At 35.0% G+C, this 61,721-nt stretch overlaps 7 protein-coding genes and 1 long non-coding RNA gene across 16 annotated transcripts in view; 4 read left to right on the forward strand and 4 right to left on the reverse strand.

Moving 5' to 3' along the window:
• Nucleotides 1-5,445, forward strand: part of LOC130745817 (DEAD-box ATP-dependent RNA helicase 15) — a 5,934-nt gene extending 489 nt beyond the window's left edge. The window contains exons 3-12 of the mRNA XM_057598205.1: nt 991-1,091; nt 1,682-1,854; nt 1,940-2,171; nt 2,310-2,428; nt 2,727-2,783; nt 2,879-3,063; nt 4,418-4,562; nt 4,711-4,794; nt 4,919-4,982; nt 5,181-5,445. Coding sequence (XP_057454188.1) covers nt 991-1,091; nt 1,682-1,854; nt 1,940-2,171; nt 2,310-2,428; nt 2,727-2,783; nt 2,879-3,063; nt 4,418-4,562; nt 4,711-4,794; nt 4,919-4,982; nt 5,181-5,191 — 1,171 coding nt within the window. The 3' untranslated portion in view covers nt 5,192-5,445. The remainder of the gene's footprint in view (nt 1-990; nt 1,092-1,681; nt 1,855-1,939; nt 2,172-2,309; nt 2,429-2,726; nt 2,784-2,878; nt 3,064-4,417; nt 4,563-4,710; nt 4,795-4,918; nt 4,983-5,180) is intronic.
• Nucleotides 5,446-10,036: 4,591 nt separating this feature from the next.
• LOC130745818 (O-fucosyltransferase 13) lies at nt 10,037-13,512 on the reverse strand. 2 transcript variants are annotated; one of them, XM_057598206.1, is made up of 6 exons: nt 13,223-13,512; nt 12,958-13,037; nt 12,250-12,320; nt 12,055-12,143; nt 11,653-11,874; nt 10,037-11,047 (listed from the first exon to the last, which is right to left on the reverse strand). In XM_057598206.1, the coding sequence occupies exons 1-6, from the start codon at nt 13,348-13,350 to the stop codon at nt 10,315-10,317; spliced, it is 1,323 nt and encodes a 440-aa protein (XP_057454189.1). In that variant the 5' UTR covers nt 13,351-13,512; the 3' UTR covers nt 10,037-10,314. The 2 variants fall into 2 exon arrangements, with proteins under 2 accessions (XP_057454189.1, XP_057454190.1); XM_057598207.1 differs by having other exon boundaries at nt 12,250-12,359; nt 13,223-13,282.
• A 1,398-nt stretch (nt 13,513-14,910) lies between these two features.
• LOC130745819 (uncharacterized protein At2g34160-like) lies at nt 14,911-17,375 on the reverse strand. The gene is made up of 5 exons (XM_057598208.1): nt 17,157-17,375; nt 17,015-17,063; nt 15,503-15,565; nt 15,330-15,394; nt 14,911-15,202 (listed from the first exon to the last, which is right to left on the reverse strand). Exons 1-5 carry the CDS (start codon nt 17,271-17,273, stop codon nt 15,089-15,091), a joined length of 408 nt encoding a protein of 135 aa, XP_057454191.1. The 5' UTR covers nt 17,274-17,375; the 3' UTR covers nt 14,911-15,088.
• Nucleotides 17,376-18,843: 1,468 nt separating this feature from the next.
• LOC130745821 (uncharacterized) lies at nt 18,844-22,247 on the forward strand. 8 transcript variants are annotated; one of them, XR_009021901.1, is made up of 8 exons: nt 18,844-19,151; nt 19,739-20,142; nt 20,446-20,507; nt 20,629-20,679; nt 20,852-20,957; nt 21,049-21,135; nt 21,270-21,364; nt 21,474-22,242. It is a non-coding gene; the product is annotated as an uncharacterized LOC130745821 (long non-coding RNA). The 8 variants fall into 8 exon arrangements; XR_009021897.1 differs by having other exon boundaries at nt 20,629-20,957; nt 21,474-22,243; XR_009021898.1 differs by having other exon boundaries at nt 20,450-20,507; nt 20,629-20,957; nt 21,474-22,243.
• Nucleotides 22,248-27,088: 4,841 nt separating this feature from the next.
• LOC130745822 (glyoxylase I 4) lies at nt 27,089-28,610 on the forward strand. Its single transcript, XM_057598210.1, has 3 exons — nt 27,089-27,362; nt 27,509-27,614; nt 28,176-28,610. Exons 1-3 carry the CDS (start codon nt 27,208-27,210, stop codon nt 28,431-28,433), a joined length of 519 nt encoding a protein of 172 aa, XP_057454193.1. The 5' UTR covers nt 27,089-27,207; the 3' UTR covers nt 28,434-28,610.
• A 10,781-nt stretch (nt 28,611-39,391) lies between these two features.
• On the forward strand, nt 39,392-42,777 carry LOC130745823 (peptide deformylase 1A, chloroplastic). Its single transcript, XM_057598211.1, has 4 exons — nt 39,392-39,918; nt 40,669-40,758; nt 40,863-40,930; nt 42,145-42,777. Exons 1-4 carry the CDS (start codon nt 39,532-39,534, stop codon nt 42,383-42,385), a joined length of 786 nt encoding a protein of 261 aa, XP_057454194.1. The 5' UTR covers nt 39,392-39,531; the 3' UTR covers nt 42,386-42,777.
• A 3,501-nt stretch (nt 42,778-46,278) lies between these two features.
• Nucleotides 46,279-46,976, reverse strand: LOC130745824 (MAPK kinase substrate protein At1g80180). The gene has a single exon (XM_057598212.1). It carries the CDS (start codon nt 46,873-46,875, stop codon nt 46,546-46,548), a length of 330 nt encoding a protein of 109 aa, XP_057454195.1. The 5' UTR covers nt 46,876-46,976; the 3' UTR covers nt 46,279-46,545.
• A 5,793-nt stretch (nt 46,977-52,769) lies between these two features.
• Nucleotides 52,770-54,291, reverse strand: LOC130742597 (protein UNUSUAL FLORAL ORGANS-like). The gene has a single exon (XM_057594693.1). The coding sequence runs from the start codon at nt 53,992-53,994 to the stop codon at nt 52,879-52,881; it is 1,116 nt and encodes a 371-aa protein (XP_057450676.1). The 5' UTR covers nt 53,995-54,291; the 3' UTR covers nt 52,770-52,878.
• Nucleotides 54,292-61,721: the final 7,430 nt, after the last annotated feature.

Consider the following 61,721-nt stretch of genomic DNA (forward strand, 5'->3'; position numbering starts at 1 on the left):
AGTTGCATGCTTGAAAGTGATTTATGTCCAATTTGGTTATTTATTAGAGAAAAATGATTTTTTAGTGCAAAAACGTATTGGATTTAATCAGTGTTACTTTCTTGGTGAGCATATTGAGTCTATGAATTACCGGTTGTGCTATTGAGTTGTTGATTGAACCAGTTCAATTGGTATAACACGGAAAACTGTAGTGAAAATATTGTTCTGTATTTGATTAAAACAAGTTTATACATATAAAATATGCCTTTAGATTTTAAAGGGCAAGTCTGGAGCAATGAATTATGCCCATTGCTTGTTTCATATACACACAGGCTTGATTCTCAGTTGCCAGACTAAAATTACAATGGCTATCAAAATGTTTATATTAAAAATCTAGTGGTAGCACAGTGGCTATCACCTATTGAATGGCCCAAGTGTGTGCTGAGTTCGATTCCTTTTGCTTGTGCATGCACATCTAGTAATTAATTTTTTTACCACATTCTCACACCTCATGTGCATGTAGAACTGGGCTGAGTGAACCTGAGTGGTCCATTCCCTGACCCAACTGGTCTAGTTCTTATAACACTGGATTTAACTGTTTCTTTATTTCATTTTATTAGGATTTGTCTAGACTACAAGTCACTGTGCATGTTATTAATAAATATGATTTGAGCACATGCCAGGGGCATATATTGCCAATTTAGAATATAGCTAAAAAAATCATAATATGATAATGGTATAAAAACTCTTATTTTTAACAATTATAATTTGTGAATTATTAGATGAAGCCATAGGATTGCAATGTTTAATTTAAAATAGTTGTTTTATTTCTTCATTAGTCTTAACTCGTAAGGTTTTCTTGATATGCTATATGTATATTAATTTTTGGCTATAAAACATACAACACAATCTCTTGGAAATGAATTAATAATTTTGATGTCAAGTTTTTAAGCAATGTTTTGAATTGTTAAACCCAAAACCCTAAATAGTATTTTTACTTTTGTGGTGCAGGGGTTATGTTGGTATACATAGTTCGGGATTTCGCGACTTCCTGTTGAAACCAGAGCTTCTTCGAGCTATTGTAGATTCTGGATTTGAGCATCCTTCAGAAGGCAAGTTTCAGAATATCCTGTCATTATGTAACTTGGCATTGGCAGAGCATCATGTTTTGGCATTGATTTTTTTTCTCGTATACTATATCTGCCTGCTTATATGTGATCAGTCCTGATATTCTGTTGCCAATGCTATCAGTCCTGATATCTTGTACTTTCTGTTTGTATTTTCAATTCATTGTACTATATGTTTTGAATTCATTTGAGCAATTGTTCAATGGATTCTTGGTGCTTTCTCCCTCTCTCTCTCTCTCTCACACACACACACACACAAAAGGGGTGAGTGGCTTGTTGATTGTTGTATGATTGAGTCTTATTATCACATTTGATCCACTAAAGAATTGATTAAGTGAAGATAAATTTTACCAATGAACATGTGTTCTCTTGCTCTTTTATCTCCTTCCTTGCCTTTATTATGATTCTCTTCTAATCTTTATTTTATTTTTCTGCATTGACCAGGTAATCACTACTAGCATATTATGAATACGTCACGAAAATTGGTTGGTAAACCTTTACATTAAAAGGATCTGGCAGATCATATATACTTACTGAGGATTCGTCCACTACAATTTTGTTTGCTTCTTCATCAGTGCAACATGAATGCATCCCTCAAGCAATTTTAGGAATGGATGTTATCTGCCAAGCAAAATCTGGGATGGGAAAGACTGCTGTGTTTGTTCTGTCATCACTTCAGCAAATTGATCCTGTTCCTGGTCAAGTTGCGGCCCTTGTTCTTTGCCACACGAGGGAACTAGCTTATCAGGTATGTCTACAATAATTTAAATGCAATATATCTGAACTGTTTTGCTAGAGTGATTTGTCTGATAAAAGTTTCCTAATTTGTACAGATTTGCCATGAATTTGAGAGGTTCAGCACATATCTTCCTGATATAAAAGTTGCTGTTTTCTATGGAGGTGTCAATATCAAGGTTCACAAAGAATTGCTCAAGAATGAATGTCCCCATATTGTTGTTGGAACACCTGGGAGGATTCTTGCTCTGACTAGAGACAAGGACCTTGGTTTGAAGAATGTGAGGCATTTTATACTTGATGAGTGCGACAAGATGCTTGAATCACTTGGTCTCTTTCTTCCTCCTACTCGTTGTAGTTATTTTTTTTTGTGTGTGTGTCTTGTTTTGAACTTGCGAATTGCGATATATTTGATATTTTTTTCTGCTCTCCTTATTTATCACCACATCTGCTATTTTGCTTTTGCAGATATGAGAAGAGATGTGCAAGAGATTTTCAAATTGACTCCCCATGATAAACAAGTGATGATGTTTTCAGCTACACTCAGCAAAGAGATACGACCTGTTTGCAAGAAGTTTATGCAAGATGTAATATTTTATTTATGTGGTGATTTTTTGACGGCATATGGTGGATGGATTTCATTGTTTCTCGTACTGCTCATATTGTTATTATTGTTGCATCACTTTGTTTCCCCTTTTTGTTAAATGCAAACAAAAGTATTACTTTTTTAAGCACTTTTGCTCGTTTTTTGTGCTTATATTTGTGAAACGTTTTGAATTTTTGGTATTTTCTATAGAAGTTATTACAAATATTATCTTGAAAATTATATTTGTTTCTTCAACGATATTATCTTCATCATTTTATTGAAGATCTTTTTTCTTTCAGCCCATGGAAATATATGTTGATGATGAGGCCAAGTTGACCCTCCATGGTCTTGTTCAGGTGTGTTTTGTTGACTTCGTTTTTCCTTCTCTAATTGATAATTTTTTTTTAATCTGTATATTAACTAATTTCTACTCATTTGCCCCCTTTTTCAGCACTATATCAAATTGCAAGATTCAGAGAAGAATCGTAAGTTGAATGATCTTCTTGATGCTCTTGACTTCAACCAAGTTGTTATTTTTGTCAAGAGTGTAAGCAGAGCAGCAGAATTGAACAAGTTGCTTGTGGAGTGTAATTTCCCGTCAATCTGCATACATTCTGGAATGTCACAGGAAGAAAGGTACAAGCTCTTCTGCTAACTATCACTTTCAGGCTTTAAGAATTTTGTGCAGACATTTTGTCTTGTTCTTATTTTATATTTTGTATCTTTCTTTGCTGGATATTACTCTGGTTAAAGGCAGGGGGTTGCTTATCATTTATTTTTAACATGAGTAACATGATGTTACAGCCAAAATCTTCACTATTCTTGGATCCTTTGATGTGAGTCTTTTGGGTACTTTTGATAGCTTGATCTAAGTATAAGGTTGCATACTTGTGATGGGTGAGATGAACTTGCAGCATCAATTGAAGGGAGGGGAAGGAATTAGGAAAAAGATGACTGAAGATTTCAATTATGACTTCATGTTCTTTGGTTTTTAAATCTCTTGTGATATTTTACCAGCAAAGATCTGTCAAAATGTGCCTGTCCTTTGCTGAGTGAAATATTGGTCTAGGATCACAAAGTTCCTAAACAGAGTGAGATGGGCCAATTTCGTATTACTTTCTGGCTGTAATCAGGCCAGAAAAGGGCTGAACTTGCATTTAATTTGGATCATTGTATTCATATATAGCTGCATGGCTTTTTCCTGCAGGGATATAAACTTAATCTAGTAATTGCAACCTTGTAATCATAGTTATCAATAGCGGCGCGATGTCGCGTCGCAGCCCTTCCCCGCGACTCTGAATCACTCTGAATCAATCGCGTCATAGAACGCTGTCGCGCTGCGAATCGCGGCAAATTGCGGTGCTCCAGGTTGAAGATGGGTCGGATCCAAGGAAAATCCCCAAATTGCCCTTAAATTTTAAATTTAGGTTAAAATTTGAGGGTACTTTTGGGATTTCACTCTTTGTAAGTGAAACGGCGCGTTTCACTCGTCTTCTTCAACGCGTTTCTTCTCTTCACGCGTTTCCTCTGCAATCTCCAGTGCGACTTCCTTCAGCTCAGCCACCTTCGACCAGAAGTCCAGAACCCATGGCCACAACGCAATCTGACAAGCACCGTCCAGGCTCCGGCGACCACCACCCCTGTTTCCCTTGGGCTTCTGTTCTGTTCTGAGTTGCTCTGTTTTTTATCTTCTTTTCCTTTCTTTTCCTTTTTATTTATTATTCTGTTCTCAAAACATACTTCTCCAGTTCTTCTCCTCCAGTAGTCCTCTCTTCTCTATCATTTCATCATGTTATGAATTTGAAGTTATATTTATCACTTCTTAGTAATTATATGTATATATTAATTATATAATATTATATGTGAAAAATCAAAATAGCGGTCATCCCGCTATCCCACTTTTGGGGTTGGCCGCTACGCGTCGCGATCCGGGATTGACTACTATGCTTGTAATATCATATCATAATAAAATTGATTTTGCCCGTTTCAGGTTGAAACGATACAAAGGTTTCAAAGAGGGGAAGCAAAGGATTCTTGTGGCAACAGATTTAGTAGGAAGGGGGATTGATATAGAACGTGTTAATATAGTCATAAACTATGACATGCCTGATTCTGCTGATACTTATCTACACAGGGTAATTGCTTGATCCATATCATAAGATTTATTAATATTTTTTATTTCAAAAAGTAGTTTCTGGCATGCTGTTTTGGTATGCTCGAATGCTTGTAAATCACCTCTGCCCCTCATATCTTTAAATGCTTTATTGACATGTGAATTGGTAGGTTGGAAGAGCTGGCAGATTTGGGACCAAGGGGCTTGCAATTACTTTTGTGTCTTCTTCCGGTGATTCTGAAGTTCTTAATCAGGTGAGGCCCAGTTTCATGGATGTTTAGGAAGAGCTTTTCTTTTGTTATGTCAGTTGAGAAAATGGAGGAATACAATGTCCTTTTCTGCATACGATGCATTCCTTAAAATGAAGTCTTATTTCAGGTGCAATCTCGGTTTGAGGTTGATATAAAGGAGCTTCCTGAACAAATTGACACTGCCACATATAGTAAGAACTTTCTCCGTGCCTACTTGTTTATGATTCATTCCATTTCATTCTGCTTTATTTTGGTATGCCTCATTCAGTTTGATTCCACTTTCCACTCATTCAGTTTGATTCCACTTTCCATTAGATGTTAAAACTTAGTCAAACGACCTCCGAGGTTTTTCCAGGTCATAAATGTAACATCTTTGTCATGTTCTGCAGTGCCAAACTGATGAAATTTGGAGAAAACTAGGAGGCAGAATGCGAATGGAAGGATCTATTTGCGACTGGAGATGGATCAGTTAACATGTCATCAATTTGAGTGTTGACATAGAATGTTTTAATACAAGATAGGCCAATTTGAATTACAAGCATGGTAGGCCAATTTGAATGACTTTTTGTAGACTAAGAGATGTATCAGTTGTTCTATACCTTTTATATTCCTGCATCTGCTTTTTGTTTAGAAATGCAAAATTGAGTCTGCGTAGCTTATGAATGTATTTTATTCTAATTTACATTGTTTCAAAATTTGAGTTCATTGTCTTAACCCTCGTAAAAAAATCAATACATTGTTGAAGGTCTAGTATGTTTTGATAAATGATTTTGTAAAATCCCGCAATATAATGCATGACTGTTCAAAGGAAGTTATAGGATTGTTAATTCGGACCAAAATGTGGCAAAATAAAATTTAAGTGCATAAATTAATATATTTTTTTCACAGCTTTATGTTTTTGCACCTGATTTAATGGAGGACATATCAATTCTTATGGGTGACTCAATTTTGATTGTGTAGTTACTTTATTAACTAATTCATTGTTACTTTTTTATTTTCAAAAGCCTTTTTCTTAAAACTTGATTTTTGATAAAAATTTGCCACATTCATATAGTTTTTTTTAATACTATATTCCCAACTTTCATTTCCTATATGTAAAGAAAAAAGTTTTGTTATCCATTTATGTTCAAGAATAGAGAATAGTGAAATTATGTGGAATGAGTCTCAAATAAATATTTAAAGAGTAATAGTAATGTTTTAAAAATGGGATCATTGATTTACGGTTTAATGGTTCAACCAATAGTTTATTGGGAGGGATAGCACCATATTTTCTAACGGGTGGAGACATCCAAATTATTGACAAAAAGTTTATCACCATATAAATGCTTAGACATTAAGTCAAATCAAATTTTAAGTTGACATAAAATCACTATATTGTAACTAATGAATGAAAGAAAAAGAATAAAAGAGAAAAAATAAAAACTCATATGTCTTTCTTTTAACTTAACATTATGCTTTTATTTTAACAATTAAATTTTAAAAGAAATCTTTTATTTTTGGCTTAAATATGTTGGAGGCCCCTATAAAATAGGGGTCCTTTGGTTTAAGCCCCTACAAAATTTTTTCTTGGGAATAAGCCCCTAATGAGAAAATAATATATAGTGATAAGCCCCTGCCGTCAACTTCCGTTAAAAAATATATGAGTCAACAAACGGAGCTGACGTGGACCTTTGCCACCTCATCAAGTGGGCCCACAAGCTGTTGACGTGGAAATGAGAAGAGAAATATGAAAATGTCAAATGTGGGATTTGAACCCAAGACCTAGAGCATAATGGGCAACATCCTTCCCACTAGGCTACAAGCTGCATCTTTAATACAAGTGCAAAATTTGATATATATCTCATTTAAACTTACAATTTTTTTTAAAAACACCATAATCAGGATTCGAACACCATACATGGAGGATCATACTCAATGTCCTTACAATTGAGCCACTAGCTCATTTTGTTATTCATGCGCACAACAATATATATATATATATATATATATATATATATATATATTATGTAAAAAAAAGAACAAGAATTCAACCCCACTTAAATCATAAAAAACTATTATTTTGTTCTTTCAGTATATATACTCATTAGTACTTAAAAGAAGTCAATATATGAACTCTAATAAATTTGTAAGATTTAACTTTTTTACGTTTTAAAGTTTTGTAAATATGTTTTTCTATTTACATTTAATATTTTATTTTGTTTCAAATTGATACATTATATTTTTTTGAACTCCAATTGATACATTATATAAGAGCGTATAAGAGCCTAAAAATGTAATTTTTAGAACTACCACATCAAATTTATTTAGCATTATCAGTTTGTTTTTAAATATATATTTAGTTTTGCGCTAAAAATACATGCATAAATTAGGCATTGACTTAGTGGTTAGAGCCTCCTCCATGAACCTCTATGTTTTGGGTTCAAATCATGCTTAGGACATTTTTAAATTTTTGGTTGAAATATTAGCAGCTTCAGTTTAAATAAGATATATATTAAATTTTGCACTTATACTAAAGATGCAGCTTGTAGCCTAGTGGGAAGGATGTTGCCCATTATGCTCTAGGTCTTGGGTTCAAATCCCACATTTGGCATTTTCATATTTCTCTTCTCATTTCCACGTCAGCAGCTTGTGGGCCCACTTGATGAGGTGGCAAAGGTCCACGTCAGCTCCGTTTGCTGACTCATATATTTTTTAACGGAAGTTGACGACAGGGGCTTATCACTATATATTATTTTCTCATTAGGGGCTTATTCCCAAGAAAAAATTTTGTAGGGGCTTAAACCAAAGGACCCCTATTTTATAGGGGCTCCCAACATATTTAAGCCTTTATTTTTTGAATTATGCATGATTTAGACCAATTCAACACTTGGGCTCACATGTTCGACCGGTTATTGGCCAGTTTTCATAGGTTCCGAAATTGACGTTTTTTCCTTCAAATGGACCGGTTACTCAACCGTTCAACGTTCAGACGAGTCGGTCTGGTTCGCTCGTCTGATCTGGTTTTCAAAACTTTGAGTAACAGAAAAAACATGTTTCACAAATATGCAGACACCCTCGGCTTTTGTACCCTAGTAGTATAGTTTTTTTTGGAAATTACAGCTTTGGAGTATTTATTTATTTATTTACTAATCTAGTATAAATCGCCCCTGTCAGTGGCTATTCTATTTATTTTTTTAAAGAATCGCCAATAGCACTGGCGTTTTCATTTTTTTTTTTCGTTTTTTATATAAATCGCCAACCATCTTGGCGTTTTTTTTTTTCTGACAATCGCCAACATAGTTGGCGTTTATTACCTTTTAATTTTTTTTAAATCGCCCACACGTTTTTTTAATATTTTTTTAAATTACTAATTAAAATGGTATTTAATCAATTGATGCTCACACACAATTTTATGTTATTACTCACTTTTGCAGCACTTTGATAATAAATTATTTGGTCTACCGGCAAGTTCTCGTGCTAAGCTGAGGATTTGGCATGCAATTGGGACCTGAGTAAGATGACCAATACTCTTCATCCCCAACTAAACTATGTAATGCATATGTTTATCTTTAAATATCGGTTCAAATATTTATGATTAAAGTGCTGCAAAAGTGAGTAATGACACAAAATTGTGTGTGAATATCAATTGATTAAATACCATTTTAATTACTAATTTAAAAAAATTAAAAAAACGTGTGGGTGATTTAAAAAAAACAAAAAGGTAAAAAAGCCAACATAATTGGTGATTGTCAGAAAAAACAAAAATAAAAAATAAGAAAACGCCAACATGGTTGGCGATTTATATAAAAAATGAAAAAAAAAATGAAAACGTCAATGCTATTGGCGATTCTTTAAAAAAATTAAAAAAATAAATAAAATCGCCACTAACCCACTGTTAGTGGCGATTTATACTAGATTGGTAAATAAAAGAAAAAATACCCCAAAGCTGTAATTTTCAAAAAAAACTATACTACTAAGGTACAAAAGCCGACACCCTCTGCACCCTGCCCCCAGCCCCCCACCTCCTTGAAGGTATGAAAAACGGTAGAAAGGGGGGGTTTGAATAACGTTTTCAGTACAAAACTTCCACCTTAAAGATTTTGACAAATCTTTCGAGAACTTAAGTGCTAAAGATAAGAGATAGAGAAGCACACAAGGATTTTATCCTGGTTCACTTGATAAATCACTCAAGCTACTCCAGTCCACCCGTTAAGGTGATTTCTTCCTTCTTAGAATGAAGGCAATCCACTAATCAGGTAAGAGTTACAACTGCACTTGAAACCTACAAGTGACTAACAATTACACTGACTTAGCTCACACTAAGATTCACTCTCTTAGTCTTCTCTAGGATCCGATCAACCTTGATCTCCTAAAGGAACTAAACAAACTGTTTATCAAAGAAATGTTTACAAGAGATTTGCTTCTAAAAAGCTAATAGTAAACTCAATGAATTTCAGATGAAAGAAAGCTTAGAATATTTTGAATATGTCTTGCGCGTATGTGTTGCTTCTTTTCTTCGCCGCTTCTTTCAATTTTCAGCCTCTATATATACTCCAAGGATTAGGGTTGAGCGTTGCATGGGAAATGCTACCGTTGGAGGGCAGTTCTGGAAAATCCAGCTTCTGCTGTGGCTGAGAACGTTAGGTAGGTCGTCAGGAAGGTACACTTGCTTTTGTACTTGGATAGCGACTTGACCTTTTAACCTAGGAGACTTCTGATCAGAGGAATGCTTCGTATTGGAACTTGTGAAGCCGGTTGATCAGAGTCAGAGGGAAAGCACAGATCCTCTGACCATTGTATCTTCTGATTCTGAACTCAGAGGGAAGAACATGGCCTTCAGAGTTTCTTGCTTCTGGACTTCAGAGTTTCCACTAATCAGCTTCTGGATCTTCAGAGTCTTCTACACCATCAGAACATCTGAACCTTCAGTGTTTCTTGGTTATCAGAACTTCTGGATCTTCAGAGCTTCTAGCGACTGAGTCCACATCAGAGTTTGTATAGCTTCAGAACTTCTGAAGCTTTTCCACTGTTCATACTGAACATGGTGAATGCGAAAGCGTTGCTTGGGTTACTCTTTATACACAGTGCTTCTGATTTGTGTGAGATTGAGTTGAGGTCAGAGCCTGTAAATAGCACACTCAGAAAAACACGTTAGAGTACCACAATTGTTCATATCAAAAGGTTAACTTGTAATCATCAAAACATAGAGTTGTACTACTCGATCAAAACTTGATCTTACACTCCTAACTGCTTCACTCGAACAAAGTATAAAAAACTAAGTAAATTCTTTTATGTCGGTCAAAACTTGGTTAATAACAAGGGGTATTTCTATTTGTAAGACCATTCTTGTCCATACACTAAATGTATGCCAACATTCATTAGATATAGGATCAAATAAACAAACCGTTACATCAATACAAAAGAATAAACAAGCTGACAGTAGCTAAGGAAAGCCTTCTAGATAAGTGATACACTAGCACTTTACATGCCATAAAAATTAAATCAATAAGAAGCAGTAAAAAGTGGTGAATCTTAGATTCAAAATCACAACTTGAATTCGCAAAAACACTCGGGCAGAGCAGAGCCTCTTCCCATGACAAACTCATCTCTGTGAACCTTCCATAGGGCTTGCATCAATTCCTTCCCCCTGAGACCCCGTGAAGTTAATTCTGCAAAGCCTTTTCTACTCAAAAACATAGTTTTGTACAACCCTTTGAAAGCTCTCATTGCTGCAACCATCTTGTCCATGTTTCCAAAATATGTAGCTATGTAGGAATCACTATTAATAGATATATAATAATCCAAAGCAGCTTTTGTATTGCCATGCATGCTAGTGAAGTCTTCCCCACTGAGAAGACTAGACTTGGTATATATTTTCGTGTAAGTATCTGTTAACCCTTCAATTTCCATCAAACCATCTCCAGCAGCCAAGTATATATTTGTGGTTGGTGAGATGGAAAGAGCTTGAAGTATTAAAGCTGTCTCATTAGGTGTAAGGGGACATTTCCCCCGCTGTCTCCATATGCGGGCTAAGTCACCAGTCCATGGTTTTCTGTCCACTTGTGCTGCTTCTATGGCTTTGATGGAAGCAGGCGAAAGGCCTGGGTATTGGCACTGGCTGTATGCAACCATGTCAGGCTCAAAACGAAGATGAAGCGACAAAAAGGGTTTAGGTATTGCATCTAGAAGCTTAGAGGCTTTCATTTCCAACACTCTGGTGAGACGTAATGCCTTGTAACAAGCTTGACAGAGAGAAGCTTTTGCATACAAAGGGTATCTGCAAAGGTAGGAGAAATAAATTCAATTACAATTCTTAATGAAGGAGGGAGGATGGAAGAAGGGGGAATTCTTCACAACTGTTTATTCTTTCTGGATGTTGAATAACATTCATTTTGTTATTTAATTTAAGTGATTTGGCTTCATGAGGACAGAAGTTGCTTGCACAGTCATTTGTTGTATGAGACATCAAATGTTACAACTGAATTATTCTTGAAAGTATTAAACAGGAAACATCATATATGAGCAGCAGAGGAAACTTTTTGGACAAGCTCATAGCAATAATAGATACTACATATTATGGTTGACGAAATGATAATGGATGATGACAAAGGCTGTCAGAAATAAGCGCGCAATGAAATGTTGAGAATATAGCCATCATATGTGCACTGGCAAATTAAAGTGACATTCTCCAATCAAAATACAGGAAAGAGAAAAAAAAAAGGAAAGTATGGAAGCAAAAGCTCATTCAGCAAGAAATTATTGAACCAACAATATCCAAAGTGTTTATGTTTTAAGAGCAATTAAATTCTGGTCTTAGAACTAAAAATGAGAGAGTTATGAGTTATCACAAAGTAGTAGACAGAAGTGAGATGCTTAGCATACCTGTCCCTTCTTTGGGACATTGCTGGTGTGATGGAAATGTATTTGTGTTTCAACAGAGATGGAAGAACGCTTTCTACATAATCAAATTGACCTTTCCGTTTGCTACAGTCCACTTGAACGGGTTCTTTTGATGCAATCTCAGGGGGCAACTCTTTTATGACTTTGACAAAGCCATTCATCTGCTGAATGAAGTAGTCTACATCATATACATCCGCAAAACCACTGAAATAGCCAATATTCAAAAGTTTTTTCAGCAAGATTAAGATAAACAGAACCATGAAAGTTAGAATAGCATGCATTAGATGACAGGACAACCCAATTTACTAACCAATCTATAATTATAATTTCCAGTCTGAAAATGCAAATTAAAAACAATGCAATAGAAATGGAAAGATGAATTACCTTGTTTCATTCCAATATGAAGCTACTTCAAACTTCGGCAGGACAAGAGTTGCATTTAACAGACGAGCAATGCCCACACCATCACAAAACTGCAGTCATTGTAGATTTCATCTCAATAAAAAGGAAGAAGAAAGATCACTAAACATGTTCTAAGGACCTGGAGTTGAAATTCAAGAGTTTTCTTCAAGCACTCACATCTCTTCGCATCTGGTTGAGTCCCCCGTAGCAATCCACTCTGATATATCCATTGGTCTCTAATGGAAGAGCTGCACCATTTCAAGAATAAAAACAAGGAAAGCAGTTGTCTGCAATGAAAGCCAGTTAAGGTAGATTCAGAAAATAAAAAGCCAATGAGCAACCCTCACCCTAGGCCTCAACCAACTTGATCCTATCCATTGCAAATTTTATTAGCAAAATTTTGAATTCACGAGTTGCATTTCCAAGTTCAATTATCAATGAAACACCAAACCTTTGCCTAACGTTCCAATTACTTCCATTTCAAGTATTTTCTAAAAGTTAAACTACTATCAACAAATTGTCTAAGTTAAACTACTATTTCAAGTATTTTCCAAAAGTTAAACTACTATCAACAAATTGTCCCCGAGGGTTAGCTCAAGTGGTAAGTGACTAAGAGTTAGGGACATAAGGGTTGGGTTGGGGGGAATGATAGATGAAGGGTACATGGTTCGAACCCTGAGGAGGGACTAATTTACTGACATTACTAACAACTAACATTTGCCTATAAAAAAAACTATCAACAAATTGAAGTTATGCTCCCTATGAGACTCCTATGCTATTTTATGAATCCAAAAATAGCAAATTACATTCAAAATGACAAAATTTAACCTTCAAAGCTGAAATTTAGTGGAAATAAGTATCATTGGATTAAGCAACAAAAAATACCTGTTTGAGGCCCTTGTAGCCACCAATTGCAAGGTCTCCATTCCATGAGTCTCCGAACACTCCATATATCCACCTCTCCTCTGCACACCAACAATTCATAGATCACAAGATCAGAAACCAGAAAAAACAAAAAAAAAACAAAAAAACAGAATGTTACTGCCCAAGATGCTAAGTTCTATATTGAAAATGCCCATTTGCCAAGTTCAAAACTTTATGGCAGAGAAAACCCAAAAGAGAAGGGAGGAAAGTGAAATTGTGAACTTACAGTGAGGGTTCCCGAGAAATCTGATTCAGGGAGAAAGGGGAAGGAGGCGATAGAAATGCGAGAAGGAAGAGGAGAGAGAGCGAGACGACGAGAATGCTGAAAAAGGGTTTCACAGAGAAAACGACCATTTGATTTCACAGATTCGTTGTTGAAGATGATCTCTCTCTCTCTCTGTGATTGCGATGAAGATGGAACCAGTGCAAATTTGCTAGGTGTATTCAATGTTTTGGTTCTGCAATTGTTTTTTTTTTTTTTTTTTGAAAGGATTCTGCAATTAATTATTCATTCCTATTTTTGCTTTTCAAATGAGATGCAACTCTTTTCCAGCTAGAAAATATTTGTTTATTTTTTTGGTGAATTGTCCTAGATTTGAAGGAAAAAATCTACACCAACAAAATTACACAAAAATAACAATTGAATGAAAAAATAATTGTTTAAAAACTTTTTCAGTTTTAACTATTACTAAGAAATAAATTATTTCATCTTCTTAAAGGCGAATAACAAAACCAACACCTTCTCTGGTGCATTATGTTATATGATCTCCTCGTCGTCTTCCTTCCCCTCCTCTTTGTCTCTGACCTTCTCTACCACCACAATCATCATGACAATCCTCATTCCCTCCCTGTTAGCTTCACCGTGTTAATGAGATTTAAACATAACATCTTACCTAACATTGAGTTTATGAATCACATCTCTCATAAAGTTTTTACATCATTCATTCTTAACCAATGTGAGACGATAAACTCCCACTTGATTTCTCAACCGTCTCTATTAGAAATCATAACACTCAATGATCTTTGTATTTTAGATTTTTATGAATTTTCAATATTTTTAATATATGTGAATCAACCAGGTTAACTGACCAACCTAAAATGGGTTAAGACGGTGGGTGGGCTATTCTTTGGCTCACTACAAAAATATACAGGCCGGAGCAATTTACTTTTTTGCAAATCTAAAGTGAGTTAAATCCCCATGGGCAAATGATTTATTTTATGACCATTTCAGGCAAGGAGTTCCTTTGCATTTTAGTTCAGTAATAATTTTGTAGTTTCAGGAAAGAAAAAAAGAGAGTTAAACTTCGGACCATTCTTGTTGCGTAGCATTGAATATTAATTTTACAAGAAATATGTAGATTTTGTACTTTTGTTGATGCCTTTTTTTATAATCCAATGATTGTTATCCTTCCTAAAGGATGAAAATTCATAAATATATGAGATATTTGTACTGGCTGCTCCCACCCTCAGATGGTAATGGTTGGCTCTGTGAAAATCCTAGGCACCTGTGGTATTGGTTGACACCCGAGCTACACATACACCCAGCAAGATATAGAAATAGAAAGAGATGAATGGAAGATATGATAGTCATAGGAAAAAAGAGCAAGATAAAAAATGAGTGAGAATATAATGGAAGAGAAAGTAAAATGTGAATGAATAGAGTCCCTTTCTCTTTTCGAAAAAAAAAAGTCCCTTTCTCATTTATTCTTATAGGTAAGATTCATATTGTGCTAATGAAAAGGAAATTTCACAGAACCGAACACTTACAATTAAGTTACTTACCTGGCAACCCTATCCAATTAGCAATGTTAGTAATCAGCAATTGTAAAACCATGGATATCTGTAATGAAATGTGAAAACTGAAAATGCATCTTCTCTTTAGTATAACGATGAAGAGAACCCAACAACAGTGAAGACACAAAAAGCCTCTATTTATAAGTTGAAGAAATGAAGCAAATAAGTAGTTCAACATCGAGTCTCAGTCTATAATGAATTCTATGCTTGTCTGCTAACTACAGATAACACACGCGCAACCGCAAAGTCGTTAAAGAGTACATATTTTCATCCGATCCATGTGTGATACTCATGAACTTCAAGCAGTGTCCTCTTCAACATCTCCATTTTCACCATCTTCAGCAGCAGCTGTAGCCGCAGCAGCAGCCATCAACTCATCAAAGTTTGCGGTCTTCCCAAGCAATATTTCAATCTAAAACACAATTCATCATGTGTAGAACTTAAAAAGAAAGTCATAAAGCAGAATCCATAGTCATAGATTGGAAGGATTCAGACAAAACATATTCTAGAGTCAGCAAGGATTGTGTTTCCACTCTTACCTTGGCCTTTTGGACAGGTCTAATTCTAGAATCATCCTTTATCTCAACAGTTGAAGTTGTGATTTCTGTATAAAGATTCCAGGAATCAAATTATTTGTATAATCATTTGAGTACCAGAAAGAGAGAGGAGAAAGGGAAACATTTTCCAACAAAAAGAGGACATAGTATCTCACTCTTTTCAACAGCAAGCCCATTGTTTTTCAGAATTTCAGCAACAGTAACCACAGTGGCAATAGCTGTGACAACAAAATAACACAAGAAATCAGAAATAGGAAAAATATAACCAAGGAAAAGATAGTAGTACTAGAAAGGGGCACAATATACAAATCATGAAGTAAAAAAATAGTTTTAAGTTTTCATGAGAGAAAAGTAAAAAAAGATAGAACCCTTAGTCTTGAGTGTTCCTCATTTTAGTTTAAAATACACACACACACACACACACGCTCTTAAATCCTAGTCCTAGATTAAGACTATAAATAGGAGTTTAAAACAGAAGGGCACTTTCGGAGCAGAACTTCAATGTAGTCAAGTCAGTAGACAGAGACATGTATCTCTTAAGTAAAGTGTTTCCAGGATACGTGGGGTTCAACAAATAGCCAACACAATTCATCCTAACTCTAAAAGCAGATTTTCCAAGTATATGTTGTGGCTGACTGGTTGCTAGCTCAAAGATGTTATGCGGCAGCAAATTTATGCAACCTTCAGGTTTGAAACAGGCATGGAGGACACATCTACATCCGGCATTATAAGCACAAACTTTGAAACTGAGCATAAAAGGTTATAGGGCTACAGCATACTTAAAAGTTAAAACAACCCTTCTTTGCTCCAAACCCAATATTTGGGGTTTGTATATTCCAAGTTAAAGAAGAAAGAAATAGGTAATGCTTCAGACAAATTGACAATGTCAAGACTCAAGGCTCACAACCAACTCTCATTCTTTGCATTTTCTCTTGTCTAATTACAGTCTCATTTCCAATACAAACATAAAAATAGCATACAGCCAAGTCAACAAGTTACTTTAAAGTCTCCTTCACAAGTCTGTCATGAAATGTTCTGAGTCTCCTCATTTTAGTTTTGAATGTCATTCTACTATCTCAAGGGATAAATATAAACAGAAGGGCCCTTTGGAACTGCTTTTTCAAACAAAAAAAAGCCGTTTTTTTCAATGCATAAGCTATGTAACTCATCCTCAAATCTCAACTTCTCTTTACATATGATGCCATTAGCAGTTTAGCACTAGCAGAGTAAAACTCCTTGAGAATGACATCAGATCCTAACACTAGCAGGCTTAGACAACAAGAGTATTCCTATTCTCACTCTGCCCAATTAGAGAAAGACAGAGTGCATGTTCCTCAAAATCACGTTAACACAGAAGCAACACTATGAAGCTTCTCCGCAAACGTGCTTTGGAGTGTATGTGCCAAACACACATCCAAATATAATGAAAGTCACAGACGCGACGCAACGCAACTAAAGAAACAAACCTAGAGGCTAAAACAGCACTTTAACCACATGTTCAACCTAAGAATGCCTATACAATTACATGCTCCGAAATGTAACATTTACACTTGTTACAAGCCTAATCTGACACAGTCATAGTGATATCATGTATTAAAAGTGTTCAAATCAAACCCATTAACAGGAAGATTTCACATTAAAAAACGGACAAAAATAAGATTGAATACCCATTCCAAGTGCTGAGAGCTCAACATCATTGTGCTGTTGCATGTACCTCTGCAAATGCAAACAGTGATCAAATTAAACATGACACTGACGAGAAGAAAATTGAAATTGAAAATCGAGATGAAAATCATGTATGAAAATTACCTTGGCGAGATTGACGTAGAAGAAGAGGGGCTTCTTGGTGTTGGAAACCTGAATGCGATTCTTCTTGTAAGAATCGGAGATGTCGATGTTGTTCACTGCCTCCGTGATTGCTTCCATCGCTGTGTGTGCGAACAAACCCTAATGGATGAATGAAGAGTGTTTCCCAAAATCCAATTCTTTGCGGGAAATAAACGAAGGGAATTAGGGCTTATTTATACTGGTCCTTAATTAGTACAGTACTATTTTAAAAATAAAATAAAAAAACTAAGGTCTAAGGGCATAGTATTATTTGCTTCACCAAAAAACAAAGTTAAGTGCATTTAAGGGTAAATTTAATATTTGTCTAAAAAGGGTGAATTAAATATCTCAATTTTTTATTATTACAAATTTAAATTACTTAATCGCTTTCTTCCTTTTACTTTTTTTTACTCAAAATATAAGTAGATTAAATCAATTAAAATAAATTAAATTATTTCAAACTTTATTTCAGGCAAAATTTATCAATACACTACACCAATAAAACAAATCTTATTTATCCTCACTTAAAATTAAAAGTTAAAACAGTGAGTTGTTGGTTTTTTTGAGTTTTTATTTTTTTGAGTGATTTATTAGTGTGGAAATTTTCATCCAACCAATAAGTTATTGGTTGGGACCAACACAAAACCGAAACTCTAAGCTCACATACTTCAAAATGCTTCTAATTTTATTAATGTTTTTTTAGGGGTTATTAATGTTTATTAAATTGAAGGAAAGTCGAAATGCCTACAATAGAAAGATAGTTACAACGATTAAAAATGATTGTTTAAATCTCTCAGTTGAAAGTTCAATTCTTAAATATTGTACACTCAAAAGGACATTTGGCTTCAATCATACATTCATACCCGAGTTGAAATTTCAATAAAAAGTATATCATAAAAAAATTATTGATAAAATAACCAAAAATGCAGTTAAGGTTTTTTTTATTGTCTCCTTTTTCTTTTGAAAATCGAAGGGGCTAAAAGCCCAAAACTATTATTACATGAAAGGAAGGGATAGGGATACAATCATAAATTCTCATGCATATGGAAAGATCCATTCCGTTCTTGGGAAATGAGTCAACAACCGAATTGGACTCTTTATAAATATGGTCCAAGTGCACCTGTATTGAATGCAACTTTTTTTTCTTCATTGAAAAAATACCTGAATGCAACTTTAATCTTGCAAAAAAAAATTCTCCTTAAGACTAGTATTTGGAATTTAGATTTTTTAAATTAAAAATTTATAGTATTGGTTCATCATGACCCAAGTCCAAACATGGCCGAATTGAGTCAGTTATCACCCACTTTCGTGTATAATTAATCTGTTATTATATCACATAGATTATAACCTGGTCAATTCACCTGTTGAACTGATTGAGTTGAGCTAAATTTTTGTAACATAAGAAACATAAAGAATAAACAAGGAAAATAATGAAAAGTGGTGGTCTTTTATCTTGGTCTGCGCATTAAGTAAAGCTAACAGAGATAACCATGGATGGTGAGTATTCGTGATTGTCTACTCTACTTGCACTTCATGATCCATCCATACTAATACGAGATTATATAATTAGTTTTAAATGTTAGGTATGATTGTGATTGACATTATTGTTTTTGTTATGTATAGCAACAGATACTTAAAAGTGTGGGTAAAGACATTAATTACTGACCGACGAATAAATGATTTTGTCACTATATGTTTTAGGAAAAACAAACTATGAACTGATAAGAGTTAAGACTTAGGTAAGTAAAAACAAAAAATGGAAAACACTTATCGCGCTTATCTTCATTCCCTCTTCGCGCTTCAGTTTTCGCCAAAACCCTCCCTCTTTGTTTTTCGCACTGTCTTCCATTGTGCCGTCCTCCATCGCAAAGCTGCAGAGGTTCTGCTTCCTAGAGGTCTCGACGCAAGCGTTTCTCGTGCACTTTCACTTGGAGTCTGCAATTCAATCACCTCGTGCCCTTTCTTCTCGATGCATAGGTTTATGTTCATTTCTTGTTCTTGTTCTCAAATCCTTTCACCTATTTCTATTCACTTCTTTTACTTGCTTATAGTTTTTTTTATTCAAAACCCCAAATTGGTGATGCTAGTTATTTCTTAATTTACCTCATTGACGTAGGGTTTAAAAATTGATTTATGTTGACTTGGATTAATCTTATGGGTGTATTTGGGTAGTATCTATGTATGTCTAATACTATTAATTTGATCAATCAAAGACTTGGGAAACCATTGGGTTGAACCTGCAGTTTTCGAACTGTTGTTTCCTTCCTGTTCGGAGTGAAAATGATGTAATTTGTAAAAGTTGTACTCATATGAAATGAAGCTTTGAATTTCAGCGAAATTTTGCCTTTGGTATCATGTCATTTAGGATTTTGTAGCTCAAGTTTTGATAACTTTAGTGAGCAAAGGTCTTTATGTAAAAGGGTTCAGCTACTCCTTAATTGAATGGACATCAAATCCCCTAGTTTGTTTGGATTCAATTTGAATTGGCTGAAGGTTTTTGGACCCAATTTCTGTTAATGCATCAACCATGTGGGTAAATTGTTGCTGTCTTTTGAATTGGACAGGTTCTGTGCTTGGCATAGATAAGAAAGGAGTGGAGACAGAGCATTCTGATACAATAAGGGGACGTTGACATTTCAGTGGAGTGATTCCCCAAGGCCTCATTGTTGCTGTTTGCTTCTGCAACAACTTGTTTTCTTTGTTGTTTGGTGCCTCGCTGGCTCTTAGGATATTTAGATTAGGAGCTGTTTGTTTAGCTTATTAACTGTCTCATTTTCTGTTTATCTGCTGTACCATGGGTTGGAATACCCCTTGTATTCCTATTTATTCAATTCATTGGCATGTCAAAAAAAAAATTGTAAATGATGCTGCAACTGTTTGGTAATGATCATGGCATATTGGTTAGGAAAAGAATCATGGCATTCCTTCCTGCACAAATGGACCTTTTACTGGGATGGTCCTCAATGAGGTATGACGTACTAGCTATTTGTTTTATGTCTATGTTCCTTGGTAACTTTAGAACTGATAAATAAAACCCATGTTAAAACTTGAGATTCATCCTTCACATCAATGAAGTAGCTTCATCCTTCACATCAATGAGCCAAATTGCAGAACTTCCAAGTATGACTATAAAATGATGGTGTTATTTGCTAATTTCTGTATGATACAAAATGGGGTTTTTTTATTATTAAAGAAATAAATCATGTATGTGCTTCGTGCTTTATAATTTTATATATGGCATAAATTTGATAAGTGTAGTTTTTGGTGCTAGACAGGGTAATCAGTTGAACACTCATTCTCTAATTGAAAGTTTATCAACTCACAAGTCACAAGGTGTTAAGTCTATCTGGGACATTTACACTAGATTCTTTGAGATTAATGTTATGTTTCCTCAATCGTTTCTTTAGTACCACTGCTATTTATTTGTGTATTGAGGAAGAAATTTTTGTTGCAGGCTCCCGTGTATTTTGTTTAGGAAGGAATATATCTTTAACAAGGGCCTCAGGTATGAACATGAAAGCACAATTATTAGCTACTTTCATTTTTGGCAGAAGACTGGGTAAAGTCTATCTGGGGCATTTACACTAGATTCGTTGAGATTAATGTTATGTTTCCTCAATCGTTTCTTTAATACCACTGCTATTTATTTGTGTATTGAGGAAGAAATTTTGCTGTAGGCTCCCGTGTATTTTGTTTAGGAAGGAATATATCTTTTACAAGGGCCCCAGGTATGAACATGGAAGCACAATTATTAGCTACTTTCATTTTTTGGCAGAAGACTTGGTAAGTTCTCCTTTTGTTTCCTCCGTACCAAACATGTTATAAGTATTTTTAATTGTGGGATCTTACGAACTATTTCTTGTTCATTGTATAGACTAGCATTAGTGCAAAGGCTCAAAGGAAGGCTGCCAGGGAGATTAGAATTTCCTGAGCTCAATGACCGGTATTCTGTGTATGCAAGGTGAGGGAGTACTTACTGCTGAAGACAGTAAGCGTATCAAACAGATTTACTCTGATGTTGCCTGTCCTTTTGTCTTTATTAGGACCATTTTCTTAATCTTGCATGTAATCCAATATCTTATGCTAATAATGTAGCTAAGATACAAGCTGGAGCTGCTGGAATCTTTGTTTCAAATCACAGAGCTTGCCAACTTGACTATGTCCTTGCAACTATTGTGGCTTTGGATGAGGTACTGCATTTTGTTTTCATGTGATTGTGGATTTATTTGTCTCTCTTTTAATTTTTGACTTCATGTGATTAATTTTTGCACTAATACAGAATACTTGTTTTAATTACAGTTGCTTCTGAAGGAGGCATTTACTTCTCTCATGTAGCTGGTGAGCACATAAATCACTTCTCTTCTTTGATGTTTAGAATTGACAATATAGTTCAATGTTTAGTTAAGGTTTTTCTGAATTTCATATTTGTTTAATTGCTTCTTAAGTTAGATTGGACCCTACTTTCTCATGATTTAACAAGTGTATTAGTAAGAGATTATTTTGTAACTTTTTGTCAGCATTTTTGTTGATATACATGCTTAGATTATTCTTTGATTCATGGCTTAAGGGAAGCATTTTAATCCTATTCTATATCATTTTTGTGATTATGGATGTATAATGTTTAGGATGATGATTCCAAGTTAGCGTTCTAGGTTTAATGGCTTCATCTTGAACTTATAAAGTAGTCACTGACGGCTGTGCCTGCCATATCATTTTCTTACATTCTCCAATATTGCAGTGGTTTGAACCGCCGCTAAATACTACTTTTTTTTTAGTGATTTTTTACCTATACCGACGGAAGAGAATTCGTAGGTAAATCTTAAAGTGTTATTCTTACGGACGTATGTCCGTCACTGTACACTATACCGACAGATAGAAAACCGTGGGTATAGCGAATTAAAAACCACGAAAATTTTGTCCGTCGGTATAAGTTTTTCGGGCTATACCTACGGTTTTTTATCCTTTACCAACGGTAAGCTGCCGTCACTATATGTCAAGTTTTTTGTAGTAGGTAATAAGCATATGATTGTCGTTATTATTTATTCATATATACACCCTCCGGTCACATATATAAGCAAAAAAGACATTTTAGGTTCATTTATTTAATGAATGTATCTAACCATTAATAATGACTAAATACATTCATTAAATGAATGAACCTAAAAAGTATTTTTTGCTTATATATGTGACCGGAGGGTGTATATAATTTTTGAAACTTTTGTTTTGTTCCAATTGTACACTGTGAAGGCAATCAAATATAAAGTTAATTTATATTTTACTAGCAAAATATGGTTTCATTAAGGCTTAATTACACTTTTGGTCCCTAATGTTTAGCCTTTGTGCAATTTGAATCCCCTTTGTTTAAAACGAGCGATTTTGGTTCATCAGAGATCGATTTGTGACAATTGGGTCCTACCGTTAATTGCCATCCAATTTTAAACGGAATTTACACACGTGGCACTCATTAATGACATGGCCTGACACATTTTACCACTTAGATGCCCACTAGGACTCGACGTAATAAAAAATAAAATTAATTAAAATTCTAAAAAATAAAAAAATCATAATTTACTGAACTTTAATCCTAAAAATAAATAAACAAATACAATAAACAGTTAATTAAATTAAAAAACCATGTGTAAAACAAAAAACTAATGCTACCATCGCCTCCCCCTTTGTACCCAAAACGAAAAACCATCCCTCCCCTTCCATCCATCGTCTCCAGCATCTTCATCTTTACCTTCATCTTTTAGCCCCCCTCACTCTCTCTTCCTCTCTCACCCACCTCCATAGCCAAACAGCAGAGAAACTCAACCTTTGAACACTCCTCCATCCTCTCCCTTCCTCCACCGTGGACAACCCCTCAACCTAGGGGTGTACAAGACCCGGCCCTACCCGCCAACCAGTCCCGGCCCAAGCCTTTAGGACCGGGTTGAACCCGACCCGATCATTAAAACAGACCGAGTTCGGGTTGATCTTCGAGTTACCCGACTTCGGGTAGGGTCAGGTTCGGGTTGACACTCGGGTCACCCGGCCCGTCCTACATATATATTTTATAAAATTTTAATTTGTTATAATGATTAAAATGTGATACATGGTGCTCAAATTTATCTTACCATGTAGATGAGATTAAAATGTTTAACATCTACCTTATGAATTAAATAAACGTTGGTCAAATTATGGACACTTTCATGCTCTAACAAGAGAAAATCATATGTGTGTATTATGCATATGTGAGACAAGTGAAGAAATAATCAAACAAAATGTAAACATCTCAAGTGCAATAGATTATGAAAGAATTGGATCATTTCAAGTTATTTCTTATAAAAAATAGTTTCAACTTATAACTCTTTTAGTATGTTATTATCTTTAAATTTTACAATTAGTATCAAATAGTCTTAAACTTATTGTCCCTCGGGCCAACCCGGTCTCGTCCTACATAGACCCGTCCTAAATTGGACCCGCATAATGTCGGGTTGCTTCGGGTCTAGGGACGGGTTAGAGTCTATAAATTGGCCCGATCAACATTTAGGGCCGGGTTAGGGTTAACCAAAACTCGTCCCAACCCGTCCCTTGTACACCCCTACCTCAACCACTTGCAACTTTCCTATCCCTCAGACCACAGAACAAAATAGAAACTCAATCCATCTCACACACCCATCTTTAAACTTAGATTTAACATCAAATTCAGCCCCCATAAATCAAAGTCCAACCAAAACAACAATACCCTTTTGAATACCTATTTGAAACAATTGGGTTTCGCGGTTGAAGGTGTGGTTGAGATCGAGGTGAAAATGTGAGATTGAAGATTATTCAGGTCTGAATTTATTCAAGGTTCCAGATCTGGGTTTTTCAGATTCTTAGAGAAGTTGATGAAGAATAGAGGGGTAGTTCTGGTGGTGAGGGAGAAGCGTAAAAGACGTAGCAGTAGTGATTTTGGAATCTTGATTCCTTCTTTTTCCTTCCATAACATAATATTCACTGATTTGTTTACTCTCTTATGCCGTAATTTCAACGCAATCTTACAATTTTAGGTTGTGTTTGGATGAGGGATTGTAGAAATTCAAGGGATTTTAAATGCTAGGGAATTCAAATGATTCAATTGAATTCCCTTGAATTTCAAATTTTAGTGTTTGGATAAAATGTTGAAATTCGTTCAATTGTAAAATTCTTTGTTTGGGTAATATGAATGAATTTCCTTCATTTAATTGTTTTTATCTTAATATAATCGGCCGAAAACCCTAAAAATCAGCCTGACTCTAAAAAATAGACCGAAACCTTAAAAGTCGACATAAAAGCCTAAAAAGTGGCTGAAAAACCGAAAGTCGGTCGAAAACCCAAAAATCGGCCGAAAACCTAAAAATCAGCCGAAAACCCTAAAAATCGGCCCGACTCTCAATAATCAGCCGAAAACTCAAAAGTCGACACAAAACCCTAAAAAGTGGCCCAAAACCCTAAAACAACAAGAAATCCCTAAAAATAGGCCGAAAACGTGAAAGTCGACTCGAAACTAAAAAATCGGCCCATAACCCTAAAAATCGACCTGACTCTCAAATATCGGCCGAAAACTCAAAAGCCGCCTGAAAACCCTAAAAATCGGCCCGACTCGAAAAAATCGGCCGAAAACTCAAAAGTCGGCACAAAACCCTAAAAATCTCCCCGACCCTAAAAAATTGACCGAAAACCCAAAATCGGCCCATAATCCTAAAAATTGGCCGATAACCCTAAGAATCGGCCGAAAACGTGAAATTCGACCCGAAACTCAAAAATCCCCAAAACCCAAAAATCGTCTGGAAACTAAAAAATCGGCTGAAAACCCTAAAAATTGCCCGACTCTAAAAAATCGTCCGAAAACTCAAAAGTCGGCACAAAACCCTAAAAATCAGCCCGACACTCAAAAATTGACCGAAAAACCTAAAATCCGACCTTTCGGCTTTTCGGCCGATTTTTAGGGTTTTGTGCCGAATTTCGAGTTTTCGGCCGATTTTTGAGAATCGAGCCCATTTTTAGGGTTTTGGGCCAACTTTCAGGTTTTTGGCCGATATTTAGGGTTTTGTTCCGATTTTTGAGTTTTCGGCCGATTTTAGGGTTTTGGGTTGATTTTTGAGTTTCGGCCAAATTTTCACGTTTTCGGCCGATTCTTAGGGTTATCGGCCGATTTTGGGTTTTCGGTCAATTTTTGTGTGTCAGGCCGATTTTTAGGGTTTTGTGCTGATTTTTGAGTTTTTTTTGCTGATTTTTAGGGTTTTGGGCCGATTTTAGAGTTTTCGGCCGAATTTTGAGTTTTCGGCCGATTTTTGAGTTTTCAGCCGAGTTTAGGGTTTTGGGTCGATTTTTGAGTTTCATGCCGACTTTCACGTTTTCGGCCGATTCTTAGGGTTATCGGCAAATTTTTAGGGTTTTGTGCTGACTTTCGAGTTTTCAGCCGATTTTGAGAGTCGGATCGATTTTTAAGGTTTTGGACCATCTTTCTGTTTTCGGCCGATTTTTTAGTGTCAGGCCAATTTTTAGGGTTTTGGGCCGATTTTTGAGTTTTTGGTTGACTTTCGAGTTTATGGCCGATTTTAGGGTTTTTAGCCGAGATTAATTTTTTTTACTGAATTTAGATAGGGTTAAGGGAGAGATGAATAATTTGAAATTCCTCCTATTTTGAGGTGATTTCAATTACCCTAAATCCTATTGAGTAAAATACCTCATTTAATTACTAGTAATTTGAGAATTCTCCACATTAGATATCCAAACAAGGTATTTTAATTGAAGGGATTTGAAATACCCTCTAAAATTACATTCCCCTCAAATATTCCTCCATCCAAACACAACCTTAGAGAATCATATTCTTTCAATCTTAGATGTGGGTTCACTTGTTCGTGTAGTTTACCATGATTGGATGTAGTTCTTGGTCGTGCTTGTTGGAAAAAAGTAAAAGTAGTGGAAAAATTGTGAATTGCTACTGTAAGAGGAAGATGGAGAATAAAGAATCAGTCTCAGAAGATGGTGAAATAGAATATAACCAGTTTGGATTTTAGCTTCATCCTCTTCCCCTGGAATCTTTCTCATTTCTGGGTGGCCTGGGTTTGAATCAACAAAGAAGAAAAAGATGATGAATTTTGTGGGTTTGGTTGATGATTTTTTCTGAGGTGGGGTGTTTAATTTCATTTTTTAGTTAATTTATATTATTTATTTTCTTTTTATATTATTTATTTACTTATGTGTCATACATGGTGGTGTAATTAGTAAAAAAGAATCAAAATAAGAATATTTCGTTAAAAATTGGATGACAACTAACGTCAGGACCCAATTGTTACAAATCGATCTCTGGTGGACTAAAATTGCTCGTTTTAAACAAAAGGGATTTAAATTGCACAAAGGTCAAACATCATACCAAAAGTGCAATTAAGTCTTTCATTAATCAACAATAAAACATGATACATCTGTGATAAGATAAGACACTAAATCGACAAGTATTTCTCAATTCCTATATATTATTTGAGGGAGAAATTTTTTCGAATAAAATTATTGTTTGTTACAGCGTTACAATGATGTTTTACATAAACAAACCTACAACATGTAAAATCAACAAAAAGAAACAAATACAGTCTTGGATAATAGAAGAACTTTAAAAAAATGAAATGTTGATAAATTATTTTTATTATTAATTCAAGATATAAAGGTTAAATTTTAATTGTATATGCTTATGGTGGTAGTTTTTAAAAAAGTTAAAATAAGTGAGGTGGCATCCCAATCTTAACGTGCAAGCTCACGTGTCAGGCCCCATATCCCACTCATGAAATCCTAGTCAGCAATGACGTGACACATGAAAATACGTATGTATCTATCTGACACGTACAACACTACGGACACGTGGCGGTCCATAGAGACGCCTTCGGTCTCTATATAGAGCAGTATCGTTTTGCGCTTCTCTCGTGACATATCTTCCAGCTACAATTTCTGTTGTCACTTTCATTTTATTCATTCATTGTCTCTACAAAGTTTTAAACTCTCTTTCAAGTTTCTATAGAATTTTCTGGAAACAATGAAGGACAGTGTGGGAAACCCTTTGCATCTCAAGTCTGTGAACCATATCTCCCTCATATGCAGATCAGTGGAAGAATCAATGGCTTTCTACCAGGATGTTCTTGGTTTTTTCCCAATCAGGAGGCCAGGCTCTTTTGATTTTGATGGGGCATGGTAATTATTAATTACTTTCATACATATGATCATCGTCATTACAAGCCAATATATAAGATCTTTTGATTTTGATGGGGCATGGTTATTAATTTCATAGACTTGAAATAACATAAGAATTCTTGATTTTGTATGTGGTAACTTTGCAGGCTATTTGGGTACGGTATTGGAATTCATTTGCTAGAAGCAGAGAACCCTGAGAAATTGCCCAGGAAGAAGGAAATTAATCCAAAGGATAATCACATATCTTTCCAGGTCAGTTTTTTATATGGATTAAATTGCTTTCACAAGACTGATCTAAGAGGTCCTTTTTTTACATTAATAGATTAATCAAGATAATCTCTTAATTAAGATATTGAAGAAGGAACATGATAAATACAGAGATAAAACTAGGTATATAAATTAAATACGACAACATTTCAGAAATAGACGAAATTGTGACGCTTTGAGTGCAAAAATTGTTGGCCACTATCACCTAGTACTTTGGATACGTCACTTGTTATGAATGATTTTTCTGTCACTTTCGTGGGTGTTGAGAAAGGACAAACACATTGAAATCCTTACGTAGAAACGTTTTGAACTTACTTGTACGTGTCTTTTTAGTGTATGATATGTAAATGTACATGTTCCCGTCAGAGTTTTAAATTGTTGTTGCAGTGTGTTCCCAAAATTGGAAATTAGAAATCCTTTACAGTGTGGCTGCAATTGCGGTTGCGGATTGCAATTTAACCTCTGGTCCGGGATGATTATGTTTGTATGAGATCAATGATGATATATTGAAGAGATGAGATTAATAAATTTGTGGTTGATCTACAGTGTGAGAGCATGGGGGCAGTGGAGAAGAAGCTGAAGGACATGGAGATCGCTTACGTGCGAGCGACGGTGGAGGAAGGCGGGATTCAGGTGGATCAGCTGTTTTTCCATGACCCTGATGGGTTTATGATTGAGATATGCAACTGTGATAGCCTCCCTGTGATCCCATTAGCGGGTGAACTTGCAAGATCATGCTCTCGTTTGAACCTTCAGACCATGCAGAATCAGCCGCAGCAGCAGATACACAAAATGGTCCAGTAACTCAATTGTGAACTCAAGTATTCTTCTGAGAAGAGTTAAATGTGTCAAGAGGAACTAGTACTGCTGTAATGCATATAGTATTATGTTGTTTCTTATGTTTACTTTCATCTGTGAACTGATAATAAACAATGCAACATTTGTTCCTAATGAAAACAGAGTGGCCTTTTTGCAATTATATATTTGGTTGTTTTCAAAGTGGGTGTTTGCTTTGCTGAGATGATGTGTTCCTAATTAAATTTCTGGTGTTAGTGGACAAGTGATCCACATTGACACATGAAAGTGGGTGGGATGATGTGGTTTCACAGCTGGGTCCAGCTCAACAAATTTGAGATTAAATAATTGATTATGTCACATCATGTTTACTTTGTTTCTTTTTCAAATCTTATAGTTAAATGGTTTTTACTTTCTTCACTTTTTAATGGTCTGGGACCAATCATCGAATCTCCAAAACACTGGATCACAGTAGGGTTGTCCACCGGTCGGGTTCGGTCGGTTTCGGGCCCAAAAAGGTCCACCGACCGAACCCGTATGACATAAAATTGGGCCCGTAACCGACCATGAGATGTGTCGGTTTGGATCGGTTTCGGTTTGGTCGGGTAACTGGCGGGTCGGGTCGGGTCCACCGGATTTTGCAGAGAACACTCAGAACAGAAAGATGAAGAACCATGACCAAACAAATTAACCAAGAACAACATAGTCAAGAACAAGTTTTCAATTGCTTTTCTCATGCGAAATAGCATGTTCATTTCATCTTGCGATATCAGAATCGATTGAGGCAAAATGAAGATGAACAAGCTATTACGGACTAGAGAAGCATGGAGGAAGAAGGCAAGAAGCCATGCAGATGCAGTGGTGGAGTGAGTGGCTAGGGTGGTGGTGGCACAGAGTATGGCGACGCAAGGAGGGGTGGCGGCGGCTAGGGTTTGGAGTTTGGAGAGAAGAAGAAGAGGAGGAGAAGGGTGGTGGCGGCGGATCTGAAAAGGAAGGGTGGTGGCGGCTAGGGTTTGGAGTTTGGAGAGAAGAAGAAGAGGAGGAGAAGGGTGGTGGTGGTGGCGGCGGCGGGTCTGAGAGAGAGAGCAGAGGTTGAGAGAAGAAGAGAATGAGAGTTGAGAGGTTGAGAGAGAGAGAGAGAGAGGTTGGGATTGGGACGGCTAGGTTTGGGAGGGTGAGGGAGGGTTAAAAATTTTAGTGGGTGGGGTAATGGGCTAGGGTTTCTGAAGCCTTTTTTTTTTCCTCCCCTCACTCACACACAATGGGCTGGGCCGCTGGAGGAACTATTTTTTTTTATCCCTAATCGGTCGGGCCGGTCGGTTCTGAACCCTGACCGAACCAGACCGGTTAAAACCGGTTTTTTTAATTGTAAGACCCGATAACCGACCCGTCCCGCCCGAAAAGCCTTTTTTTGGCCACGGGCCGGTCGGGTTTGGTCGGGCCAAAAAATGTTGGACAGGCCTAGATCACAGTATGTGAATAGGCTTGCTCAAGGGGTCTTTGACCCTTCTATATCAAACCCATGCCAGGTCAATCCAAATAATTAAAATTAATATATTTAAAGGTTTATTTAATTAAAAATATTAAGTTCGAGTTGTTCAAAAAAGTTTTGGTAGTCTAACAGTTCAAATTATTTGAGTAATAGAGGTTGAGTCCTCTTCCTCATTCTTTCACTATCCCAGTAGGCAACGATTCAGGTCATCACTATTTATAGACCCACTCATCTACACCAACACTAAGCATATTGGTTAATGGTCTTGTGTATTCTCTTACCATCTCGCCTTATAACTGAGAATTGAGAAAAAAAAATGTTTAACAACACTGTGAAGTTCACTATAGAACTTCTTTTATTCAAAAAGAACAAGATAGTTTTAACGACGAGTTACATCTTTATATAAAAAGCCCTAAGAGTTGTGAGAGTTAATGAAAATTATGAAAATTAAACCGTTTCCAATACAAGGAACTGCTGTTTGTTTACGTTGCCTTTTGGAGTTATTGCTTTATAAGCAATTGATTATTAAGCCAAAAAATGTGAAAGAATCAATAATATTGATATCTCTTCATGGCCTTGACTATAACGGTTGATGACATTTATTCCTATTGATTCCCTTTGCTGAATATAAAGAAGTTTCTGGTAATGAAACAGATAGAGCATCTCCATTCATGTGGTATCCATAATAGTACTCCTCTCATATTCTTTCTCTATCGACAACTCTATTCCTTCTGGGCAATATTTTGTGAATGCTCCATACGGTCTGCTTCGAGTGCACGGGTTAGATCGTAGTTGTGTAAACCCTTGGGGGCAAAACCGGCAATTAGAATTTGCACCGAGGTCCGCCGGAAATTTTGCTTCATGTTTGCCACGGCACAACAAACAATTTCCTCTCAATTTCCAACAATATTCTGAAGCAAAATTTTGGTTCATTTGTTTGTGCTGATGGCAATTTGAATGAAGGGAATGAAAGTTATATTTGGGTCAATGTCCCAGGTATGTAACTGCATCTTGTGCTCTACGAAAAAGGAAAAAAAAAATGTTTTTCAGTTTTATCACCAAGTGCTAAATCACTCGTAACAAAGAAAATATGTGTTTGTGCTGTCTAATTTGAACTGAGTGTCTCTCTCATTGTTATCTACTTCATCAAAGCTCATAGGTGATAAAACATGACAATCAAGTGTGTTTGACCAAATTCAAGTTAGACTGGTTTTCAAGCGAGAAATTAACGTAGGAAAGTATAAGCTTTTGATTGCTAATAAGTGGTCATAAACCAGTTAAAAGCTCATAAAAAAATGGTAACTTCCGGGATTGAATCCACTTTAATTCTAAATTGACATTATATGATCAATATGAAATTAATTAATGGTTAATATTCTTGATTGTCGGTACTTGGATTGGATTGATAGTTAGCATGAATTTCTAATCTGTTTAGGAAGACACATTGAATGCATGTTTGATCTTGTTTCTAAATGAATTTTCCTTTGATCCTTTTAACAATAATAGGTGAAGGACAGCAAGACGAAAGAGAAAATAAACTGTAATAGAAATGATTTGTATGATGTGAATTTTTTGAATGAGGTGTCGAAATCTTTGGCCTCATTGTTGGCTTAAAGAATCTGGAAAAATTATGAATGCTATATATGCTCATGGTGATATGTCTCATAATAAGAGAGAAAACATATTAATTGATCATTGACAACATTCTTATAAAATCTTATTAAACCTCCCTAAGGATTGTGGGGGTTGTCGGCTATAGTAGGAAGAACGGTTTTAAGAAATTAAAATAATTTTGGTTTAAAATTTATAATTTTGTTATGTTCATGGCTATGATGCATATAGATTCTTGATCACGAATAACATCATTATGATTGAATTTAGAGATATATATTGAGTTCTCTGAATAACTAATTTTAATGTTTGTGCCATCTTAGCAATCGGATGAGAAGTTGAATAGTTACTTGAACATGAATTTGAATTTGTTGTGAGATCTTCACATTTTTGTGTACACAAAATTGTCTCAAAAAATGAGTATGTTATTCTAGGCTTTCATGTGGATAATGTGGTCATATATGAAATTAGTTTGGAAGTGATTTCAAAATTGAAATAGGAAATTTGGAGGAAGCTAACGTGTTTAGTATCAATTATTTTTAGCACATCAATATTGCATATGTTGTGAGATGCTTGAGTCGGTATGCTCATAACTTTAGTGGTAAACAACGAAATACACTGAATCAATTAAAAGGAGAAATTATTATGTGATACAAGTTGGAGCTTAAATTTCTCTAACATTCCTTGAGTGTTGTAAAGTGTGTTTGATGTAAGCCGAGTCTCATATATGTTAGAGACAAATTTCACAAGTGAATACATGTTTACACTGAGAGGTCATGCAAGCCGTGGAAATTTGCAAATGAAAAGTGCACACTCAGGTATGAAATGGAGTCAAAATTTATAGCTCTTGAAATTGCAGGTCAAAAACTGAATGATTAAGATGACCCATGGTTTATTCACCATTGTGGGGGTGAACCTAAGCATGCCATAAATATTAATCTTGATTGAGCTAACAACAATGCCTATAGTGGCAAGAGAAAACACATGCAGATGAGGCATGATATTGCTAAACACTTGATAAAAGATGGTGCAATCTCACTTGATTATGTGAGAAGTGAGAAAAATCTTGTGGATCTTTGTGCTAAGGGATTAGCCAGGAAGTTGTTCTAGAAGCGTCGAGGGGGATGAGCGCCTTGAGTGGAGGAACGTATGGTGGATACCCATTTTGTGGTCAAACGAAGTCATGCGAAGACTCCTATGCACTACATCTCATCCCTATGGTGTGCGGTAGTGCTTGATGTGAGGTTATGAGCTAAAATTTCATTTGATACATGATGTATCTGCAGAGCTCATAACAGATACATAACCCAATATTTGGGTGGTGCTAAGAGACGCACTTAATGTATCTGCACATCTGATGATTGATACATAACCCATTGTTTGGGTGGTGCTATAGAGACGCACTTGATGTATCTACGTGAGTGTGAAGGTCTAGACCACCTTCTATGAAAGACTTAGGCAATCTTTTTAGAGCACTCATGAGCGACCCAAGGTGAATGAAAGACCTAAATGTGAAAAATATATTATCGCGGAGCCTTTGCGAATTTGAAGGTTAGTGGCGTGTTGTGGGGGTCTTGTCTCGAGTCCATTAAGTTCAAGAGAAATTCACTTACTGGACTTATGACATTGCCTCACTTCACTATGTGTTAATTCAATCCTCTGGACATTAGCACTTAAGCTCAAACCCTTCTATTGCCAAGAAATTCCTTTCTTCCCTGCCCATAAGAAAACATGCTTTCTCATTGCTCATAAATTCTTCTATCACGATTTAATTTTCATTTGTGGGGGATTGTGAGAGTTAATGAAAATTAAACCGTTTCCAATACAAGGAACTGCTGTTTGTTTACGTTGCCTTTTCAATGGAGTTATTGCTTTATAAGCAATTGATTATTAAGCCAAAAAATGTGAAAGAATCAATAATATTGATATCTCTTCATGGCCTTGACTATAACGGTTGATGACATTTATTCCTATTGATTCCCTTTGCTGAATATAAAGAAGTTTCTGGTAATGAAACAGATAGGGCATCTCCATTCATGTGGTATCCATAATAATACTCCTCTCATATTCTTTCTCTATCGATAACTCTATTCCTTCTGGGAAATATTTTGTGAAGGTTCCATACGGTCTGCCTCGAGTGCACGGGTTAGATTGTAGTTGTGTAAATCCTTGGGGGCAAAACCGGCAATTAATTAGGATTTGCACCGAGGTCCGCCGGAAATTTTGCTTTAGGGCAGTGGTTTGCCACTGCACAACAATTTCCTCTCAATTTCCAACAAGAGTATGTGTAATCGTTCTTTAACCACGTGGACAAACGTTCTAGTTATAGAGTTGTGCCACCTATTCAAAGTAAAACAACTAAATAAAATACATAAACTCATAACACTTTATGTGCTGGAATAAGTAATATAAAAGACTGACAAACCACTTTGTAATATCAACTAGTTTTGACACTTTTGTGATAATTTTTTACCGCCACAAAGTTAAAAGTTAATTTTGTTTTGCTACTTTTCACTTTATGCCTATAAAGAATCACCACAAAAGTGAGGTGTCAAAAATTATCAATATTGTATAGTGGTTTATCAATCATCGATAATAAGTAATCACCAACTCATGTCAATGTCGCCCCTAAGGAACCACATCGCCCGTATGTATTATGCAATATCACCATAATAGATGATATCGTCAGGGCCTCATGGGTTAAACCACGTCACCCATGCTAGATAACACCTTAGCGAAATAGGCCCAAACCTCTTGGCTCATTTATTCGTAGCTAAGCACAAAACCGGCGTATTACTATTGTAGTTGCTCGTTTCGATCTAGTTGGCATTTTGCTTGCTAATAATTTAGGTTGTTGGGTGATGTGAAGAAAGAGTTTTGCAGTTTAGACATGCAATGGCACTAATTTTAACATAAGTACTTAAACAACAAAATTTCGAGTTCATTGAATATAATCAAAACGATTAAGGATTTGCTTGTTGGTCCATTTTAAATTCCAAATTCAGGTAAGGAATTATCTGTTATATTCCCACAGTGGGAAGATTCCTTGCTACAATTGAAACAATGGATCTCCCATCTTTCCATTAAGTAGGGCTAATTTAATCAATACCTATTTAATAAATCTTTTTTTGGGTGAATACTCATAAACTTCGCTTGAGAATCCATTTGTGAAAGATAATTTGATGTACCAAAAAAAAGTACTAAAGAGGGAACATTATATAACATGAGACTGTACCATTATGAAACAAATCCTTAATCATTTTAACATGAGTACAGTAGTAACTTCCCCTGATACAAGACTAAACAGAGGAAAAATCCCCTAAACAAAGATACAGCAGCCAGAAGCCAAATGAAGGCCAGAGACTGTAACATTGTGAACCAATGTGCTTATTTAATTTCTCTTATCCCCAAATAAAACCATGCCTTTGTGCAGTTGTGCACTAAAGAGGGAAAAGAAACAACGAATGACACAATATATAGAAGTAATAATACAGACATAACCTTGTAAATAACTATTGTCCCCTTGCAAGCATTTGCTCATAATTCTCAATGGATTGGAGCCTCTGAAGCAGGAGATGCTCCCTAAAGTTCTTGATGAAGGCATCAGCGCTAGCATTGATGTCTTCTGTTGGCATCCTCTCTAGCTGCTTCTTTGTGTTGTGGAGGGTCTCTTTCTTCTCTGCCCCTTGTGATGTTGATGATGATGCAGGGTAATTTATTTTCTCTCTCAAATTGGTGCTCTCTTGAATATCCTTTCCATGCTTGTCATGGAAATTAGCTTCCTGGTTGTGGCGTGAAGGGTGGAAATAGCTCTTTCTCATTGTTGCTAGTGCTGCTGAATTTCTTTAATGTTAATGTTTGTGTTGTGTGTTGGATGGAATGGATGGAGGCAAATGCATGCTTTTATAGCCTCATGTGCTTCCTTAAAAATCATTATGATATGTAGCAAGCAAATAGGAATATGCGGCTTCTAAGTTTGATCTAATGGTTTTTTAATTTGCTTCCTTGACTTTCTCACCCTGCCTCCGCCCATCTTTTGGTCCCCCTTCAAACCAAAGTCAAAGATGGTGACACGCATGAGTTGCATGGAAATTTCCAACAGTTTATTTTCTCCAAGTTTTCTTTTGAAAAAAGTTATAGTGTTTGATTTTACATAAATCTTTACTTTAACGAGCCATAATTTATAATGATATAATTAAGCTTTTATATACATCATTATTAAAATCAAATTATGAATAACGTAACTCACGACATCTTACAAAATTGTTAACAACAAATGTTTTTTTTGGCTCATCACAACAAATGGTTAGTCCATGTAGTACATGTTTAATTTATTTTAAACAATGTCTTAAACTCTAGTCTCATGAATCAAATAAAACTCCTAGCGGAAGAGATATTCTCACCAAAATGTGAATGATTCCTCTTCATGAGATTAACTCCCATGAATGATACACCAAATTAAATATTACATATAATTGATAACAAAATAGCAATAAAAATAATGATTAATGTAAGTTTTTACCCATTAATTAAGAAAATAAAGTAATATATAAAAGGAAAACTTCACTTTTTTTTTTTATAAAGATTAAGGGAAAAAAAAAACAGAAAGAAAAAGAAACTAAGGTCTATTAAGGTGCCCAGGCCCTTAGGCGGGAAGTAATGCAAACAAGCACCTCAGTTTGGGTAGCTCAATGCTTTGTCAAAAAATCGGCACAAACATTTTCTTTACGCAAAGTGTGAACAAGCTCCACCTTCTAAGGACGACCAAGCAAGTCCTTAATGTCCCAGACGAGTGGCGCATATAGATGACAAGTAGTCGTTCCAGTCCGAATTAACTCCTCAGCAAGCTGCGAATCAGATTGACACTCCACAATCCTATGACGCCGGCTCCAAGCCAGAGTCAACCCATGGAAAATGTGGTTTTGACTTTTGATACTTCACCTTTTCATGATTAAGGTCTTAGAGCCGCTATAGTTATCCCACACGGATTGTATTAGAAGTTAGAGAACATTCAATATCCGATCCGGTGGCCGGAAAGTAAGAACTCTTCGACATGTTTGGCGAGTCAAGTAATGTTACTGCAACTTTAGAAGTTGCAGAGAGATTCTCGCGTACATTGAATTTAAGCTAACTTGTATTTAATTAGTGCAAATAAAATAAAAAAACATTTTTGAAGGGTGCAGGTTTAACTCCTGTGGTATCAATGCCATTATTAAAAAACTATGTCAGCTAACGAATTTTGTATTTAATACTTTGTCCTTGAACTTAGGTATTGTTTTAGACGTATTTTTAGTGGGTAAACAGCTAAGTTAAACTCTAATGCAATAAAGTTTGTCGCATAAACTAACAATTCATATATATGCTAATATATAAAAAATATGTAATGATAAGTTATAAGTATGTATAAATACTTATTTTTAATAAAGATCAATATATGAGCCTTATGAAAATGATCAAAATTTACTCAAAGTCAAAACAGCTTATAGATAGACTCATTTGAAATTTTTATTCAAGCTTATCTTATAGTAAAATAGGTTATGGAAGTATTCGCGAGAACTTGTGTAAATAACTTATGACCTACGTACTGTAAAATGTTTTTAAATTATCTATATTCATAAATTATTCAGATCAATTTATGAATAAGAGTTTATTCTTACTCATAAGGCTAAAACATATTTTTCACTTTATTTAAATAAGTTTCTTAAATAATTTACTCATGAATAAGTAGTTATATATGCGGTAGAGGTTTATTACAATACATGCTTAGTTAAAGTGTTTACCTAAACACACCTTAGTATATAAGTCTTCTCAAACTTTCATATAAGATAAACTTAAATAAATTTTATACTGACTCACGAGTACTTTTATATTTTGTAATGTTAGTACTATATATTGATTACTATACATCTAGCATACATAACTTGTTCGCTGAGTACATATAATAATTTACTAGATGCATGTATCCTTAAAACTACTAATCAATCAATCACAAATGAAACTTGGCATCAGCCATCATATATACCTTCCCTGCCTAAACTTTGATTATTATAGAGGAGTCAGGTACAGTAGGGCAGGGGAATCATAGTGAGAAATGACATAAAATAACAACATTCGGATACGCTGCCCATAAGTGACATTGATTTTAAAGGTATGGAAAGCTGTATCCCCATGTGGTTTTTAATAAGTTCTAGATCTCCATACCATGATATGCCAAAAATGTTAAAGGGATAACCTAATACCTAACAATTTATACTATTTATAAACTAAAGTTCATTAACTAAATAAATAATATAAATTCTAGAGTTGCTGCCATTTTTTGCCAAGAGGGTGGTGACATTACTATTATTTAGCTTTCACATTAATATATAAAAGTTATTTTCATATATAAAATCCAGATGTATAAGCCTATTATCCATTTAGCTAGAGTCTTTGTTTTTTTTTTTTTTAAATCTCTTTATGTCAAATGCAGTGAATTTGGATCGCGCGCATATCATTAATATGTATATGTTCATGCACAATTTGGATCCATTGCAGCAGTAAAATGACATGTGTTTACAACTTTTGATAAATTCAATTTTTATCAATCAAACTGAACTATGTAAAAAGAAATTCAACAACTAATTAGAATTTGCCGTATGAAGCTGCTGATTAGTTTAGACTTGTTGATTTTTAGAGAAAATAGCTGGAGATGATGCTTGTTGATGTTTTACGTGGGTTTAGACTGAAAGTGACTTAGATTTTGTCCTATGGTAGATTTATTATCCATATCCAGCTTTCAATTGTAGATGTATGGATAGACATGCATCCAGCCAAAGGATATAGATATAGACCATAATTAAGCAGAAAAATTCAATGCTTCAAAAAGTAAACGATCGAATTGAACATAAACTTAACTTCATTAATTCAATTGAAAGAAAAGCAGTGCTGCCAGTGCATATCAATGCTTCATGAAAAGTAGTCAGAGTTACGTTTCTTGTGGGGTATCCTTGAGCCGATATTACGGCCGACATATATATGCAGTTACAACAATTGCTTCCAGTTCTCTACTTATGACTTCCAAGTAAGCATATGAAGATTGGATTTCAAGTAAGCATATCAAGATTGGATTGAAACTACTCTATTTTATACATATTAGTTTCACTATATAAATATTGATTTGACGGATAAAAACAGCGAAAGTTATGTTTTTCAATTAAGAAAGCGAAAAAGAAAATGTATTTGGATGATGTTATTAAATCAATCATTTGTTCTCAACCCAAACGCTTTTTGTAAAAGAGTTAACTGAGTAATGATTTATACACACTTCACTTTCTCTTCCATATCATTTCCACACATTTTTCTTTTTATCTCTCTCTACATTTCCTGTCAAATTACATATCATATCACTCATTTCTTTTATTTTTCTTCGTAATCATGCAAGGTGGAGGTGGAAATTATATGTAAACAAAACATTAATTATTCGAGTTAACTCCTTCATTTAACACGCGGAAGAGCTATAGTAAGTGTACATGCCTACATGGCAGGGATGGAGGATGCAAAGGGACAACTATGATAAGGTACAAAGCCAACCTTAATCAATCTAATAAGTGCGTTTGTTTGGTTTTTAGTTTGAAAGTGCTTTCAATCAACAGAGGTTCAAAACCTCTTTCACGTTTAGAGCATGAGAATATGTGATCTCAAATTTCAATGCATCAAACAGACTTTCAAACTGAAAACCAAACATACACAAAATTGTTTCACATTTTTTTCAAAATTTGTTTCACTTTCAAGACCAAATTATTGGTGTGTGTGTGTGTATTTTTTTTAACAAAGGGCTGAACTATGGTCCAGCCCAGCTGGGTATGATTGAGTGGCAAAATGTTGCTGGGTCCAAAATCCCCATAACCTTAGCCTAACCAACCCATAACACTCCCTATGGTGGTGGTGAAATTTGCATAACAAAAAAGAAGAAGAAATCTGTAGAATAATCTGCAGAATCCAGAGGAGAAAGCAAGAAAAAAGGCCATGGAGGCCTTGCACATGCAGCGTGTACTTCCCATATCTGCTGCCCAAAACACTCTCTTTACGCGCCCAACTGCCACCCCATTATCTGGAGTTGCAATGGCAAGGCCACCATTGAGTTTAAGCTTATCATCTTCTTCTCAAGCTGCCGCTGCCACTGCCACTGCAAGAGCAGGGTGGTTTTTGGGTCTAACAGCAGATAACAAGAAGATGAAATTGCCTGACACTGTCAAAGCTGGTGACCCTGTTCTTCATGAGCCTGCCCAGGAAGTTAATCCCAGTGAGATAAAGTCGGAGAGAGTGCAGAAGATCATTGATGACATGATCCGGGTCATGAGGAATGCTCCTGGGGTTGGTTTAGCTGCTCCCCAGATTGGAGTTCCTTTAAGGGTCAGTCTCATTCTTGGGGATTTTGTGTTTTCTGGCTTGCCCATCTTCAAATTTTGTGTCTTATCCTATCTTACTCAATCTTGTAGCTTAAATTGCTTTCTCTATGTGAGTGTTTGTGTACTACTATCATTATTTATTGTTGTTGTTGTTGTTGTTGTTTTAGTGCATGTGTGTTACTAAAAGTGGCAGCTACATATACATTGTCATTTTTGCAAATAACAGCTGTGCAGCTTGAATTTGAGTGAGATATGTTATAATTGACAAGGTCCTTTAGTAAGTAATTTGAATGTTTTGTCAGTCTTAGAAAGAATAAGAAGAAGCATGTGAATTGAAGTTAATTGACAAAGAGGGTGAAGGAGCTGCATGAGACTTGAAGTTCTAACAGATTAAGGGAGTACTTAATTTGAAAAGGTTGAAATTTTAGAAGGAAATTACTTTGAGCTTGTATGCATACAACTATAGTTTTGGACAGTTGAAAGTGAATTTGTGCAACTCATTTACAATCCAACTTCGAAGTTTTGCCATTCCTGTAATATGAAAGTGAGTTGAAGGTTTATCCTTTTTGAAAAAATCAGAACCATTCCAACTCACCCTATTTTCATCCATTGGTTATTGGTGGCTAAATCCATATTGCTTAACAGTTAACACTATACTTATTTAAAACATTTATTATGTCGATATCTTCTGGATGTTACTGCACAATGTGCCGCTGCATAAAATTTATATGTTATCGTCTTTTCATTTTTGCAGATAATAGTTGTGGAAGATACCAAAGAGTATATTAGTTATGCCCCAAAGGAAGAGACAAAAGCTCAAGATAGAGTGCCTTTTGATCTTTTGGTACGTTCCTATGCAAAGAAAAGTAGAGTATTAACATTAAGTGTGTAGTTTGGTCCTAATGATTTATTACTTTAATACATCATTCATTAGTTCTCTTGAGGCAGGTGATCCTGAATCCCAAGCTAGAGAAGAAGAGCAACAGGACTGCCCTATTTTTTGAAGGGTGCTTGAGGTGTGGCAATAGTTTACTTTCCCCTTTTTTTCATCTTTATTACCTACCATGCTTTGTCTTCAGTAGCTGAGATGATAAGTAGAAACCATTGCATACATCTTATTACTGTAAGAAATTCTTGCATATCGTAATTTAAACATTCACTATTGGGACTTTCAATAGGTAGTTGATCCTTTCATGACTAATGGCTAAAGTTCCTCTGAAATTTTGTACAAAACTAGTCTTCCTTTTTTCCCAATTTCATTCAAATAAGGAATGATACCTAATGGGATGACACAGCCAGGCTACAGCAACCAATTTTACAATGTCTAATTATTAATTTTTCTTAACCTGTCCATTAAAGGGCATGTATGCCTCAGTTTTAGACAATTGCTTCAGAGCTGATGTGCTAAGGGGATTAATTTTTTCTCAATAGCCAAAGAGTATTAATGCTTACTTCACGAACTACGGGCTGTTTACTGTCCATTTTTATTTTCCTGTTTTCATTTTCTTCTTTTAGTTTTAATTGCAAAAATGTCTTTATTTCCTCTTTTAAAAGTTTATATATAAACACTTTCTATGCAAGACTTTGAAATTAGGAAACAAAGTGAAAACAATGGTCATTTTTGCAATTAAAAATAAAAACAGAAAATGGAAATGGAAACTAAACAGACCCTAGGATTCTCAACTTGGTGATGCCTCTTTGTTGGCATCTCTGTACTTTAGTGAATTCATAATAGTTTTTATAATATCAAAATATTAACTTAATGATGATCGTCTGCATATGCTTAGATGATTTAAGTTTTTAAACAGTTATACTGGTCGAATTGCTCAACTCTAGCTTACTCACCTTGTTATTCTGATGTGAACTGCACTTGCTGTTTTTATAATTTGATGTCCAATATGCATGGGCTTTGGCCTTTGTCTAAATTATAATTTGTCCATGGCGATATACCATGAGTTATGAGTATAATGCATGAACGTGGATGCAGTTCCTGATGTAGTTTGTGGAACAGAATAGTGAGATATCTCAATGTTGTCTAGTCCTAAATGTAAATATGCCACTTTTGAATGACATTTCCTTTCAATCTGTTAGGACTCAGATAACATTACTGGAATATTGATGTGGACTGTTTAACTTTTTATGATTTATGTAGCAATATTGTGTGAAACAACAGACTGTCCTGTTATCCAGGGGTACTATTAACATCTTCAATTGTTGTAACATTTTGCAGTGTTGATGGATTTAGAGCAGTGGTGGAGCGACATCTTGACGTTGAAGTTACAGGTTTGGATCGCTACGGTGCCCCAATCAAAATAAATGCGTCGGGTTGGCAAGCCCGGATTTTACAACATGAGTGTGATCACTTGGATGGCACTTTGTATGTTGATAAGATGGTACCTAGAACTTTTAGAACTGTGGACAACTTGAACCTCCCCCTTGGCCAGGGGTGCCCCAAACTTGGTCCTCGCTAACCCAAATTTGGGTTTCTGCGGCTGCCTCTGATAAGGCCTTCAACACAGGTTTCTTGTGCATGTTAGTGTTAAATTGACATTTGTAGGTCCAATTTTTAGTAATAGCCTCAAATTTAAGAATAATTAAATCTCCTTCAATTTTCAATGATATGGTTTTTCCATGAATTGTCATTGCACACTACACTTCCTTTTTATGGAGTCCAGATATTCATGGCCCCTAGCTTTTCTCTAAGTTGCACCTCTTACCAAAATTTCATAGGGTGTTATCTGTTTATACTTTAAAGGAATCAGGTGTCTATATACTAGGCCATGCATGTAACTTCACTTGTTAGCTCTAATGAGGTAACTCCATTTGAGGTCTAATGCAAAAGCATACACCAATTGTGTGTAAATCTTGCTTATTTCATCCTGCAAATATGAGGAATTACTTGTTGGTAATGAATCCAAATGATAAAAATGTTCATGTTCTAAATACAAGGATTTTGATATATTCATAGGTTATGATTCATTCACACTACTATCATTTTTCACTTCAATTACACCTCACTTTCGATCAACGTCTCTCTTCTCTTTTAATCATATCATTCATAATATGTTTTACTTTAACTCTATTTTCTTCACATCTCTATCTTCTCTCCACACCATTTACGCTTAAAATGGAGTGTTAACATAACTTTTCCTTATAAGTGGAAAATGATAAAGAAAAGAAAAATATTTTGCTAACATTATCCACACTCAAACCAATGAGAAAAAAGAAAAAATGAGAAATGACATTTGATGTGATAAAAATGATTCACACACCTACTTTCTCATAAAAATGTTATGTTTTAATAAAGAAAATCTTAATTAGCACAAAATTATTTTTCTTTTTCGGACTTTCAAAATCGTTTATAAATTGACTGAAAAAATAATCGAATCTGGTTCCTCTCACACTATTCACTTAGAGTATCTACATCCATTATACTCACTAAAATATCTACACTTCATTTTGTATAATTCTCCATAGTGCCACATCATCTACACCACTTTACTAACTTTTTATTCCAACCCAACAAGGCAACAACTCATAAAAGTTGCTATAGTGGATCCCACCGTCAACATTACATTTGTATATTTTATTATTTATCTCTAATTATATTAATTGTAATTGCTTGTAATAAATACAAGCTCAATTTTCAAGTCTAGTGTAGAGTATCTATTCCCACATACTCATCTTTGCCATGTTGGAAGTGAATATGTACTTCAATGGTAATAGATACTCATATGAGTATGTATTTAACATTAGATACTATTATTGGAGATGCTCTTAGAGACTAAAATAAAATTGCACCATTGACATTGAACTGTTAAAATAAGAGTTCATTTAGTACGCAATATTAGACAATAACATGATAGTAAAAACTTATGCAATACATTATAAGTTTATCTATTGTTTGGTTTTAACTTTGTATTGTAAAGGCTTATCCATAAATTCACTTATACATTAAAATGGTGAATTATTTAATCCAACATATAGAAGAGGGATAATGCCTAATAAGATTGTGATGTATAAACTACTTAAAATATTTAATCCATTACCACATGCACCACCACACTCATAGGTTGTAGTTGTCACCATCGCCATCGCCACCTCCACCACCGCCATCATCACTACCACCTACCACCACCTTTCGCCATCATCGCTACTGCCAGCACCCTCAACATTACCACTGCCATCACCACCACTACAACCAACTCACCACCACCCTCGCCACCCTTACCGTCGGCTCCACATCTTCCACCACTGTCATCACCATTGCCACCCCATCATTCTACCACCACCACCACTTCTACCACCACGACTGTTAAGACCACCACCATCCTTTGTCGCCACCAACAATGATACCTCTACAACCACGGAACCACCACAACCCACCACCCCATTCACCATTTTTACCACCATTGCTGCCACTAATGTCCTACAACACTGCCACCACCACAACTAACTGTGCCACCACTCTCACCACCGCTTCCACACACCATTTTATTACCACCACCAACACCACTCTACAGCCACACCAACCACCGCCAATGCTGCTACCACAACCACCACCCTCCATGGCTGCCACCGCCGCCGCCATCGATACCACCACCTACCACAACCATCATCACCAACACCCTCCACTAACTACATGATTGTATTAATCTAAACAATATGATAAGTTATATAATGTATGACCAAACGATGAAGGGTTTAAATCATTACATTTTGCTAATGGATGATACTAAATTATTATTTAGTCTCAGACATTATACTTAATAGTTAACATATGTATCAGACCCTAAAATTCAAGTTTTTTTTAAACGAATTCAAGTTACTTTATATATAAATAATGGTATTTTCCGATGTACCAATATATATAATGGTAACAAATCAAAATTAATTATTTGACCATAATACTCGATTAGGGTTAGCATTTAAGATGATTATATGATGACTATTTCTTAAAAAATGATATTCATTGATATATTGTCATTAGTTACGATAGAGTCAACAAGGGAGAACCCCACGTGAAATTTGGCCTACCCTTCTGTTTGGCCATGATGACAATAAATAAAGAAAACAAATTTGGAGGTGAGTGATCTAGAGTCTTGACTTCTATCTTTGTCTTGGACAATAATTAGCATTGACACTCAAATTAATATAAGAGAGTGACACACAAATTAATACAAGAGTGAAAGGTGTGTGTGTGGGTGGGGCGGGGGGGTGATGGTGTACTGCCAGCACCCGCAACATTACCACTGCCATCACCACCACTACAACCAACTCCACCACCACCCTCACCGCCCTTACCATCGGCTCCACATCTTCCACCACTGTCATCGTCATTACCACCCCACCATTCTACCACCACCACCACTGCTACCACCACCACTGCCATCGTCATTACCACCCTTACCATCCTTTATTGTCGCTACCGGCACTGTTACCTCTACTACCACCACCCCATTCACCACTGTTACCACCATTGCTGCCGCTAATGTCCTACAACACTGCCGCCACCACAACTAACTGCGCCACCACCCTCACCACCGCTTCCACGCACCATTTTATTACCACCACCACTACTACTCTATAGCCACACCAACCACCACCAATGCTGCCACCACAACCACCACCCTCCATGGCTGCCACCACCTACCACAACCATCATCACCAACACCCTCCACCAACTACATGATTGTATTAATTTAAACAATATGATAAGTTATATAATGTATGACCAAACGATTGAGGGTATTAAATTATTACATTTTGCTAATGGATGATATTAAATTATTATTTGGTCTTATCAAACGTAATACTATCGGACATTATACTTAACATATGTATCAGACCCTAAAATTCAAGTTTTTTTTTAAACGAATTCAAGTTACTTTACCCTTCTGTTTGGCCATGATCACAATAAATAAAGAAAACAAATTTTGGAGGTGAGTGATCTAGACAAGACTTCTACCTTTGTCTTGGAAAATAATTAGCATTGACATTCAAAATCTCAAATTAATATAATATAAGAGAGAAAGGTGTGTGTGTGTGTTGGGGGGGGGGGGGGGGGTGAGGGGGTGTGATGGTGTTGTGTGACCTACCCATCGGTGATTTAATCTCATACTATGTGCATGTGGGGTATTGACTAGTGTGTGAGATTAAATAACTCCATGTAATAAGTTAGACATGCTAAATTAAATTGAACTCAAAAGATCAAACACTGGGTGTATGAGGTGAGGATTGGTTTGGTACTGAAGAAGCTAAAATACTAAAGAGAGATAAATTTCTTCATGTTCAAGTATCACCAAAAACCTTGTTTGCTTTGAAATCTTTGCACCAATCCCTAGCTTGCACAAACATAAACATGTGAAAACAGAGACCAAAGTTCCTCTTCAATTCACCAAATGTACATATAATTACAACCCAATATAATTCAGCCACAAACCTTGACATTATTAATCCAACACAAATCAAAAACAAAACAAAAAAACTAGAATTCACCGTTCTGTTTTTCCCATCAGGATTCAACTCAACTCAACTAAACCAACCCTGTTTATGCCGATGACCCGCCGGAATATCCCGTATCTGATGCTAAAACCACCGGTGTCGGCCACCGGAGAATGACCAAAACGATTTACCTTGTTCGAGGCTTACCAGGCTTTGACCGTTGACCCTTGTCCCCTGTTGGTTTCCCGAAAGCGGCGCAGAACCCACATGCAGAGAGCTTGGGAGACGGCGGATCGATCGCCGGCGAGACTCTTCCGGTGCGGTAGCCACCGTTGGAGCGGCTTCTCTGGACGGTGGTGGTTCGTAATTCCTTAACATTCTGATGATCAGTACTACCCTTGTTGTCTTGACCCTCCTCTTTGCGGTTCAATTCACCTGACAACAACTTTTCATCCCAAACAAGACCAGATGAACCTTGTCTTCTGAAAGAAACCTCAGATCTTTGAAGACCAGCCATGGTTTCTCCCTCTCTCTCTTGTTTCTCTCTCTAGCTGTGTGGATCTTTCTAGTTCTGTGAAGCGATGTAGAATGTGCGTGGATTTCTATATTGTTGTAGTGACTTTTCTTTATATATAAAATGATGATGATGGAAACAAATATATAATGGAGGAAGCATGGTTAATACTTAATAATTTTTTTGATAAGCATGGTTAGTAAATTCTCTTGTGGGATTTTATAATAATGTTTTCTACATTTTTTAAGAATAAATGTGTTTTACATGTTAGTTGGTTTTAGATGAAAAAAAATCCAAGAAAATATAGGATGAGAATGATGAAAATGAAAAGAAAAAAAAAATGTAAAAATTATGATAGGTGATATATCATATAAATTGTTTCTCCTTTAATTTTTTTTTTCTTTTCGGTGTTTTTGATAGCTCTGGTTATTTTCTGAGAAGTAAGAGCAGAAACAATTTTCGGAGGAAGGATTCAAATTAAAGACACCATGCCATTATTGCCATCAGTTAGAGTTAAAGATAAGATTATGTCTTACTCCCTTCGTTACTTAATATGTGTTACTTTAAGGTTATGATACACGTATTAAGAAATAATATTTGATGTTCTTATTTTAGTAAAATTACTAACTAATTTTCTAATATACCATTCATTTCTTTTAATAGTTATGAGTTTTTAATTTTCCTTTCACTCTTAAGTTAATGTATAATTGGTAAAACTTAATTAATGCTCTTTTGAAATTGTAAAAATGTCAAATAAATAGAAAAAAAGGGGCAAAATTGTGACACATATTCCCTTCGTTCCATAAAGATTGTTGTTTTAGACCATCTTCAAATATTCTAAAATGTTTGTTGTTTTAAAAAGTCAAAGCATTTTTTACTAATTTTTTTCCACCTATAACTTCATTTAATAATTTTTCTCTCACTTATCACCTTTTTATATTAACCAACCACAACTCTTCTCTATCAACTAACCAAAAATCTTGATCATTTTTATAAGAACAAAATGAAAGTTTGTACTATATTCAACTTTTTTCCAATGATGCCCTTATTAATTCTAACTAGTAAAATGTGTCTCATTAATTATCTCATTCACTCTTCAACACAAGTAGTGTTGCATTAGAATAAATGATAATTTTAAAAGTTTATTTTAATTTATGACAAACTTAATGCATTTGAACGAATTTAACTATATTTCTTAATTTATGTGATTTTTTTTAGTTCTTATAAATGGGACTTGAGGTAGTACATTATTTTCTATCCAAGTAGAATTTAATAGTTGCACATGATACTAGTAAAATTAAATAAGGGTACTTTAACAACATTATACTATTAAATAACAATCTTTATGGAATAGATGGAGTATATATGAACAAAGAGAATATAAATTACAAGCAATATTATATTTATTAATTTACCCTTAGTGAGAGTAATTCGTGTTTTTTTATTGGGATTGATAATTTATTCTCACACTTAATTACATGATTTTTTTGTTTGCTTAATTCTCGCACTAACGTCAAGATACTAGTTTTAAAGTTTTTTATTCAAAAGAGTTGAGAGCTGAACTCAAAACTGATTGTTTAAGAGACGAGGTGTTCATCATTCCATCCACTTGCTTCATTACATGATCTTCTAACATAACTAACCGAGCTCTTTTACTCCTTTTGTATAGTTATTAAGTCAAAAATGAATTTCTTTCATTTGCATCTTTAATGTATAAGTGCTTGAGGAACGAAGTCAAATAGCAATACATTAAACTTGAATCAATCTTTGGTATCCGTAAGACGGCAAACCATACAATAATTATAATCAGGGGCGGACCCACACTATAGTGAGGGGTTCAACTGAACCCCTTGGAAAAAAATAAATTTCACTTACCCCCTTGTATAGGTTTTTTTTTTGAACCCCCTGAGATTTTTATTTTGCACCTTGAACCCCACTTACTCCTCTCTCTCACACGTACTCACAGCGACACAACCTCACCCTCTTTCTCTCGCAGTCTGGCATGTCTCTCTCTACCCTAGGTTAAGCCGTCAAACACCCTGATGTGTGATGCTTTGGTTTTGAATTTTCCTTGCTCTCTCTTATGTTTATGCAAAACGGGATAATTTTTCAGAAACATAAGAAAGCAATTTTGAATTTTTGATGCTCTCACTATTATGTCTAAAGGCTGCAATCTGATTTCCAACATCGGGTAGATTTAAGGAGATGAAATTTGAGTCTTTCCTGAGGTGGTGTACCATTGCTTAAGCAGACTTTGTTGGGGATTTGAAGCTTTGACTCTTGAAACTTTTGTTCCAATGCTCACTTGCTGCGACCCCCAATCTCTCCTCTGGTTTTGTTTTTTCTCTTTTTTGTTGCTGTATGTTTATCTTTGTCCTTTGGGTCTACTTTGTATTATGATGGCACTACGTGTGCTTTTAATCATATATATACTCTTGGTTTATATAGGTAGTTTCTTTTATTCTCTAATTGCTACCCTGATCTGTTTCTTTTCTTTCTTTTCTTTTGTTTTGATTACTCTTTGTATACTGGGTTGAAGCAAACTGCTTATGTGAATGTGATTGTGCTATGTAAGTGCTGTTTGGACAACACAATCTTGATCTTGATTATTGGCCATGAGATATATTAAGAATTCTGATTATGGTCTAGGTCATCAAGTGAGCAATGTGAATTCTTTTTTACAACGGCTGGTTATTTGGGTGATGATTGAAGAATATGCTGGTTTTGGTTTGGATTGTGGGCAAAAGTGTGCTGGTTGATGATTTAATTTCAACTTGTACTTCATGTTAGCACCTCTGTGCATTTCTCATTTTTCCCCCTTGTTTTGTTTTGGTTTTCTTTCTCCCTGTATCTGGTTTTCTTCTTTTCTTTAATTGCTTGATTGTATCTGATTTCTTTTGTAAATGGGTGGGCACCCCTTTGCATTTTAATGTTACTTTGGCTTATAAAAAAAAGATCTTCTGTGTTCTTTTAGTTGTTTTTCTTACATACATTGATGGCTGATGTATACATGTAAGATAAATATGTAAACAACTCATTGCAAAATGTAATTAAGATCATAGTCCATTGTTTTTTGTCAAAGAAAAAGTATTTCGAGCCACCAAAATTCTGCTTTTAGATTTCAATTGAAAGTGATTTCAATATGCTTTTAGTGTTTGGATTAGAAAGAAACAATACAAGATTTTTACATGTTGTTTTGAAAAATTTGAACCCCTAACCCTAGGGTCCTGGATCCGCCACTCTGATTATAATGTTTACACAAATTTGGTTTGGTCCACAAATGTATACTACATGAAAATGACATTCTTAATTATGTTATTAAAACTTAGTATTATGAGTTGTTGGTTTAGTGGTAAGCAAACTAAACCCCTTAATGATTTCCTCTTGTAACAAAAAAAAACTAAACCCCTTAATAATGAAAGTACAAATTTTAATACGAGAAAGATAATTGTTACGAGAAATGTACGATCAGTTCTTAAAAGACAAAAAAATAATAATAAGCTACCATATGATGATCAAAGGCATCATATGATAGTAAAGAAAAAGAAAAAGTTATTAAAATTTGGTAAGCTACCATATCATCTAGTCAAAAGAAGTGGAAAAACATGGTTAACCATGTTTAATGATTCAAGATAGGAATTTAAATAAATTAGTAATATAATAAGTTGCCAGTTGTCATCATCAATTCATCATCACATCACTTTTTTGTACCCAAAAAATCAATGTCATAACTAAGGATTGCTCAAATAATGATTCAACCTTTTAAATAGGTTGGCCATTAAATTAAGTTGACATAACAGGTGTGCAATGGACATTCAAGTATGGCGTGCAGAACCTACCTTTCGTTTCTTCATGAGTTGTTATTAATCATTTATTATTAATGATTAATCTTGAAAGTTGGATGGCAACAAAATTCTATTTTTGTGGTAAAATAAATTTAATTTGAGGGGATGATACTCAGTTTAAGGTTGGAAGATGTCAGGCTTAATAAAACATTTATAAAAACTTATATTTAGCTAATTAGCTCACTTTAAGGAGACTAGCTAGTGAGAATATTTGAGAAAATATCTTTATGACAAAAAATATATGAGAGCGTTTTGATGTATTTGACTATACCTCATTGTGTAAGTATTCAAGTAGGTATGGCTTTATAGAAATACATGATTCATCTATAAATTCTCTTAACTCGTTTCAATAAATTTATCAAAGAGTTTAATTTGTATACACTGACGGTGTAAATCCAATCAAATTTTAAGAATATAAGAAAATCTGTATTTTATTTTATTTTTAATTGACGTGACACAACCTTACAATTTTATTAGTTGACAGTGTAAAAAATATTTTACACTGTAAGTGCATCATCCTTTTTGTCTTTATCAAATGAGCATAAGAGCTTGTGTCTGTGAAAGTATTTGTTGATGTAAGTTTTAGTTATGAAAAGACCACTTATTTGTTCAAGTACCATTTCTTAATAATAACAATTATTTTCCATGCACTAGTTGTTCAAGGTTTTTTTAATGAATTAACTACACAAAATAAATTTTTATGTTTACAATGCAACCCCTATTTTGCTAATAAAAGTTCATTTAAGCTCACGATGTATTTTTCCTTTCAAAAAAAATAAAAGCTCACGATGTATTTTCACTTTAACAAGCTACCATTGGGTATAAACTATATTTTTTGGTCAAAGGTATAAACACTATAAAGTGCTGATTGATACTATGGTTTTTTTTGGACAAATACTATGGGTTCAGATTTATATATTTTTGGTAAAAAACCTGAATTAGATTTAGGCTAAAAAATATAAGGATAACCCAAAGCCCAACTAACCATGAGCAACCCAAAAAAAGAGCAGAAGATCAGACGGGCTAGGAAAACAAACTAAGGCAACGATTGTAGGTAGGTTTTTTTGTTTTTGACAAAAACTAAAAAGCTAAAGTTCAATAAAAAGCAGAAAAATTTAGGTAGATTAGGTGAATTCTGTGGTACCCAGATTTTTTTTTGGGTGTGGTACCCCAAGTAATATTTTTTTAAGAGCAAAATGAATTTATTAATAAGGAGTAAAAGGTTCATGAGAACATTCCTCTCACTCATGTAGAATTGAAAGCAAATCTACTAAAACTTAGTCAGCGTTATGCTATTTTGGTGTGATAGCAACTCATGGGTGAGCCTCATTAAAACCTTATTAAGAAAAACTCAGTGGAAAAAACCCTAGGGAAGGAAAAAGAGTATTCAAACATGAGCGAACACCAAAATGAGTAACTAATCAGCTCACAAATTTCCCACTACGGAACCTTGACCACTACATAACCCCAAGTAATATTTTAAGTTATAATTTTTTTGAAAAAAGGTAAAAGAATTTATTATTGCAATTTTATAAAGTTCAATAATCGACTTAATGAATTAATAACATATATATCTTAAGTTTGTTTATGTTATCTAATGCACAATTTGAAAATTAGGGGTTTTAGTTCAACTGGCAACTCTGAGAGATCATCTAAATTCCTTTCATGTCAGGATCCTCTTCCTTCATGTTCCACCTATATTGAACCTCCAAATCTTCCTTCATCCTCTTTCTCTAAGTTTAAATTTTATGTTTTCTATGAGTTTATATCATTTAAGGTATCACACCTTCATCTGGCTTAAGGTATTATAGCAAGCACTGATTACTAATTACACACGACACAGTATCAATAAATGGCCACCTGATCACATTATATGAGTTGCATTATATGCTGCTAACAGACCCTAGTGAATTAAAAACAAAAAAGAAGTGGTTGTGATCTGAATATCTGATATATCAAGGACCTCTAGTGTTTGTATGTTGAAGATGTCTTTAGGGAAAGAACCATTCAAGCCACACAACTGAAGAGTTGCATGGTGGTGATAAAATTGGAGAAATTGGCAAAGGAATCAGAGCATGTGGTTGACAAATTGTTGTGTCTCAATTGTATAATAGAGAGCACTGACACAAACTATTTTTAAGGACACACACATTCATGTTAATTAGTTTAACGCACTATAAGCAAGAGTTGGGTGAAGAAGTGCTCCCCTTATTGGGCAATTGCGCACTTGTTTCCCCTTGATGTAACCCCACCCATCAACCCAAACCCATTCCCATCTACCCACATCTCCAACTTTCTTACAAATCACCATACCAAATCCAAGATCCTTGTACAAACAAATAGCATCCCCATTTCCTACACACTTAACACTCTCCCAATTCCTCTTCTCTGCCAACAATCTCAACCTCAACTCCCCAGGCACCTCATCCACCAAACACCATTCACCCCCTTCACTCATCTCCCAAACCAAAACATCCCCACCACACACTCCACCAACCAACGCCATTGCCCCGTCCCGCTTAACCAACGTGGCAAATTCTAGCTTCTCCGCCATAGGCACACCCAGCTCCCTCCACGTGTTCGCACCAACATCAAACCCCATCACACTGTAGGCCCTGGCCGATGTTATCCAATACAATGTCCCCTTCACACAAACATTCTCATTCGGCGTCCAAACGGTAAGCCTAACCGCAAACTCCACCGGAACAGACCCAACTACCTCCCACACGCCAACCTCCGAGTCGTACATTTCCACAGTGGGTTCGTAGGAGGCGCCGCCGCCTCTTGCTGCCTCCGACATGCCTCCGGCCACGTAGACTCTGAAGTGAGGAAATTCTAATTGAGAACCGTGGTCTAAAACAGTGACCCCTGAAGCTGGATTAGTCCTTGAAATATGCAACTGAGGAAGGTGCTTGAATTGCCTTGTGAATGGGTTGCAGAGACCCAGTTGGAACGTTGTGGAGTTGAAACTGGTGACTCTTAACAGCAGGAGGCTTCCGATTGGTGAAACTGGTCGGATTGAAGTTGTTGGTATTGGCAAGAAATCCAGAGTGAGTTCGTGCCAGTTTTCTGTGACAGGGTTGTGAGCATAGCAGCATGGTTTGTGGTAGCGGATTGGGAAGGCCAAGAACCATGGTGGGAACCTTGTTGGGGTGGAAGGATAAGGATTGGGACATGTGTGCCAGTTCCTGCAAGCTGATCTTGCTCTGGCTATGGAGTCTGGGGGGAGAAAAGAGAAGATAAAGGATAACAGATCAAATGGCAGGTTGCTCCACATAGAAATGAAATGATGAAGATTTCAGGGACTGTGGCTATGTGAGGTTGATGGTGTCTTGCTACTTGCCAAGAATTTGTGTATTTTATCGACAAGTAGATTATTACCACAACGGTATAAACAAATTTTAACAATAATTAAATTGGACTTTACTACTTGTGCAAGGTCTGGATTTGGGCATATGTATGTGAATGTAGTTGCATGTTAAATATTTGACTAATTTGCCACTCCAAACACAATTAGATTAGCGAAAGGTAAGAGATGTGATAAATTATGTGATAGAAAAAAAGTGAGTGAAATGTCAATTTATAAAATTCTAAATATTTATAAAAATTTTGTTATTTATGTAAATTTTATCCGGCTCGAACATGATTCATATAGATTAAAAAAACATATATTATCACATTATGATAGAGTCAGTTTTCCTAGCAACAATGTTTTGAATCTTGATGAACTATTAATAGTAATAACATATTTCTTACGCTCTCATTTTTCTTTTTATCTCTTTTCATCACTTCATATCATACCATATATTACTTATTTATCTTCTCTTACTATCTTATTTTAAATATCTGCACCTTATAATAAGTGTTCACAAATCATTTTCTAAATGTTCCCGAATGATAGTTCAAGTGATAAGAGCTAAAGAATATATAAATTGGGTGAGAGAGGTATAGAGATCAATCCCTTATGGATATAAGGGTTTGTATATATAAGGCTTAATTGCACTTTTGGTCCCCCAACTATGGCCTTCCTGCGAAAATCGTCCCTAAACTTCAAAATTAGCAAAACTCGTCCCTCAACTATACACACAATTGCACTTTTGGTCTTCCGTTAGCATTCCGTCAGAAATCTAACAGATTGCTGATGTGGTATTATTTAATAATATTTTAATTGAAAAATATTAATAATATAATTAAGGCTTAATTGCACTTTTGGTCCCCCACGAAAGCGATATGTGTCATTAGAGTCCCTAAACTTTAAAAATCCCATTTTGCCTCCCTGACGTTAACCCCCGTTAGCACTTTTGGTCCCTCCTCACTTTTCCATCCAAAAACTAACGTTTTCTGGATTTTTCCAGAAAAATTCATCCACTTCTTCATCTTCTTCATACATCCTTCAATCATCTTCATCATACTCTTCATCTTCTTCATTTTTTTTCCAGAAAATCTAAGTTCTTCAAAACCAAAAACTCTACAACCTTCATTCTTTCTTCATCTTCCCAAATTCATCATCTCCAAGCTTCACTAAGAATACCATAACCCCCATAGGTCTTCTCCAGAAAATCCAAGTTCTTCAAACTCAAAAATATCAAACCTCAATTTTTTTCCAATTTTTTTCATCTTCTTCCTCTATCTTCAAAATCTTCATCATACACTTAGCAAACAACCACCACAAAAATCCTCAAACCATCAATAACTGACACATTGAATCTGTTATACCTTAAAAAAATAAAATATGTGCTCGTTAATTATAGTCCAGGAAACTTTGGACCAAGTTAATTGATTATTTGCAACTTTGCAACCACAAATCAATGACCCCACGACCCATGATTAATTTCTCTCATTCTCTGTCAATCTTGTAGCACAATTTTTGAATGGCAAGCCAAGGCCGAGACACTTAGAATTGGTTACCTTTGCTGATAAACCCAATTAAATGTTGATTAAAGCAAATTGGAAATTCAAAGGACGACTCAAAAACCCTTCTCTGCCAGTTTCCAAAGCATGTCCTGTATCTACACCACAGTTTCCAGAACCTTCTCCCTCCCATGCTCAGATCTGTGACTTCTCCACCATCCTCAGATCTGCGAGACCTATAACCCACTATCATGATCTGCGACTTCTCCACCATCCTTCTTCTCCTTTTCATCGATCTGTGAAGATGGAGAAGATGGGTTCTGTTTCTAATCATTAATTTAGGGTGTAACTATGCATATAATTAATTTAGGGATGGGTTCTGGTGCAGGGAAAGGGCGAGATGGGTTATGTTTCTTAATTTAGGGATGAAGAAGATGAATGATGGGATCTGAAATTCTGGAATTTGGGTTCTGAAGGAAGAAGTTGAAGATGAATTTAGGGTTAAGATGAAAGAAGAAGATTTAATTAACTAATTCACTAATCATTAATTAATAAATAGGTATTTTTGAATTTCTTAAAAATACTTTTGTTTTTTTTTTTAAAAAAAACCTGCTGTTATTTAATTAAAATTTTTTTTTCAGTTAAAATTAATTAAGAAAGGCCATGTCATCATTTTCAGTTAGATTTCTGACGGAATGCTAATGGAAGACCAAAAGTGCAACTGTGTGTATAGTTGAGGGACGAGTTTTGCTAATTTTGAAGTTTAGGGACGATTTTCGCAGGAAGGCCATAGTTGGGGGACCAAAAGTGCAATTAAGCCTATATATAAATATGAGAAAAAATCACTTTCACTTTTTGTGACTCAATACATATATCATGAGCTAACAGCCTAACACACCACAAAATACATTATATCATCTAAGAATAAGATTATGATGATTTTACTAATAGTTGCTTTGTTTATGCCATCTTATCTTATACAAGGTACTCCCTCCGGTCCTATTTATAAGCAACAAAAAAAAAATTCACATAGTTTAAGAAATGTAGTTAAACTAGATAAAATGCATTAAATTTGTCTTAAATCAAAATAAACTTCCAAAATTACCCTTTGTTATTAGTGTTGGAAAGTGGGAAAGAGAGAAAATAATTAATGAGACACATTTTACAAGTTAGAATTAATAAGGGCATCATTGAAAAAAATTAATTAATATAGCTCAAACTTTCATTTGGTTCTTATAAAAAGGACCAAGGTTTTCCTTCTCTTTCATGCTTATAAATAGGACCGGAGGGAGTATATTTTAACCTGAATTGGCGGTCCCCTACAATTATTAGATTAGAGGTCAATTATTGCATAGAGATGTGTGCTCCCACATGTAATGTGATGCGGAGCTATGTCATCGCATCTCAACTGTGTTAACTTACCCCTTTTCAATTTAATTTCATCCATTCTGTCCTGGCTTGAACCATCACCAGATGTTTCTTGAAGATGTCCAAAGGACATCAGAATATATGCTCTAGTTAGCAATAACCTTAATCTTTCCTTCAGCTTCGATATCAAAGCAAACTTTATTACTTTTGTATTCGCATGAATTTAACTCAAACTTTTTCAATGATCATTTAAATAAGTATTAATACTTTATTATTTTATGATATACTCCTTCCGTTCCTATTTAACTGTTCAGGAAGAGAAGAAACACACATATTAAGGAATGTAATTAATTTTGTTACTTTTCATAAAAGTATTATTTGATTTCCTATTTCACCCGTTAAAATGTATATTATCTTTCCTCATTTATTGTTCTTGCAATGACATTTCTTGGAAAAACATCATTTAATGCTCTCTTAAAATTCTAAGTGGATATATATATATATATATATATATATATATATATATATATATATATATATATATGAACAAATTTTTTTTCTTCAAAGTGGATCATTAATAAGGAACGGAGGGAGTAACTATTATTGAAATTTCTGAAATATATGGAATAAATAAATATAAGTAATCATTTTTATTGTTAAAATCAGAAAAGGTGATAAATTTTGTCCATTTCAAGCAATATATTGAGGTTAACAAAAATAAAATTGATTATTTTTTATTTTTTGAGAATAATAAACTTTTATTTTTAGAGATCAAAATTATAGGTTCTATAATTTCCAGTGATAAAAAATAATGCTTACTCAATACTCATCCTTTTATAGAAAAAAAGTAGTTGTTTTTTATGTAAAGATTCTCAAGTGCCGTATGGAAATTGTTTATGTTTTCTTCCCTGTACACATTGTCAAAATAATTTAATTATAAAGTTTAATTAGTGCAAACAATATGATTCAAAAAAAAATTAGTGCAAACAAAAAGATACTAGTAACTATCTGATGATGATGATCAATTATCAAAGTGATATGTATATATAGTTTAATCAATTAAATAAATAATTATCATGACTTTCCTTAAAATGTCATCTTGGAGTAAAGATAATCAAATTAAGATAAGGTTATTAGATGACTATTCTATTGGACAACTTTACGTGTTAGAATGACATGCTATGATTATGAGCAGTAGTTGTGTTTTTTTACTAGTATTAAACCCGTGCGATGCATGACCCTTAATACCTAATTTTAACAGGTGTTATCCCTATTTGAATTTTATACAATCTATAGCAACATAGGAATTATGACAAAAATATTAAAATAAGCAAGATATTGAATTAGATGGAAAAAATCAATACTCATTCTAGTCAAAAGCCATTTTATAAGATCAAGTCAAAAGCCATTTTATAAGATTCGTAATGTACTGACCCGTAATACGTAATTAAGATCCTACATTAACCGATTTTGTACTGCTTAAGAGTGAACTCCTCGATTGTACCATGTTTTATATAAAAATTATAAATTATTATATAAGCAAATAAATAATTTTAAATAATAGGAGCTGAAAATAGAAAATTAGTCTATTACTATTAAAAATCAATATTTGTAACCAATTGGTTTTCACTTAGTTGTGACTAGGGGTGTCAAAGCGGGTGCGGCTCGCGGGCTCAACCCGCAAGCCCGCAAAAAAGGGGCGGGGCGGGCCATGAAAAATGAGCCCGCAAACCATGCAACCCGCCCCACCCCGCCCCGCAAACATAGCGGGCCAACCCGCAGCGGGGCGGGTCAACCCGCATTTTTCTATTTTTTTCCTCCACATAATTATGTGGGCTGCTACTGCCATTTTTTTCTCTCAATTTTCTCAAGATCTATAGGTCAACGCTTCTCACTTTGGTATGTGTTATGTGTTGTGTTTTGTCACAATAGAACTCCTCAAAGCAAAAAGCAAATGTTTGATCCGGATGAACATATATTTTCCTAAAGCTAAGTACCAGTACCACATATATAGTTAAAATGTTTTTCCTTAAAATATGAGGCTTAATTATTTGATCTGATTACTTCTATGACATTTTAACCAGTACCACATATATTCACAATGATAATTGGTTTTGATCTGAGTACTGCTATGACATGAAGACATTAGCATGGAGTTGTGGTAAAATAAAATAACCAAGTTAAAACAATTGATGATTTTTCTTTGATGAATTGATGGAATTAATTGTGAGAGATTGACGTATTGTGCGACAAGTTTTTGTGTTTATAATTCATTCATATTAATTATCATTAGGAAGTGGAATTTGACTCTTAATATTAGGCCAATATCATCATTTTATAGACTAAAATCAGTTATTTGAAGGCAAAACCCACCATTTTATAGGTAAAAAATTGATTTTCTCTTTTACACGAGCTAGCCCGCGAGCCCGCAAACCCGCCATTATGCGGGGCGGGCTAGACTTTTCCAACCCGCGCCTCATGCGGGCTAGCCCGCCCCACCCCGCTTTTATGCGGGTTGAGTGCGGGGCGGGGCGGTGCGGGGCGGGTTGCCCGCCTTGACACCCCTAGTTGTGACACGTGATAAACAATAAAAATAAAAATATTATTATTTCAAAAGTACTTTATATTAAAATTATTATATGAGTAGATAAATAATTTTTTAAATAATAGGATATGAAAATATTAAATTAATCTATGCCTGCCCAAAATTATTCATCTGTGGTTTTTTTTTTTTGAGTTTATGCCTACCCAAAATTTATAGCAACTAAATTCAAAGAGATAAAGTGGTAACAAAAAGAACTTCATACAAAACCTTATTCAGCTAAGCCAACATTCATCATCAGGATACAAAATTAATACCAACCTTAAAACTAAAATGAATAAAGCACACAATTTTTAAAATAAATAATAAAAAACCTTCATTTCCTATCACTTACAGCAATTAGCAAATAACACCATCATTTTATAGTCTTACTTGAAAGTTCTCTTATTTGGCTTATAGATGTCAATGATGAAGCTGCTTCTACAAAAGGCGAGGGAAAAATCCCCTGACAAACATCTTCTCCACCAACTCCTCATGTATTTTTAGCCGCCCAGCCTTCCTTAGCAGCTCTTGAACCATTTCATAAACTTGCAGATTTGGTTTTAGGCATTTTTCTTCAACCATCTCCTTCATCAACTTGTAGGCATTGTTCCGGTGTCCCTCTTCATAGAACATCAAAATCAAGGTGCAGTAAGTGTTCAAGGGTCCTCCCTTTCCTACATGAACAATATAGAACTCAACAACACTTTGAACTACTTAGATAAAAGTGAAGATACCAGAAAATAAAAACACATGAATGGAACTAAGTTAGTCAAACAAATGGATTCAGCACACAAAAATGACTAACAAATCTAAACAGAAGAAGAAATAGATCACAGACACAATTTGGTTTTGTATTTAATCCTAGCACAATTTATTAAAAAATCCAAGAGTTTGTAATTTAACATTTTTTCATGTCATGTATATGATCACTTTTGATGAATAATTAATTTAGAAAGTTGGTAACTCAATCTTGTGATAGGAACCATTATCAGACATTTGAGACTTGAAAGCTAACCTTGCTATAAAAGTACAAAGAGAAGTTTATTAGATTATACTTTGGATAAGCATAATGGACAAAAATTCATAAAAGCCAACGTACTATTTGGCATGACTATGATAGCATAGAATGAAATCCATTAAATATTTGTGTCAGTGCAATTGCATGAGAAAGAACCCCTAAGAATGCTTAGTATGCAGTGCTTAAATCATTACACTACAAGAAATAAGCTAATTCGCAGCGATTTTTTTCCAACGACAGTTAGGTTGTTGCTAAAGATAGCTATATGGCAGCAATATTTTCAAGTTGTTGCCAAAAGAAATTTTTTTCGCGACAATACTAATATTGTTGTAAAAAATGTACTTATCCCAACAACTTTACTGGTCGCTGTGAAATAAGCTAATTCGCAACGACTTTTTTCCAACAACATTTAGGTTGTTGTTAAAGATAAGGTATATGACAGCAACATTTCCAAGTTGTTGCCAAAAGAAATTTTTTTCACATCAACACTATTATTGTTGTAGAAAAATGTATTTATGTAGAAAAATGTATTTATCCCAACAACTGTACTGGTTGCTGCGAAATAAGCTAATTTGCAGCGACTTTTTTCCAACGACATTTAGGTTGTTGCTAAAGATAGGTATATGGCAACAACATTTCCAAGTTATTGCCAAAATAAATTTTTTTCCACGACGACACTAATATTGTTGTAGAAAAATGTACTTATCCCAACAATTTTACTAGTCGCTGCGAAATAAGCTAATTCACAGCGACTTTTGCCCAACAATGGAAAAGTTGTTGGTAAAAATAAGTATATGGCAACAACATTTTCAACTTGTTGCCACAAATTTTTTGTTTTGCCAACAACATTAATTTTGTTGTGAACTTTCCCCAGCAACTTTAATTGTCTTTGGGAAATAGCTATTATATGCCAACAACATTTAAGGATTGACGCAAAATGTATAAATTTATATCATCGAAATGTTAAGTTGTCGAGAATGATAACCATGACAAAGGTTTATATATATGTTTACCAACAATTTTTTATAGTTAAATTAGTAAATGTAATTTTATATTAGCATGTTCTTAGAATTTTTTTATGACAACTATGTTACTAGATAAAGTTTAAAAAATTTCATCTTTATAAAATATGATATGAAAAAGGTAAGTAATTAATAAATAAACAATGCTGTCAAAAAAAAAT

This window comes from Lotus japonicus, chromosome 3 (genome assembly GCF_012489685.1).
Source record: "Lotus japonicus ecotype B-129 chromosome 3, LjGifu_v1.2".
NCBI classification, from domain to species: domain Eukaryota; kingdom Viridiplantae; phylum Streptophyta; class Magnoliopsida; order Fabales; family Fabaceae; genus Lotus; species Lotus japonicus.

Bases quoted from the DNA above. Each gene is read 5' to 3' on its own strand.
- LOC130745823 (XM_057598211.1), top strand. From the start codon at position 39,532: ATGGAGGCCTTGCACATGCAGCGTGTACTTCCCATATCTGCTGCCCAA. The intron at 39,919-40,668 runs GTCAGTCTCATT...TCATTTTTGCAG, and splicing joins AGATTGGAGTTCCTTTAAGG to ATAATAGTTGTGGAAGATAC. The intron at 40,759-40,862 runs GTACGTTCCTAT...CTCTTGAGGCAG, and splicing joins GAGTGCCTTTTGATCTTTTG to GTGATCCTGAATCCCAAGCT.
- LOC130745819 (XM_057598208.1), bottom strand. From the start codon at position 17,273: ATGGAAGCAATCACGGAGGCAGTGAACAACATCGACATCTCCGATTCT. The intron at 15,395-15,502 runs GTGAGATACTAT...ATCTTTATACAG, and splicing joins TGGGCTTGCTGTTGAAAAGA to AAATCACAACTTCAACTGTT. The intron at 15,203-15,329 runs GTAAGAGTGGAA...ATTGTGTTTTAG, and splicing joins GACCTGTCCAAAAGGCCAAG to ATTGAAATATTGCTTGGGAA.
- LOC130742597 (XM_057594693.1), bottom strand. From the start codon at position 53,994: ATGTGGAGCAACCTGCCATTTGATCTGTTATCCTTTATCTTCTCTTTT.
- LOC130745822 (XM_057598210.1), top strand. From the start codon at position 27,208: ATGAAGGACAGTGTGGGAAACCCTTTGCATCTCAAGTCTGTGAACCAT. The intron at 27,363-27,508 runs GTAATTATTAAT...GTAACTTTGCAG, and splicing joins TTTGATTTTGATGGGGCATG to GCTATTTGGGTACGGTATTG. The intron at 27,615-28,175 runs GTCAGTTTTTTA...GTTGATCTACAG, and splicing joins ATAATCACATATCTTTCCAG to TGTGAGAGCATGGGGGCAGT.
- LOC130745824 (XM_057598212.1), bottom strand. From the start codon at position 46,875: ATGGCTGGTCTTCAAAGATCTGAGGTTTCTTTCAGAAGACAAGGTTCA.
- LOC130745818 (XM_057598206.1), bottom strand. From the start codon at position 13,350: ATGGTCGTTTTCTCTGTGAAACCCTTTTTCAGCATTCTCGTCGTCTCG. The intron at 13,038-13,222 runs GTAAGTTCACAA...GTTGGTGTGCAG, and splicing joins ATTTCTCGGGAACCCTCACT to AGGAGAGGTGGATATATGGA. The intron at 12,144-12,249 runs GTGAGTGCTTGA...CAATGACTGCAG, and splicing joins TCAACCAGATGCGAAGAGAT to TTTTGTGATGGTGTGGGCAT.